We start from the raw sequence: 72,089 nt of genomic DNA, 5'->3' as shown, positions 1-72,089 counted from the left end.
AGGGCACAGCGTCAGTACAGAAGGACGTCCATTTAGAGCAGAGACGAGAAGGAATTCGCTCAGCCAGATGGTGTTGAACCTGTGTAATTCATTGCCATCGACGGCTGTAGACGCCAAAACACTGAGTATACTAAAGCGTGGATTGGTTGGTTCCTGGTTAGTCTGGATGCACGTCATGGGGAGAAGGCGCAAGAATGGGGTTAAGAGTAGTTACAAATGAGCCATGATATAATGGAGAGAAGACTCGGTCGGCCGAGTGGACTACTCCAACTCCTGTATATAATGGTCTGATCACACTGGAAATGATGGGGGATCGAGCTGGAATATGGAGCTGGAGGGGATATAAGATAGAAGGCGATAGATAAAAATTAAGTGGGGGATGGGCGGGATGAAAGAAAAAATCTGTCCCCATTATTCCCCACAGCAGCGCTGAGGTGTCTATAAAAACACAGAGTTCTGTTTATTGAACTGGTGTATTTTTGAAGGTCTATAAAAACACAGACTGCTCCGTTTATTGAACTGAATTGTCTTTTTTGAACGTCCAAATTACGGCTTTGATGGCTCTAACATGTTGGCATAGCATTCAGTTTGTTTTCGGCTCTTCTGACCTCTTCAGTCCTGGTGATGTCTCTCCAGGACGTCACAGACACGCGGTCAGTATGCCGACTGGAGAGTTTGTGCCGATCCAACAGCAACTGATTCACGACAGTCTCCGTCTGCCGATCTGCCTCGATTTGATTCCCTGCTGCTTACAGACTCACATTCACAAATCTTTCAAACGCACCTTCTCAGTTGTTTGGCAGCGGCTATCTGCTTATGTGTAGCAGCTGGGGGAAAATAGTTTACTTCTCTTCACCGCTCCTGTAACAGCCAGAAATGAAAAAAGATCTTGAGATAGGATATGGTAACATATACGGACTTTGATGATAGACTCACTTTGAACCGGTGATTTCTAACGTATCCTGAGATTGGAATAACATAGGGATTCGTGTTTTAATTGGAGATCGTTTAATAACTTGTCTTAATTTGATTTTTCGCAAACGCACAACTGAGTAGTTCAACCCGTGATTGTACACTTTGGCTCTTGATGGAAAATTCACAATTTAATATGCAGAATAGGGGTTGGGTATTTAGAAGTAAAATGTAAAATTGTGCTCGGATATTCAGGCACAGTCCGTGGTCGATGATTATGGGTAATTATTATTGACGAGTTTAAATATGAACGTCACTGCTGTGTCCGAGTTGGGACAGTAAATGTAACGGCAGTTATAGTTTAGTGAGGGAAGTTCTGAATGACCAATGAGATGATCTGTGCGGATATTCATGGACCTGATACAAACATTTCTAACACGATTGCCGATATTGAGGGAGAAGCCTTGTCCGTGTGTTCAGTGACCGGTCTGAATACACAGTGACTATACCAGAGAGTCAGTGATGCGCCACCAGCAGTCGCGATCGCTCTGTTCACTCCATGTTGAAGTGATAGGACAGATCACTCGTTTTTCTACTCTGATTCAGTGAATAAAGCGATAACCTGTTCAAGCTATTCTTATAGCTCTGTCCTCAACACCCCGCAACAGTCTCGTAAAATCTCTATGAACTCATTCAATCTTATTGATATCGTTCCTTCAGAAGGTGACCAGATCTGCATACAATACTCCAAATTCGGACTCACCGACGTCATAAAAACTTCAACATAACATCTCATCACCGATACCCAATACCTTAACTTATGAAGGTCAATGTACCAAATGCCCTCTTTACGGCCCTGTCGAACTTTGATTATACTTTCGAGAGATTATGGATCTCCATTCCCAGATCCCCCTGTTCCACTGCACTGATCGCTCCCAACATTCAACGTGTGAATCCTCCTAACGCAAACAGCTCGCAGTTCCCCTGAATGAAATTACATCGACCACTTCTCAGCCCATTTTACCGGCTGTTCCAATGACTCTGAATGACTTTGATAGATTTGGGGGAAGTCAGGTAAGTTTGAAAGACACGCCAATGGCATTAGGTCTGTGCTAAGTCTGAACGAACGCGCAGTTCCAGAGTTTTCAGTCTCTCGATCCCTATAGGTAAAACACCAAAGTATGTGCGCTGTATTTCCCCGCGTTTCTTTCGCATTGGAATCCGGCGACGTGTCTGTCGCCGCCTTCCCCCTCGACCAAACCGAGGCTTTATAAAAAACTACAGCAATTGCATCCCACATTGCGGACTGACATTCGCATTTGCACCAAGCTAACACCGACTTTTCAAGCTCCCGTTAACACTGAGATTGCAAGATGTTTCCGGAATCCTTGGTCTCGGTCAGCGATACCGGGACACGATCTCCAGTCTCGAACTGCGAACTGGGGGAACTGGACCGCTGAACAGGAGAGGTTTCGGGAACACAGAATGGCACGTTGGAGCGGGGCAGTGCATCCGCACCAGGTGGACGGTGGGACTTGCAAGACAGAACTGTGGGTCACCAGGGCGGCGCTATATACACTGACAAACGTAGGTCGTTCCACTCGGGAAGAGAGGGGAAGATACACTGGTGAATGCAGAAAATAAAACGATTCAAAGGGTCGTCAGTTGAGCTGGAGTGAGGAATCATGCGCGATAGTAAAGCGAGTGACGAATGAAACGGACACCTATTTACATGGGTCCCCTTTGGTGCAGAGTTTGCCTGCAATGAGTGGTGAATTAGTAGAACCAGGCAGGGAAACATCATTACTTCATGACATCCTTCCAGCAATGAGAGCCAGGGGATATTTTATCGCGTCCTTCAGTTGCTCCCTGAACTTGGTCTGGGTGACGGCGTAAAGAGCCGTGTTTGTGCAGCAGCTCAGAAGCTGCAGCATCGATCCCATTTCTCGCAGAGAATCAGGAGGAAGATTCGCCGCAGAGGCAAATGACAGTCGGGTCCACAAAGAATACACAGTGAACGGTCCCCACAGCAGGACGAAATTGCCAGAGATGATCATCAGTAAAACGAGGGATTTCCTGCGGCTCTCCATCTCCTGGTCCCCGGCACCCTGTCCCTTGTCAGCACACCGGAGTCTCCTGCGCCCTCTGCTGGAGACTAAAACATGCCGGACGGTCAATGCATTCGTCAGGAGAACCAGCAGGAATGGGATTACAGGGGTGAGAAGGTAATAAAATAAGTCTATTGGCATTGATACAGAAAAAGACAAGTAATACACGGTTTCCATACAAATAAATGGTGCAATTATCCATGTATAATGCCCTGAGAGCCGAAAATACCAGTAAATGTTCTTTAAACAGCTGATCACAGTCACTGTCCCCAGAATCACAGCCGCGGTTTTCCCGGTGCAATATTTTGTTTTTAGCTCCTGGCAACAAATGGCCACAAACCGGTCAAAGGTGAAAGTGACGGTGAACCAGACCGAACAATCGGTGACGGCGTAAAGCAGGGCGGCGTGGATTTTACACAGTGGTGCATCTATAGGCCAGAGGATAAGTTCCATTGGCGCGTAAGTATACGGAATCTTGCTCAATATCAGGTCCAGGACAACGACCATAAGATCCGCCGCTGCCATGGCAACCAGGTAGCGAGTGACAACTCTGGAGAGACCGCACTTTCCTCTGGACAGGATTAAAATCGTCACCAGGTTCACTGCGAGGAGGAGAAAAATAATATTAAAGTGACACACATCAGGAAGCGATTTCTGTTAAGAATCAGTCCGATTTGTGGCTAGTGTGTAGATTTGTGGCTGGCGCTCAGTCGACAGGGCAGTTGGCTGCGAGAATATTACGGATTTGGATTATACTTCCAAATATTTGGATTTGGAAAATTAATTTGCTTTGTAAACACAAGGTCTGAAAGCAACTTGATTCGGCAGCTGATGTTCTCGAGGGAGAAGAAGCGACAGGAAAGAAGCAACGTTTCAGAGGCAAAATATCAAAGGTCATGACATTATGTGTGCAACGTTTGGACAGATTTTACCGGTTACATCATCGTCCTGCGCAGTGCCGGGAGTCACAGGGAACAGCATCGCTACAGAATTTGAATCTATCAAAATGTCTTAGCCGCAGTGTGCGACAGCAGCAATGATTTCAAATGGGCGATAAACATCAGAAAACAGTTTAATAGTGTTTCATAGTTGAGCTTTGGAGAGAGACTTACCGGGAAGAGCAATGATCGCGAGGACGGGGAAGTAGGTCAATTGAATGATTTTTAATGCATACGTAATTCGAAGGTCTAGGGCCATCCATTCATAATTAGCAATGATAAACTGAGCAGCCCAGAAGACATTCTTCGGAATTTCTGTCACTCTCCACTCTGCTGTTCCCGGACTCTGATCCATTCCGGAACCAGCAAACCTCCCTTCTGCAGCGTGCTCTCTCTGTCCCGCTGTGTGGATCGGCGAATCACTGTGAGTGCCGGAGCGGCTGTTCAGTGAGAGCTCAGTGATTCAGATGCTTATTAATAGGAGAGGGAAACTCCCTTGTGACGCTGAAACCCTCCGTGGAAATGACGATATCGGCATTTAATGAAATGACACATGCAGTTAACTCTTTTTGCATAGTACCTGAGTAGCAGGTGTGGGGAGGTGTTGTCAAGTAATACCGATGTATGAAGTTTTATATATTCACAATTTATTTATAAAATATTCAGTAGATTTCGCAAAAAAACTGAGAGTAAAATTCGAAGATAAGGTTAGAACAAAACGTGCAGATTCTATCAGTAAGCTCATTTAAAGAAAAGCGCTATATGTTTCAAAAGTTGAATTTTGAATATTGTGATTGAAAAGCAGGCTGGTATGAGTACATAGAACATAGAACTCCGTACACAGTATTTGGCTTAAAGAGAGAGAAAGTGAGAGCGAGAGAGGGACAGAAGCGGAAGAGCCGGGGGAGGAGAGAGAGAGAGAGACTGAGAGAGAGACAGTCAGATAGAGAGGCAGAGAGAGACAGTAAGAGACTGACAGAGGGAGGGAGAGAAGGAGAGAGGGGAAAGTGAGAGAGAGACAGAGAGCGAGAGATAAAAAGAGAGAGAGAGAGAGGGAGAGAGAGAGAGAGAGAGAGAGAGAGGGAGAGAGAGAGAGGGGGAGAGAGAGAGAGAGAGAGAGAGAGAGAGAGAGAGCGAGCGAAGAGCATTATTATTCCTTGCCGTCCGTCTTTCTGCTCCTTTTCAAGTGTTTCATGGCCAATTTTCATATCATCATAATACAGTAGAATGTCCATGAAACATATGGGGGAGAGTTTCTGAATTGCAAAACCTTTTGCATTGGGACAGTTCCACTCTTTTGACCTCAGGACTCCGTGTCCAGTGGCACAAACTGACCTCTTTCTTGGTTCCAGTGAAGAACCATGAGTTTATCTGTGTCTTGACATGTCCTTCGTTCTCCGCGGAGCGTTGCAGTATCGGACGCAAACAGATATTCTCATGATCAAAATCACGTTTATTAACACCGGCATGTGCCGTGAAATTTGTTAACTTAGCAGCAGCAGGTCAAAGCAAACCATAACATAGCAAAAGTAGATAAATAAGTAAACTAATTACATTGGGTGTAGAGTGAATTTAAAAAACTTGCAAAACAGAAATAATACATGATAAAAATGTGAGATAGTAAGCACCTGCTCAATGTCCATTTAGGAATCGGATGACAGAAGGGAAGAAGCTGTTCCTGAATCGCTGAGTGTGTGCTTCAGGCTCCGGTACCTCCTCCCTGATGGTAGCAATGGGAAGAAGGTATGCCCTGGGTTATAGGGGTCCTAAATAATGGACGCTGACACTTTCCAAGATGATGTCCTGGGAAGTTTAGAGGCTATTACCCAAGATGGAGCTGCCTAAATTTCCGACACTCTGCAGCTTCTTTCGGTCCTGTGCAGTAGCACCGCATTCCACCACCCTCAACAACCCTCCATACCAAATCTCCTCAAACTAAAAATGATGTATAGTCTCTGTCTTGCCGTCTTTATTGCTGCATCGATATGTTGGGACCAGGTTAGGGCCTCAGATAAACAGACACCCAGGAACTTGAAACTAGTCCTCTCTCCACTTCTGATCCCTCTGTGAGGATCGGTATCTGATCCTTTGTCTCGCCGTTCCTGAAGTCCACAATCAGCTCTTTCGTCTTACTGACGTTGAGTGCCAGGTTGTTGCTGAGACGTCACTCCACTAGTTGGTATATCCGTTCCCGTGCGCCCTCTCGTCTCCATCTCGTATTCTACCAACAATGGTTGCATCATCAGTAAAGTTATGGATGGTATTTGAATTACGTCTAACCACACAGTCATGGGTGTACAGAGAGTAGAGCAGTGGGCGAAGCACACAGCCCAGAGGTGCACCAAAGTTGATTTTCAGCGTGGAGGAGATATTTTCACCATTCCGCGCAGGTTTTCGTCTTCCAGTTAGGAAGTCGAGAATCCAATTGCAGACGGAGGCACAGAGGCCCGGGTTCTGTAACTTCTTAATCAGGATTGCGGAATGATGGTGTGAATGCTGAGCTATTGTCACCAAACAGCATCCTGCACAGGTGTTTGTATTGTCCAGGTGGTCTAAAGCCGTATGAAGAGCCATTCCGATTGCATCTGACGTTGACATGTTGTGGCAATAGGCAAATTGCAGTGGGTCCAGATACTTGCTGAGGCAGGAGATAACCCTGGTCATGACCAACCTCTCAAAGCTTTTCATCACTCTCGATGTGAGTGCTACCGGGCGATAGTCATTAAGGCAGCTCATATTATTCTTCTTAGGCAAGGGTATATTTGTTGTTGTTGGTTTATTGAAGCAGTGGGAATTTCCGCCCGTAGCAGTGAGAGGTTGAAAATGTCCTTGACTACGCCCACCAGTTGGTTGACACAGACTTTCACAACCTTACCAGGAATTCCATCGAACCTTTCCCCTTGCGAGGATTCACTCTCTTTGAAGACAGCCTAACGTCGGCCTCTGAGACGAAGATCACAGCGTCACCGGGTGCAACAAGGATCTTCACAGCTGTAGTTATATTCTCCCTTTCAATGCGCTCAGAGAAGGCGTTGGGTATATTTGGCAGTGAAATGTCGCTGCCATTCATACTTCCGGGTTTCGCTTTGTAGGAAGTCATGTCTTGCAAACCCTGTCGGAGTTGTCGTACATCCGTTGTCCCCTCCAACCTCCTTCGAAATTGTCGCTTCGCCCTCCGCAAATCATACCCGGTTTTCTGGTACAGACCCAGGTCGCCAGAATTAAATGCCACAGATCTAGACTTCAGCAGACGACGTACTCTGGTTCATCCACGGCCTTTGGTTTGGGATTGTACAGTAATTCTGTAGGAACATACTCATCCACACAGGTTTTAATGAAGTCGCCAACAAATGTACCATACTCATCCAGTTAGGAAGATGAATTGCTGGATATAGTCCAGCCCTCCGATTCAAAGCCGTCCTCTGGGCGCTCCTGCGCTTCCCTGGACCAAACGTTCTTGGTCCTCACTACTTGTGCTGCGGTCTTCAGTCTCGGCCTATACTCAGGCAGCAGAAGTACAGCCAGGTGATCAGACTTCCCGAAGTCAGGGAGTGGACCCTCACGGTAGATGGTGGTGTAAGAGTGGTCCAGTGTGTGGTTTCCTCTGGTACTGCAAGCGATCTGTTGTTGGTAATTGCTTGGGGATTTTGTCAGACTGGCCTGGTTAACATCCCCCAGGACGCCAGTGAAGGCGTTAGGGGGCGCTGTTTCGTGCGTGCTGATCCCATTGCTCCTTCCTTATGCCACCGAAAGTCGGGTTCACACCTATTAAATTTTTGACTGAAATGTCTGTTCTCTCTCTTCTCTCTAACAATCTGGTAACTAGTGGAGTGATGGTCAATGGTCCCAAACAAATTCCCCACCGAACAGGAGCAACGTGAAACGTCTGGTCCCCTCACAAGTGATCGAGTGTAACGGCCTGACTTTCAGTATCATCTTCATTTCACTTCTCAATGCGGTCCCCGAGGCACATAGCACATTTGACCAAATCTACATTGGTGACACTTCGACGGTCTTGGCAATACTTTGGAGTAATTCTTCAAGTATTGCTACTACTTCTATTATTATTGCTATTATAACGATTATTATTCGTATACCTATCTCCGAATTACACACATATTCTCACCTCTATTTCCTGCGCACGACCGGGTGCCCTGGTGTGCTGTCCTAGGTATTATGGATTGACATTCCCTCAATGATGGATCGCTTGTCATGTTATTGTAGGCCTCTGACTCTAAAACAGGACGAGGATTGTATTTATAGTAATGTATGGCACTTTCTATGAGTTTGCCCTTTAAAGCAAAATTTTGGTGAAAGATGTTTGCCCCGTGATCGTGTCCGTGTCAGTAACCAGATGAGAAGCTCCCGCACGGGAGGCTGGTCACGAAGGTTCAGTCTCTCGGCATTCACGATGAGGTAGTAAATGGGATCAGACATCGGCTTTGTAGTGGAAGCCGGAGAGTGGAGGGAGATTGTCGCATCTCTGACTGGAGGCCTGTGACTCCTACAGTGCCGCATTGAGCAGTGCGAGGTACGTTTCTGTTTCTCGTCTCTAACAGCCATCTGAATGATAATGTGGTTTACTGGAATTCTGCGGGTGACAACCTGATTGGAGGTGTAATGGACAGCGAGGAAGGTTGCAATGACTTACATCGGGATCCGCACCAGCTGGAGAAATGAGCTGAAAATGTCTGAAGGAATTTAACGCAGACAAATGCGAGGTGTTGCTCTTCGGTAGAACTGACCCGGGGAGGTTGAACGGTCGGGCGCCGAGGAGTGCGGTAGAACAAAGGGAGCTGGGAATACAGGTCCATCATTTGTCGAAAGTGGCGTCACAGGTAGATAGGGTCGTAAAGAAAGCTTTGAGCACATTGGCCTCCATGTATCAAAGAGTTAAGTACAGGAGATGGGATGTCACGCTGAAGTAGTGTGATACATTTTTGAGCAAATTTACAAGGATGTTGCCGGGTCTGGAGTTCATGCTAATCCACTGCTTAACAGTTTCTACTGTCGTGATACTTCCTTCATTTTTCATTTTCATTTAATTTCTGTTTCATGTGCTTCATATCAGTTCATTGGAGTGGTTAATATTGTTTTCGTTGATGAAAATATGTCCTTGGAAGTTTTACCTAACTGTTCTGTGGAGTATTTATGTCTTATTCTGTCCATCCTTCTTTCCTAGGTGGTACTAATATCTTAATAGGTTCATGTGTACATGCTGCTTTCTAAAATTCCTAATTTCTGACCTTATTATCCTTTCCAAATCGGTTTCAGACCGGGATATTATGTGATATGTGTGTTATACACGTCAATATGTATTATTTTGCTTTTCTCGGCTCAAGCTGATAAAACCAGAGGTCCGGGCACACACATATCTCAATTGCTCAGAACTATCCGACTGTTCTAATGGTGGTCAGTATTGAGCTTTTCTGGAGATTTACTGACATACTGCTGTGTGAGGATGGTGACGGGTGGGGAGGATGGGGGAGATGGAGTAGTTGAGGCGGGTGGACAGGGGAGAGAAGATAGTGAGGGAGCTACACACACTCAGACAGGGGATTGGGAAGTTCCATTCTCTCTGACCCGAACACAGTAACCAAGGCAGCACAAGGGGAGGGCCTGAGGTTTCCTATTCTCGCTCCGTTCGCCAGTTCCTCCTGTTCCCGAGCTGCGGTGCGAGTTTCTGCTGCTCTGAATGGAGCCTTTCACGCGTCGCTGTTCCGTCCGAATCTCGTCTCCGATTGACACTGATCCGGACGTTCACTGTCTCTCTCTTTATCTATCACTCTCTTTTTTACTCTTACTCTTTCTCTCTCTCTGCCCCCTCCCCCATTCACTTGATTTCTCTGTGTCTTTCTATCTCTGTCTCTTTCACTCTCTCCCTTTCGGATTTGCTTTATGTTTATTTTTTCTGTTTCTCCCCCGTATTTTCTGGCTCTCTGACTGTCCCTCTCTTTTTTTTCTACTGCCTCTAAATGTTTCTTTATCAGAATCAGAATAAGACTTTAATCGCCAAGTATCTGTGCACATACAAGGAATTTACTTCCGGCAGATGTCGTCTCTCAGCTCATAACAGAGGATAAATATAAATGAAAATATAGATTATACATACAGGTAGTGCAATCCAAGTAATAGTTAGCCGACAGTTAACCGGCAGTTAACTGTTCAGCAAAGTGACCGCAGTAGGGAAAAAAAACTTCTCCTGTACTTATTAGTCTTAGTCTGGAGGGATATGAAGCGCCTACCAGACGGAAGCTGTTCAAACAGTCCGTGCGCAGAATGGAAGGTGTCCTTTATGATGTTCCCCGCCCTCTTCTTCAACCTGGAAGAGTACAGGTCCACAATAGAGGACAGGGAGGCTCCAATGAAGCGCTCGGCAGTCCTCACTGTGCGCTGCAGTCTGGTTCTATCCTGCTTGGTGGCGGCTCCAAACCACACAGTGATGGAGGTGCACAGGACAGAATGACTGCAGTTCTACAATACTTCTCTCTCTCTCCTCGCCCTTCCGTGGAAGAAAGAGAGTCTGAGGTTTGGGATTGAGAGAAAAGGACTGCGGGAAGAGGGAGAATGGCGAGAGAGAGAGAGAGAGAGAGATTTATCCCGCCACCACACGTCAACATCACCAAGTCTAGGTGATGGGGAAAGAGGGGGAGACGGCAGAGATAGAGACGGGAGACAGACGAGAAAGAAAGAGATCTGGGGTAATGAGTCTGGAGAGGGACTGAGAGTCGGTGGCAGAAAGTCGGGGATGAGGAGAGAGTGGAGAAGGGAACGATGTCCGGAGGCCGGAGACTGGAGGAAGAAAAGCCTGACCAATTGCCATCAGCAGATATATTTCATTGATTCTATTATGATTATTATGTGATGTTGGTATTCTGTGTATGCCTGCAAGAAAATGAATCTCAGAACTGTATGTGGTGACATAGATATAGTTAATAATCAATGTGTTTTAACTTTGAAAGAGACTGCTGGAGAGAGGGAATCTGGGAGGGTGGAGAGAGAACGATTTGGGAGAGAGGAGAGTGAGACTGGGAGAAAGGCCAGTGAGGGAGAGGGAGAGTCCAAGACGGGAGACAGACCAGGAGGAGAGGGAGAAAAATCGTATATGAGAGATCAGCCGAGGTGAGGGAGAGATTTGGGATGAGACCGAGGATATAGAGACAGAGAAGGGGGGTGTGGGGATAGAGAGACTGCGGGCCTGGAGAGTAAAAGAGGGTAGGAAGAGACGGGTGTGAACAGAAGAGCAGGAGGGGTAGAGAGAGTGTCGGGAACAAGGGAGAGAAAGGGAAAAAGGCAGTGAGGGTGTGAAGGATAGTGTGAGGGAGAGGGGGAAGAGATGAAGAGAGAAAAGGGAACAGAGGGGGGAAAGAGGGGAGTGAGGGTGAGAGAGGCTGAGGGAGTGCGGAATGGAAGACGGAGGAGCGATGATGGTTTTACTCAGCAAACACGAGGAAATCTGCAGAAGCACTCTCGACGTTTCGGGCTGAGACCGTTCGTCAGGACGTTTAACAGTGCTTCTCCCTATAGATGCCTCCTGTCCTGCTGCTTTCCACCAGCATTTTGTGTGTGTTGTTATGGTTTTACTCATCTCGTCTCCTCTCCGCACCTTTTCTTTCTCCCCTCTCCTCCTCAACCTGTTACCTCCCGCCCCACCCGCAGAGAATAGTGGTGATCCACGATAACCAGCCCGCATTGACAGTCCTCGCCTCCATCTTCTCCGGCAATCTCGTGCCCACTCCTGCCTGTGTCGGGCCCCATTGACGACACGCTCCCTACTCCACGGGACAGCCTGAATGATTCGAGCTGAGCGAACTGAGGAGAGCAGTGAAAAATCATCGAGACGGGATTTTGGAGACGGTGGTGGGACTGTGCGGTTTAACGGTATCAACCTTTTCCCCTAGCCACATTCCTGCACATGGTGCCGCCCAGTTACAGCTCCCCTGTTCCGAGTCGCTCTGTCCCATCACTCCTGAAACACTTCGCTCTCTGTTCCCTCGCTCTCCACTCTGTCACCGCCCGTCTCACACTGGCTGGCGGCCATTTTGTGATGGTTACAATTGGCAACCGACCTCTCAGCATCGTAGAATGAGTCACACCCTTTTCCTCACCTTCCACTCACTTCCTTCCCTGTATATTCAATCTCAGCTCTTCGTCCCTCCTCTCCTTCCACAGCCCCCGCCCATCGCTCTCCAAACTCGCCTTCTGCGGAGAGCCATTTTGTGACAAGGTGTAAACTTCCCTTCCAATTCCTCCACCACGAAGTGTATCACTCTCATTCGCAAAGCCCTTCCCTCCCTCCCTTAACGTTCCTCTCCCCGCCACCCTAATGTTGTGCTCCTTGTGCTGTTTGCCTGCCATTTTGCGATGTCAATTTTCGCCTCCCCTCTCTGTCCTCTCTCCCGTCATCCACCACATCCTGAAGGGTGAACATTTGTCTGATGGGAATCGCTCCCCTCTCCCTCAGTCGCGACACTCAACTCTCCGTCCCATCAGCCCTGACCGCGACCCGAGCCCTCCTCCCGCTTCTCCCCACCCCGTCCACGACTCCCTTTCTTGCAGCTCGTCTTATTTGCGAAGGAAATGACACCACTCATCCTTCCTCCGCTATTGAAAAAGTCACTTCCCATCCTATTCCTACCCACTCCATCCCGTCCTATTGCATCCTCTCCCTCCCCATCCCATCACTTCCGCTCTCTCCATGTCCCATCACTTCACCTCCCTCCTCCTCCAATTACTTCCCCTCCCACCCCATCCCATCAGTTCCTATCGTTTCACTCCTCCTCACCCCGTCTTTATCTTCTCCATGTCGGCCACCAGTTTGTGACAGGAACTTCCGCCCCTCCGCTGTCCGTCTCCTATTGAGTCAGTGACTTCGCCACGCTCACCGTCTCATCAGTCCACTCCTCATCCCATCATTCCTCTTCCTCCCAAACCTCTCATCCCTCCTCCTCAAAGCCCACATGTATATATGTGTAAATAACTGAGATATATACCTTAGTTTATTCAATGACATCATCAGAATTAAAGCATATATACAATACGCAAAACGATATAAAACACAAACTAAAATGTTGTTATTACAATCAATAACACACTCGATCCCGGGACTGTATCCATGGGCACCGCACGTTCCTTCGCCATAGATTCTGTGTGTGACAGTGGCCATTGTAAGTCAGTGTCTCACTCCATCCCTGGCGGCCACATTAACCAAGGATTCGCCCATTTTAAATCAGCGCGTCCCTCCCTCTCTTGTGCTCACTTCGACCAAAGCCGTCACTCCCTCCCCAGCGGCCATTTCAAGTGAAGCGTCGGACATTTGAAGTCAACGTGTACTTCACTCCTTCTCTGCCGCGCACTTTAACCAAGGCGTCGCTCCCTCCTTGGTCCCGTTTCAACCCGGCCGAACGCGGTCACCACATCTCTCCCTTCTCCACAACAAAATTAACGATGCTGACGGCCGTTGTCAATCGGAGTCTCACTGACTTCCTTCTCGGCGCTCATGTTAAACAAGGTATCACAAACCCTAAACTGCCCCGTCAGACATCTTAATCGAAGCAACGGCAATTTTATTTCAGATCGTCACTCTCTCCCATTAGGTCTGCACATTGACCCATTACCCCGTCTGTCTTCTCAATGTGCCACTAACTCCATTTCGACCATTTTACCCGGTACGTCTCTCCCGCTCTGTTGTCTGTCTATCACTCTCTCCCCGTCGGCTATTGTAACAAAGGAATCAGGGACTATTTCAGATCAGGCCGCCTCTCCCTCTGATTTGTCACCTCCTAGCGTCCATTTTCTCTCGGTGTATCCCTTCCTCCCTCCCCGGAGATCATTTTCAAAGCGCGCCTCACTGCCTCCCTATTGACAATGTTATATTGGCGTGTCACTCTCTCCCTGGTATTAATTTTATATTCTGGTTTTAATCCAGAATCCTATATTTAATCAGCACAGAACTCCCCCCACCCTGTTGATAATTTTCAATCGGTGCGTCATTCCCACCCTGTCGGTCATTTTAACTCTGCCTGTCTCTCCCACTCTCTTGTCAGTGTATCACTCCCTCCCTGCCGGCCCTGAGAAACAAGGTGACCACGGACATCTTAACTCTGCCCATCACACCCTCCCTGGGCCCATTGTCACTCAGCCCATCACTTTCCCCCCGGAGACTATTTTCAGTCAACCTTTCACTCCCTCCCTAGTGACCATTCTAAATCCTTCTGTCATTCCCTCCTTATTCACCGTTTTCAGTCAGGAGCCCCTCGCAGGACAGACACTCTCGACCACCCTCCACTCAATTGCGCAGAATGTTTATCACAAATAATAAATATATCGCAAACAATAGAGGCCGATCCGACATCCTCATCTCCGGATCCTGTGCGTCATCACTCCGAGTGTCGTGGAGAGAGGAAGATACAGACACCAGGAAACGTGTGCGGTATTATTCCCGATGTCGATACAGAGACCCGACACCGTGCGCGGTAAAACTCTCGGTGTGGAGACAGAGATCGGGAACCGTGTCTGGCAAAATTCCCAGTTTGGGATATGGAGACCGGGAACCGTGCCCTGTATAACTTCCTGCGTGTTATCTGGACACTGGGAACCGGACGCTATGAGTCTCCCGGCGTGGGATGACATTTCACGTCTGTGTCCGAGATCGCTGCAGACCAGGGTCAATACCGAGGTATTTGACTATTTAACATCATTATATCGGTCAGACTTCAGAATGCACTCTCAGCAAAGGGAGTAAAAGGATTCTCACCCTGGATAATCCCACCCTGGGACACCGGTGTCCCAGACTGACCCTCGAACCCGCACATCCAGAGGAAGCTGCGCCGCAATACAACAGGCGGAAATACGTCACCGGGGGACGGCTTCCGATGTCACTGAGCGATAGTCTGGAGCCGGTTCTGTTGAAAGAATTACTCCCGGCGCGCGTCCATTCAAGGTGAGCGTGGAGTTAAAGGGGAGGATGGGAGTTAAAGGGGAGGGCGTGGAATTGGCCAAAATGTCGCCATCCAGTGGCCGGGGATGTTCACTCATTCAGCTGTTCACATATCACTCTCAGTCCGGGTCTCGGTACCTGCAGAGATCCCAGTTCCTTCCTCCCGTTCTCACTGAACTGATTCCCGTCGAGCCTGAAAAAGATGGGAGAATAAAAATGAAATAAACAGATTACACAACAGTGTCAGTAACAGGGGACCGGGGTTAATGTTTCAACAACACTCAGACAAATATCACCCGCGGATCCGCTGATATTTTATCACATTGAACATTAACACAAACACTCACCGGATCAGCTCCGGACTCGGGAGGGTCAGTATGAGACGGCGGAGAGCGGGGACAGATCGGTCCGTAAGCGAGTTTGTTCCCAGGTTGATCCACGTTAGTGACGGGTTTATTCTGAGAGCGGAGACGAGATCCTCAGCACCAGAATCTGTGAGACCGACATCCCGCAGCCTGGACATGAGAGACAGTGAGGGTGAAGAACACAGAGAGACGGTAAAAATCCCCAGTGTTTATCAATAACACAATTACTGATCACATTAATGTTCAGTGTCAGACACCCAGTGACTGTAAACACAATCTCCCACACTCTGGTACTTACCACAGTTTCTGTATTTTACACTCCGAGTTCCTCAGAGCCGCAGACACCAGTTTCACTCCTGAATCTCCCAGTTTATTATGACTTAGGTCCAGCTCCGTCAGTGATCGGTTTGTACTGAGAGCGGAGGCGAGATCCTCGGCAGCAGAATATGTGAGACCGACATTGTCCAAACTGGAAATGAGAGAGAGTGAGGGTGAAGGACACAGAGAGTCAGGGGACGGGATAAATCCCCAATGTTTATCAGTAACACAATTACTGATCACTTTGATGATCAGTGTCAGAGACCCAGAGACTGTAACACAATCTCCCACAGTCTGGTACTTACCCCAGTTTCTGTATTTTACACTCCGGGTTCCTCAGAGCCGCAGACACCAGTTTCACTCCTGAATCTCCCAAGTCATTCAGCCCAAGCCTAAACACAAACAGAGAAATTGATGAACAAAGTGATTCAAACCATGGGTCTGAGGGAATTTCTCTCACTCTGATATTTCAGGAATCAATAAACCTTTCAGTAAATCACTGATTGGAGTTCCCATCACTGTCAATTTCCCTCACTGCCGAGCTCCAGGGTATTCACCGAATGTCAATAATTTAGTCTGTCGGTGTGACCCTGTAAACTCCACATATTCTGTCCCATTCCCCGATGGTTAGAAAAGTGTTCCTGATGTGTGAGGGGCAGACGGAGCTTGGTTGAATTGGAGAAAGTTCCTCAGTGAGGGAGATTTGTGATTGCAGAAATATCAGTGGGATACAGTGAAAGAGACCCAACTAAGCTAAAGGGAAGTGGGATCCCACAGGAGGATGTGAGATGGGGAAAAGAGAGGACAAAACAATGGGAATACGGAAGAGAGATCCCACAGGAGGAGGGGGGTTGGGGAAGAGAGATCCCACCGGAGGAAGTGGGATTGGGAGGAGAGCCCACAGGAGGAAGGGGGATGGGGAACAGAGATCTTACAGAAGGAAGGGGAATATAGAAGAGATATCCGACAGGAGCAAGGGGGATGGGGAAGAGGGATCCCAGAGGAGTAAGGGGTATGGGGAAGAGAGTTCCCACAGGGGAAAAGGGGGTGAGTAAGTGAGATCCCACAGGAGGAAGAAAGATACCACAGGGGGAAAGAGGGTGAGTAAGTGAGATCCCACAGGAGGAAGAGAGATACCACAGGAGGAAGGTGTATTAGGACAGAGAGCCCAGAGGATGAAAGGAGGATTGGAAAGAGAGATCCCACAGGTGGATTGCTACCCATGCCAAGTGCTAGTGAGGCTAGAATTAGGAAGATAATGCAGTTAAATACGTGGGTGAGGGGATGGTGCATGAGGGAGGGGTTCATGTTTCTGGACAATTGGGCTTTCTTCCAGGGGAGGTGGGACCAGTTCGAATTGGACAGTTTGCACCTGAACTAGAGGGGACTAACATCCTTGCCGGTAAGTTAGCAAGTTCTGCTCCGGGGGTTTTAAACAAGATTGCGAGGGAGGGGAACCAGAGTGTTAGAGCAGATAGTGAGGTGGAGGAGGATAAGGGTCATGCGAGGATGGCTTGTATAGACAGAAATGAAAGGTCTGTACGTGATAGAAATGTTTTCAGGTGCATCTATTTCAATGCAAGGAGTACGTAAGGCAGATGAGTTTAGGTAGTGGAATGTCACGTGGGATTACGACATTATTGCGATTAGTAAGACTTGGTTTGCAGGAGGGTCAGGACTGGCAGCTTCATGTTCCGAGGTTCCGTTGTTTCAGACGTGATAGGGGTTAGGGACGAAAGGGGGAGGAGTGGCATTACCAGTCAGGGAGAATATCACAGCTGTGCGTAGACGGGACAGCCCGGAGGGTTCGTCTACAGAGGCCATATGGGTGGAGCTGAGGAACGGGAAAGGTGTGACCACACGAATAGGGTTGTATTATAGACCGCCCAATAGTCAGAGAGAATCGGAGGAGCAAATCTGTAGAGAAATAGCAGACAAATGTAAGAAACATGAAGTTGTATTCGTAGGGGATTTTAACTTTCCACATATTGACGGGGTCTCCCACTCTGAGAAAGGGTTAGATGGCGTGGAGTTTGTCAAATGTGTTCAGGAAAGTTTTCTAAATCAATATATTGAGTTAGCAACGAGAGAGGGTGCAGTACCTGATCTCCTATTAGGGAACCAGACAGGTCAGGTTGCAGAAGTCTGTGCAGGCAAATATTTTGAGTCCAGTGACCATCATGTCATTAGTTTCAAGTTAATTATGAATAAGTATAGGTATTCGAGTTTAGATTCTAAATTGGAGAAGGGCCAATTTGGCAGCAATGAGAAAGGATCTAGTCAGAGTGGATTGGGATAAGTTGTTTTCTGGCGAGGATATGTTCAGTAAGTGGAACAGACAGACAGACAGACAGACATACTTTTTTGATCCCGAGGGAAATAGGGTTTCGTTACAGCTGCACCAACCATGAATAGTGAAGAAATATTGCAGAATAAACCATAAATAATTAAATAATAATGAATTAATCATGCCAAGTGGAAATAAGTCCAGGACCAGCCTATTGGCTCATGGTGTCTGACACTCCGATGGAGTTGTAAAGTTTGATGGCCACAGGCAGGAATAACTTTCAATAACGTGCAGTGTTGCATCTCGTGGAAAGAGTCTCTGACTGAATGTACTACTGTGCCTAACCAGTACATTATGGACAGGACGGGAGACATTGTCCAAGATGGCATGCAACTTGGACAGCATCCTCTTTTCAGACACAACCGTCAGAAAGCCCAGTACCACCCCCAAACATCACTGGCCTTACAAATAAGTTTGTTGATTCTGTTGGTGTCTGCTACCCTCAGCCTGCTGCCCCAGCACACAACAGCAAACATGATAGTACTGGCCACCACAGACTCGTAGAACATCCTCAGCATCGTCCGGTAGATGTTAAAGGACCTCATTCTCCTCAGAAAGTAGAGACAGCTCTGAGCCTTCTTGTTGATAACCTCAGTGTTATTTGACCAGTCAAGTTTATTGTCAATTCGTATCCCCAGGTATTTGTAATCTTTCACCACGTTCACACTGACCCCTTGTATGGAAACAGGGGTCACCGGTGCCTTAGCCCTCCTCAGGTCCACCACCAGCTCCTTAGTCTTTTTCACATTAAGCTGCGGATGATTCTGCTCACACCATGCGACAAAGTTTCCCACCGTAGCCCTGTATGCAGCCTCATCTTGAACTCCTTCAAGGGTGAAATTTTGAGAGTGCAGAGTTTGCATGTTCCTGCCAGGAGTAAAGGCAAAGTTAACAGGCATAGGGAACCTTGGTTTTCAAGGGATATTGGTGATCTGGTTAAGTAGGTGTTTTGCAGGTATAGGCAACAAGGAATAACTGAGGTACTTGAAGACTATAGAAAATGTAAGAAAATACTGAAGAATTAAATCAGCAAGGCAAAAAGAAGACATGAGGTTGCTTTGGCGGATAATGTGAAGGTAAACCCGAAGGGTTTCTACAAGTAAATTAAGAGTAAAAGGACAGTAAAGGACAAAATTGGTCCCCTAGAAGATCAGAGTGGTCGTCTCTGTGTGGAGCCTCACGAGATGGAGGAGATCTTAAACAGTTTTTTTGCGTCAGTGTTTACTCAGGAAACTGGCATAGTGGATATGGACTTAAGGCAAACAAACAGTAGAGTCATGGAACATATGGAGATTAAAGAGGAGGAGGTGATTGCTGTCTTATAGTGAATAAAGGTAGATAAATCCCCCGGGCTTGACATGATATTTCCTCGGACCTTGAGAGAGACTAATGTAGAAATTGCAGGCGCCCTGACAGAAATATTTAAAATGTCCTCAGCCACGGGTGCGGTGCCAGAGGATTGGAGGGTAGCTCATGTTGTTCCGTTGTTTAAAAAAGGCTCCAAAAGTACACCAGTTAATTACAGGCCGGTGAACCTGACATCAGTAGCAGGTAAATTATTGGAACGTGTTCTGAGAGTTCGGATATACAAGGATTTGGACAGCCAAGGGCTGATTAAAAATAGTCAGCATGGCTTTGTGCGTGGCACATCATGTTTAACAAATCTTGTAGAGTTTTTCGAGGAGGTTACTGTCATGGGGGTGGAGTGCCTTGGAGTGGACCCACGTACAAGACACAGACACTGAACTACCAGGAACAGGGCTAGACGTGAAAAGGAAGCAAGGGAAGTGAAGAAGAAAGGACGCTGGACATGACACAGGCCCCGGACGAGACAAGGATTCCGGGCCTGGGCTAGGACTTGATAAGTATAGTGGAACCAGGACATGGAACTGGGAACTAGTTCGACTCCGACCCAGTGACTAGAGAACGATCCAGAACCTGGGTCTTGACTCGGGCTCGGACTCCAGAACCAGGCGAGGACAAGACGTGGCTACAGGACGAGGAGAGGCAACAGGACTGAACTTGAGACTCCTGGACAGGACAAGGGAACCCAAGCACAGGACGAGGAAATCCCAGCACCGAGCTGGGCAAGGTGCTCCAATGCTGGGCGAGGCACATGGTCATGCCGGGAACACAGGGAGAACAGGAACACAAATCCCTTGGTCAAGGAAGAGAGAGGAACATGGAAAACCGAGCGGGGACACCTCCTTGGATACAGGATGTAGGGCCGGGACTCATTACATGGAGCGCTGAATATGACGAGACAGTTCGTAACGCTTGGTAGCGGCAAAACGGCCGGACCTAACTACGGAAGGCATTGACGCGGACAGACAGATCCAAACAGGGCGAGGATCCAGACACAGGCAAGGCTCCAGGCACAGGCGAGGCGAGGCAAGGCTCCAGGTAGAGGCAAGGCGAGGCAAGGAGAGAAGATTTACCAGGATGTTGCTGGGTCTTCAGGACTTGAGTTACAAGGAAAGATTGGACAGGTTAGGACTTTATTCCTTGCAGCGTAGAAGAAGGAGGAGAGATTTGATAGAGGTTTACAAAATTATGAGGGTATAGACAGGGGAAATGCGAATAGGCTCTTTCCACATAGATTAGGAGAGATAAATGCGAGAGGTCATGGCTTCAGGGTGAAAGGGGAAAGGTTTAGGGGGAGCATTAGGAGGAACTTCACTCACGGAGTGGTGAGAGTGTTGAACGGACTGTCATCTGACGTGGCAAATGCAGGCTCACTTATGTTTTAAGAGTAAATTGCATAGATACATGGGTGGGAGAGGTCTGGAGGGCTATGGACTGGATGCAGGTCAATGGGACTAGCTGAATAAAGTTTCAGCACAGAGCAGAAGGGCGGACTGACTTGTTTTCTGTGCTGTAGTGTTCTATGATTTTATGATTCTATGAAAGGATATGGGGAGGAGAGTTCCCACAGGCGAAAGGGGGATGGGGGAAGAGAGATCTCAAAGGATAAAGGGCGATGGGGAAGCAAGATCCCACAGGAGGAAGGGGGATGGGAAGAGCGATCCCACAGGAGGAAGGGGGCATGGAAGAGAGATCCCACAGGAGGAAGGGGGGATGGAGATAGAGAGAGAAAGATTAAACATGATGAAGGGGGAAGGGATTGAGCGATCGACCTTTAGGAAGAGGGATGTGGAAGAGAGATCCCACAGGAGGATGTGAGATTGGGAAGAGTAATTCCACAGGCGGATTGGGCATGCCAAAGAGAGATCCGACAGGAAGAAGTCGACGGGGGACAGTAATCCCACAGGAGGAAACAGAGACCCATCAGCAGGAAGAGATGGGGAAGATAAATCCTACAGAAGGAAGGGGGATGGGGAAGAGAGATTCCACAGGAAGCGGGTGGATGTGGAAATGATACCCCACAGGAGGATGAGGAAAGAGTAATAGAGAGCCCACAGGAGGAATGGGGATGCGGACGAGATCTCAAAGAATGAAAAGGGGTTTGGGATGAGAGGTCCCACAGGAGGATTCCAAGGTTAAGGATAATCCTACAAGACGAGAGATACAGAATTTTTTTGTACGTGTGTGTTGGGTCTGAACAGAGGCCCAGAGGAGATGCGCCCTCGCTCTCTGCGTATCTGGAAGTGAGCAAAGTCACACACGGGGAAGGGCAGGGGAGGACAATCTCACAATGGTATTTCTTTACTTCTCACTGGGACAGTCTGCTGACAGTCTCTTGACCCTCACCGGGAAGGGGGTGTGAATCTCTGACCCACCTGCTGCAGTCAGTGTCGGTCTGGGTGTCAGTAACAGTGAGAAGGAACATTGTCAATGGACGTGTCACAGGCAGTCAGAAACACGGCCATTCCTGTGATTTACTACCAATAAACCAATGGCCGTTGTTCACTGATCTGATGAAGTCTCCAACATCGCTTCACAAGGAACCACAGAACCCTCCTGTCCTTGGGGAATTACTGATCGATCCCCTGGGCATTTGTCACAATTCTTCACCATCTGATTTACTACAGCTTCACCCAAATCCCTCTACATTGAATCACCACAATGGAACAGTTTCACAGTTCACAGTGAGAGATAAATCATGTTACCTCAACTCCTGGCACTTGTGCAGCCCGGGACCAAGCCGCTGGATTCCTTCACACTGAATGCGGCAGTCCCACAGGTCGAGGTGTTTTATTGTATCACAGAGTCCGATGACATGAGACAGGACCGCGCAGTCAATCGGGCTCAGTGTCATTCCACTGAATGAAAGTTTTTCCACAGATCCCAATGTGGCCTGAGCCAGTCCACGATTCTGAGACTCAAATAGGTAGTGCAGTGTGTTCAGGAGGCGCCTTTTACCAAATCCACTCCATGTGTTTCCACTTTGGCGTTTAACCTCCTCCTTCACCCAGTCAATCACCCGGCAGGTTGTTTCATGAGGAAATGGACCCAGAAACTCCTCCAGACCCCGAGCAGTCATTGGGGAGGAGAGACCAGCAACAAAACGGAGAAATACCTCAAATCGCCCATCTGTCGTGCTGTGGGCTTCAGTGAGGAATTTCAGGATATCCCCGGGGTGTGGATTCAGGAATTGTGCGACTGCAGCTGCAAACTCTTGGATGGTGAGGTGTGGGAATGTGTACACCACGCTCTGGGCAGAATCCTCTCTCTCCAAAAGCTCCATCAGGAACCCGGACAGGAACTGGGAAGGCTGCAGATTGTACTTGATCAAATCTCCATCTGTAAACACAATCTTCCTCTCAGACACTCCTCTGAAGGCCATCTGACCAACCCTGAGTAACACATCACGGGGGTTCTCAATCTCACGGCCGTGGTTTTTCAGGATGTTGTAAATATAGTAGGAGTACAGTTGGGTGATTGTCTTGGGAACTCGCTGTGGGTCCCTGACTCTTTGTGTGAAGAAGGGGCCCAGTGCCAGAGCGAGGATCCAGCAGTAGGAGGGGTTGTAGCTCATGGTGTACAGGATCTCGTTCTCCTTCACGTGTTGGAAAACAGCTGCAGCCACCATCTGATCTTTAAAATGCCTGAAGAAATATTCCTTCCGTTCCTCACCAACAAATCCCAGGATTTCAGCCCAGATACGAATCTCTGCCTTCTCCAATAAATGCAACGCAGTGGGACGGGTGGTCACCAGCACTGAACACCCTGGGAGCAGCTTGCCCTGGATTAAACTGTACACAATGTCAGACACCTTGCACTTGAATTCAGGATCTGTGCATGTGTACTGAGGTTCTGTGTCTCCACCACTGTCAGAAAAATCAATTTTGTCATTGAATTCGTCCAAACCATCAAATATGAAGAGCAAACCCTCTGGGTTGTTCCAGACCTCTCTCAGGAATTTCCCAAAGTACGGATACTGATCCAGAATCAGTTCGTTCAGGTTTATTCTGCAGTTAATGGAGTTTAAATCCCGGAATTTGAAGCTGAAGACAAACTGGAATTGATGGTATATTTTTCCTGTGGCCCAGTCATAAACAATCTTTTGTACCATTGTGGTTTTCCCGATCCCCGGGACTCCAGCCACTGCTGCTGAATTCCTAGATTTGCATTTACCCCGGGAAAAGCTGCTCTGGAACAGCTGATCAGTCCGGATTTTTTCCAGCTCTTGGCGGAGATGTTTCTCTGTCCACTCCTCGTGGTCTCTGCCTCTTGCCAGCAGCTCATGTTCCACCAGTGTCCGATCTCGAACAGTAGAAATGACCGTGAGCTCAGCGTATCGATCAACCAGCTGGAAAACCTTCACCTTCTCCCTCATCAGGATCGTGTTCACTCTCAGTGTTTCAGTTTGTTCCCGCAGAGTCTCCTTGTGTTTCTGTTGAACATCTTCCATGGAAACAGAGAACATTGTCAAAATGTTAAATGGCTCAACTAACAAAGAATTTCATAACTGCATTTTAGCATTGAGTGTTTGAGATTACATGAATGAATTCCATGCTTTCATGTATATTAGGAGAGAAAGTAAAATTCTGTTCACAGACTCTGGAACTGAGAGCAAGGGATGTCCCAGAAATTGTCCAGTTCTCATATTCTGATAGTAATTAATTTTGAAAAAAACATTCCCCTGATATCCTATCACAATCCTGATTGTACATCCGTTACAACAACAGTTGTCTATATTTAAAAGACAGGCAGACATACTTTATTGATTCCAAGGGAAATTGGGTTTCGTTACAGCTGTACCAAAAAGGAATAGTGAAAATATTGCAATATAGAACCATAAATAATATAATAATATTAAGTTACTCATGTGGTAATCAAGTGGAAATAAGTCCAGGACCAGCCTATTGGCTCACGGTGTCTGACAATCCAAGGAAGGAGTTGTAAAGTTTGATGGCCACAGGTAGGAATGACTTCCTATGATGCTCAGTGTTACATCTCAGTGGAATGAGTCTCTGGCTGAATGTACTCCTGTGCCTAACCAGTACATTATGGAGTGGATGGGAGTCATTGTCCAAGATGGCATGCAGCTTGGGCAGCTTCCTGTATTCAGACACCACCGTCAGAGAGTCCAGTTCCACCCCCACAACATCACCGGCCTTACGAATGAGTTTGTTGATTCAGTTGGTGTCTGCTACGCTCAGCCTGCTGTCCCAGCACACAATAGCAAACATGATAGCAGCCACCACAGACTCGTAGAACATCCTCGGCATCGTTTGGCAGATGTTAAAGGACCTCAGTCTTCTCAGGAAATAGAGATGGCTCTGACCCTTCTGTAGACAGCCTCAGTGTTCTTTGACCAGTCTAGTTTATTGTCAATTCCTATCCCCAGGTATTTGTAATCCTCCACCAGGTTCACACTGAACCCTTGGATGGAAACAGGGATCACCTGTACCTTAGACCTCCTCAGGTCCACCACCAGCTCCTTAGTCTATTTCACATTTATCTGCAGATGTTTCTGCTCGCACCATGTGACAATGTTTCCCACGGTAGCCCTGTACTAAGCCTCATCTCCCCTGCTGATGCATCTAACTATGGCAGAGTCATCAGAAAACTTCTGAAGATGGCAAGACTCTGTGTTATAGTTGAAGTCCGAGGTGTAGATTGTGAAGAGAAAGGGAGACAGGACAGTCCCCTGTGGAGCCCCAGTGCTGCTGACCACTGTGCCTGACACACAGCGTTACAAGCACAGGTACTGAAAAGCGTTGTTTGCATCACTAGCAGATGATGAGCGCAAAGGAGCTGCAGAGGCCGATACAACTTGGCACCAGAAGTGTCACGGGAGTTGCCAGACCACATTCAATGCAACCTAAGGCCGCCCCAGGGGCTCCAGTTCCAGATTTTTTTCTCACTGGGTTTACTCCCAAAGTCTTCGCCATGAGGGGTACAGTTACTATGAGGGGGTACAGAGTGAGATCACCGTTTTCCTTCTTCTAGATGAACTGCCAATCACAGCTGATGAGCTCCAACTGCCCGAAATGATTGGTTGTCGTGTGGCCGTAACCCGCATTTGCCCTTTCTCCTATCGGACGAAACGCCTCTGCCAAGCTTATTAGCTAAGTCACACGTGAAAGCCAGGAGCTGTACCTGATTGTCAGAGGCAATTTGAGTCGCACGCCATTGGGAACATTTAATAAGTTGTGAGAGTCTATCCTCACTACCACCCCTGGGTATAACTATCTTAAGCAACCAAGCAGCTCTGTGTTATTGACAACAATAACTTGGTAAATTTTTTTATTATAGTCACATGTACCAAAGTACAATGAAAACTGTTATGCATGCGATCCACATAGATAATATCATCACATCGGTGTAATAAGGTCCTACAAAGAAAAACAGAATAGAATAGTGCAGGGAAACAGTGTTGCAGTTGCTGAGATAATGTAGTGCAGGAAGACAGTAAGGTGCAAGGCCGAAGGATCAATGGCAGGTCAGACTTTTTTTTTGTTTTTGAACAATTCTCCAGAACTGTAGAATTCAACAATTGAAATGACATTACTGCACAAAATTCTGAAGCAGATATATATAACTAGAGAGACCAAGATTTCTGCAAGTACTGTGCAAGGGATGTAGACTCTGGTAGTCACTTTTAAACTCCAGCGTAAAACGTTTTAAAAATTTGAATCTTTCTTATAATTGATAATATCTTGTCTTTTATTTTCTACTTTGCCCTTTATCCCATTGTAACGCAGTTTGAACGACATCATCCCGATGAAAAAATGTTTTATAAGTAACTTAGTATTACTTTTTATTTTTTCTTAACTCAAACTGGCAAATCCTGAGGTAGGGACATATCCAAGCACACTAATTTCTCAATTGATAGGTAATTTCAGATTACTCTCGTAGCGTATACTATTGTGACTTTTGGAAGATTTACATAAGCATTGCTGTGTGGAGCTAATTCTGTAATATTATCGTGTAGTGCTTTTTGGAAGATACCAGTTCTTAATAGTATCATCGGAACAATGTGTACCGTGCTCATGTTTCACAGTCTTTCAATTTCCTCTTTTAATTCAGCATATTTCTAAAGTTTTTCTTTAATTGATTTCTGTATGTTATGTGTGTTTGGAATGGCTCTATCTATTTAAAAAGTTGTTTGTGCTAGTTAATCCTGTACAATTATAGCCGGACAATTATTATGAATTGTCCTATCTGTAATAATGGATCGGTCACGGTGGATTTGTCGGACTCTAACTCTAAAAGTGGAGTATGCTTGTATTTATAGTGAGGGATGGTGTCTTTCATGAGTTGTAGTTTAAGCGAAATTTTTGTTAAAGTTGTCAAGCACTTCATCGTGCAGTCATCAGATTGAGTAAAACTACTGCTGGATCCTGTAATGTGTTCAATTGTTTCTGGCTTCTCTTGTAATTTTCAGCATTTATCATCTTGAACCTGTTGGCCTTTATTCCTTATTATTGATAACTAGATGTGTTAACCACCTGGTCCTGTATTACTATAATGATCCCTTCTGTTTCTAGGAAGAGGTCTCCAACTCTGAGCCAGGCGCTCAACGCTTCCTTGTCAACATCGCTCAGATCGTGGGGATGTCTTCCGTGGGCAGTCAGGCTCTTCCACTCTTCCAAGGTCAACATTCTTCTGTTATGATCGTTTCTTCATTTTTATTGGTTATGCTTTCATTTACGTTCAGTGATGTGTACCTCTTATCAGAATTGCATATGCTTGTACGGAGTGTTGAATCCTGCTTGCGTTGATGAAAATATACCGTTGCAGCTAATTGTGGATTTCAGAAAGGGTAAGATGAGCGAACACAATACACCAGTCCTCACAGAGGTATCTGAAGTGGAGAGTGTGGGCAATTTCAAATTACTGGGTATCAATATCTCCAAGTATCTGACCTGGATCTAATATATGGATGCAGCTACAAAGAAAGTGGCTATATTTCATCAGGAGTTTCAAAAATCACTCGAATATTTCTACAGGTGTAACTTGCAGAACATTGCAACTGGCTGCATCACAGTCTGGTTCATGGGGACTACTGTACAGGATCGGAGTAAGGCGCACACTCAACAATTCAGGAACAACTTCTCCTCTGCCATCCAGTTTCCGAATGGACATTGAACCCATCCATAGTGACTCACTAATCTCTTTTTTTATTTCTATTTCTGCACAAGTTATTTAATTTCCTATTTTATAGAATCACACAGACGTGCATAGCTATACATGGTTTCTTTGGAAATTAGTTCCATTATTTGAATTAATTGTTTTAGCTTTACTGATGCAAGAACAACTAATTACCAATCATCCATATATAGCTGTGGCAAACTGTAAATCGTTTGTTTTATTTTTCCGAATTGACAGCTGATTTTTTTTCTGTTCAGGAAATTCAAGTTTAGATATAACGCCAGACAAAACCATAGTGGGTCTAATGTGTCACTCTGGACAATGGCTCTATTTATTTTGGTAACAGTTGTGGTTGTTAATAGGGTGTTTATTGTACTTCATTAGATGTTGTAGAAATTTCACAAGTATTGAATGCATCTTATATAATATTGGAATCTGTTAACCATGTGAGAGACAGAATCTAATGGTTTTTGATAGCCAATATAACATCCAACGATTTCTGCTCTCCCCAGTGCTCAATGGATACATAATCTATTATTAGTTGTTCCTTAAATCGGATCATATCCAAACTGTATTCTTATTGCTCTTCTGTATATCTACTGTGGTTACCTAAGTGAGTGGTAATTAGTTACGAGATGCACGATGTTGCAATTTTATATATAAAATTATCTTAGTATTTTTAAGAGTCAATAATAACATAGTAGGTGACCATTCAATAGTCTTATAACAGCAGAATTAAAGATGTCCTTGAGGGTGGTGGTACATACATTCATCCTTTTATATCCTCTGCCCCTTTGGAGTATGAAAGAGAGAATATTTGAGGAAGGTTGGATTCAGCAAAGAGACTTTGGGCGGTGGTAGTGGAATCTTGCTAACCTGATTGAGGTGACAAAGGTGATGAATGAAGTTACACATGGATATTGTCAGCTTGGATATTAGTTGGGTGTTCGACAAGATCTGACATTGGAGGCTCATACAGAAAATTAACATGCTTGAGTACTGTGGGGAATTGTCCTGGCTACCGGGGACCCACACTGGGAGAAATTTCTTTCGCTGGCGGGTGATGAATCTGTGAAATTATTGTCATAGACAGCTGCGGAAGAAAAGTCATTACTCAGGTCGATATGTTCCTGATTAGGAAAAGCATCAACGATTACTGGGAGAAGGCAGAATAATGGGGTTGAGAGGATTTGCCGAGCAAATTCACTGAGCCGATTGGCTTAATTTTACTCTTAGGTCTTATGGTTTTAGGGAGCATCTGGATTATTGTATTCACTTCTGATTGTCCAGCTCTTGGAAGGATTGGAGAGGGTGCAGAACAGGTTCATCAGGATGTTGCCTGGATTCTGTTGCATGTGCTACAAGTAGAGGTTTGATAAACTTTGTTTACTCTGGTGGTAGAATAGAGATCTGACAGAGGTGTTCAAGTTTAGGTCGTCAGCCTTTATTCTGTTAGTTTATTTTTACATAAGACTGGTGTCTAATACCAGAGGGCCTTTGGTTAAGGTGAGATGGGGTAAACACACAGCAATTGTCGGTAGGTTTTTTTTCCACATAGTTGTGGGTGCCTGGTATTTACTGCCTGGGTCATGTCAGAGGCAACTATGTCATAGATGCTCCTAGATATACATGACTGTGAGGGAAATGCAAGGATATGCTTAATAATATAAGAAAGAATACCAAGGTATTTTTGTTCTTTCCCAGATCCTTAAAGAATTAGAAAAAAGATATCGGACCACTGAAAAATGATGTTGTCGATGCAGTAACAGGTGAAAAGGAAATGCCAGACAAACTCTGTGGAAGTCAATAGCGGATTGTACTTCTCCCTATAGATGCTGCCTGGCCTGCTGCGTTCCATCAGCATTATGTGTGTGTTGCTTCAAATTCCAGCATCTGCAGATTTCAGATTTCAGCGAATGATTACTGGTGAATTTTGATTCCCTGGTTTTGCAAAGTCCCAGACTATTATTTAAGATGTGGTTTAAACTGTGCGTTTCATCACTCACCTATCAGTTGAGTGGGTAACTCAGATAACCCCTGGGCGATGTTCATGTATTCCTGTGGATCAGGACCTGTTTAAATAATTAAAAAAACACATCCATGGAAACAGAGCTAAAATAATCAATGTAACTAAAATGTTTATTTCAATGTGCCTTTGTGTTTAGTGCGTGGTTTTAACATACCGAGTTCCTGTATTTCCCTCAGTATTCTGTCCAGCTTCGGTAACTCAGTCCTCCATGTCACAAAGCATTCCCACATCGCCCTCCGGACCCGGGATCCTTTGCCCATCACCAAACTGAGGAAGAGTATGGAACTCTCTGTCCGGTTTCCCTTCTCTGTCAGTTCAGTGACTTTCTATAAAAGGAAACAATGAAAGCTGAAAGTTCTGAAGATAGATGAGTCAGTTCAGTTCAGTTCAGTTTATATTGTTATTTACAAACCACAAATGCAATGTAGTTAAAAAATGAGACAACGTTCCTCCAGAATGATATCACGAAAGCAGACAACAAAAAAGACGACACCAGAAAATCTACATAACGTTTGTACTCCCCAAATCCAGAGCCGGAGAGGCTGCTGCGTGTTAATATCGTGCTACCATTTTAGCGCTTTCTCCAGAAACGAACTCCAAACCCACCAGACAAGACTACCCAGACACACCGTCAAGAGACCAACTCTACTACCCAACAAACAAAAAAACTAAAGCTACAAGACCCGATAAACTGCACCCGATTGCTTCTGAAAGAGCAGACTGAAGGGATTGTGGAGACATTAGTAATAATCGCTCAAGAATCACTAGATTACGGAATGGTTCCGGAGGACCGACCATTTTAGATTATAGGTCAGTTAGTCTGATCAGCGTTTTGGAAGATGTCAGCAGTCGATAACTGAGGACAAGGTTTCTGAGGTATTTGGATGCACATGGTAAAAAAAGGCCAAAATCCATGGAAGGGAATCTTGCCTGACCGACCGGACGGAATGTTTTGAGAGAATAGCATGTTGGGTCGACAGCAGCGAGTCAGTGCAAGTTGTTTACTTAAGACTTGCCGAGGACCTTTGACTAGATACCGTACATGACGCTGTTTCACAAGACCAGGGCCGACAGTAGGACAAGAAAGACACTAACATGGATAGAGGATCCATGTTTTCTCAAGATTTTGTCTGGATATCAGGAAGCACAGAATGGGATCAAATAGGGCTTTTTCTTGTTGGATTTTGCTGACCAGTGGTGTTCTGCCGTGGCTGGTTTTGGGAAAGTTTCTTTTTCCGTTATGTCAATCATTTGAAACATTATGGTCAAGGTTTTGCACGTTACGAAGATATGGGGAAGGACAGGAAGTGTTGAGGAAGCAGGGATTTCACGGGAGGACATGGACCGATGGAAAATGGACAAATCAGTGGCAATTGGAATGTAGTATAGGGAGGTTCATAGCCATACTATTACGTATTCAGGGAACAATAAATATATGAGTTAGGCTAGGGTTTATATAACAAATAACACGTTTATTAAACACTGAAAACAAACCCTCCAAAAGTAAACAGACTCTAACGTAACCGGAAATCAGCTGCTGTGCGGCAGGGTAAAAAGTTCTTAAAGCGATGCGGCTCAAACAGTTCTTAAAGCGATGTTGCAAAATCAGTTCTCGAAAGTAGGATGACCACAAGTTCAAAATGCTCACAGTCCATTTAAGGGAGAGACTTGTTAAGATGATTTAAATTCTCCTTCACGTCGTTTTGCTTCGATCCCCGGCGTCGAACATCCCACGAAGAATTTACGAAACGTAACGGCTTAAAGGCACAGTCCTCAATCTTTTCTGCTATCCCGCAGAGATTAACACGAGAAAAGTCAACGAAATCCTTCCGAATAAGGATTCAACAAGGTCGAACCCGTTTCACCGTCGCAATCGATTCTCCTCGATCTTCTATCTCCCGAACTCCGATCTCCACTCTCCACTGATTCTTAACTAGCAGTATTGTAAAGAAACTGCTGGCAATGAACTTGTAAACTTTAGGCATTAAATAAAAATTCATCTTTCAACTAAACTGCGTCATAATATTAAATCACGCAGTGGCATGAAGTCAACAGGGCAAACCCAGCCATGAAATGCCCCTCCTCACAGGGTGTGCTCTTCCTTTTATACCCTGTAAAAAAACATGTCACATGATCTCTACTGGCGGGAAAATGACATCACTCCACCATCACAAGACCATTACCTCAAGTCCAGTATAGCTTCGACCCCAGTCACGTGACAAGGGTGCCACTGTCACGTGTCACGAGTACGTAACAATACACTTCATCAGAACTAATGAAGACATAGACTATTTTTGAATCTGGGAGAAAATTCAGATATCAGAGTTGTAAAGAGTCTCTGGAGACCTAGTGCTGGATTCCTTGCAGCTTGAGTCGGTGTTAGGAAAGGCAAAAAACACTGTTAGCATTCATTTCGAGTGGATTAGAATATATGAACAAGCACTGGCTAGACCGTACTTGCCTATTGTGAACGGTTTTAGTCCCCTGATCAGTGAAAATACTTGATGGCATTTTGAAAAATCCAGAGAAGAATCAAAACTGACAGAACCAGTGATATTAAACCTGATTTTGATGAAAATGATTCCTGGATGCGCCTGTACTGGCTGGAGTGTGGAAGGATGAGCGGAATCTAATTGTAACCTGTGGAATGTCGAAAGGCATTGAGAGGACTTGGAGATTATGTTTCTAAGTGGGGGAGTCTAGAACCAAATGGAAAAGCCTCAGATTAGATGGACGTCCATTTAGAACAGAGATGAGGAGATTCTTTAGCCAAGGTGTAGTGAATCTGTCGAATTCATTGTCACTGACAGCTGCGGAGACCAGGTCACTGGGTATATTTAAAACAGAGGTTGGTAAATTCTTGACTAGTCAGGTCAGCAAAGTTCACTGCGAGAAGTCAGGAGAATGGAGTTGCGAGGGATAGTAAATCACCCATGATGTAATGACGGAGCAGAATCTATGGGCCTGATGGCCTATTTGTGCTCCGATGCCTTATGGTCTTATGATGTGTAAAGACAACAGAACATTAAGGAACAAACATGAGGAAATCTTCAGATGCTGGAAATTCAAGCAACACACGCAAAATGCTGGTGGAACGCGGCAGGCCAGGCAGCATCTATATGGAGAAGCGCTGTCGACGTTTCGGGCCAAGACCATACATCAGGACTAACTGAAAGGAAAGATTCTAAGAGATTTGAAAGTAGGAGGGGGAGTGGGAAATGCGAAATGATAAAAGAACGGAGGGGTGGGATGAAGAGCATTAAGGAATATCAGTGCGGCTGTCTTTTAAATGGAGGTGGTTCATGCCTGGCATTCATACCGTAAAATGCTAATGACTTCCTGAATGCAGGCATGGGCTTCCCGATTAACTGAGGAATTATGAATTAAACATTGAATAGTCTTCAAGCAACATACACCTATGATGGAATTAAGGTAACTGAATATGGATGGGCTTAGGACATTGGTCTGAGAAATAAGAGAGGCAGGGTATAAGGGTCAGGCAGCGTTTAAGGGTTGGCACAACATTGTGGACTGAAGGGCCTGTACTGTGCTGTACTATTCTATGTTCTATGTCCCGAATTTGAATGAGTGATCTCCTAGAACAGTTACCAGTAGGGAATTGGAAATGTTTTCCATAACATGAATAATGGACAACAATTATGGAATAAATCAGCATAATTCCCTGACGGTCCACTGTACTGTAAAATAATCCCTCAGTTTTACTGTTACCAGGTCTGAGGAGTAAAGCTGTGAAAGAGATTTAAAGGTTAAAAAATTTAAAATTTAAAGCAGACGTCTCCAGATGATGAATGTATAGTTGAGCATCACATTTACAGATTACCTCTCTTGCCTTTGCATAATGACTGTCTGATTCATTACAGACAGCGCCAATGAATCCCAACGAGAACAGAGTCACTCACGGGTGTAACGCACTTGATTGTCTAATACCACTCATGGCTGAGTAGGTCAGATCGAAGACAAGACCATCACTGTTTGTGAGCATCAGGGAGTGGGACCTGAAATGGTGTGTCCCTGTCTCTCGTTAGTCAGATATTCAGCAAGTTAGCAGATTTTTTTTTTGTTTGCCCCTTCCCTTTCAGGACAACCTGTTAATTTTTGGGATCATGAGATATCAGTCAGTTGGCAGATTCATTTTATGTGTTGTGCTTTCTTCTGCCCTTTTAGATCAAACTATTGATGTTTGTGGTCATGAGATATCAGCTTTGTGTGTGATCTTTCCAATCTAATAAATTTCAGAGATTTTCGAGAATGTTACCAGGAAAGTTGATGAAGGCAAGGTTGTGGATATTGTCTACATGGACTTCAGTACGGTATTTGACAAGGTCCCGTATAGGAGGTTGGTCTATAAGATTCAGTTGCGTAGCATTCAAGATAAAGTAGTAAACTGGATTAGACACTAAATTTTTTGGAAGAATCTGCAGTGTCACTATAGACTGTTGCATTTCTGATTGGCGCCTGTAACTCGTGTAGTGTCACGGGGATCGGCGCTGTGCCTGTTGTTGTTTGTCATCTATATCAATGATCTGGATGAAATTATGGTTAACAGCATCAGCAAATTTGCTGATGACTCCAACATTGGGAAGGTGCAGTGGACAAAGAGGAAGACTACAAGGGCTTGCAGTGGGGACTGGACCAACTGGAGAATGGCCTTAAAAGGCGCCGATGCAATTTAATGCAGACAGCTGCAAGATGTTGCTCTTCGGATGGAACAAGCAGGGTAGATCATACACAGCGACTGGCAGAACAAAGTGATCTGGGAATACAGGTCCATAAGCCATTGAAAGTGGCGGCAAGTGTTGCTATGCTCTGAAAGAAATTTTCTCAGTGCATTAACCTTCTTAAATGAAAATATCGTGTAGAGTAGATGGGATATGATGGGGTATAAGGAGTTGGTGAGGCCTAATTTGGATATTATGTGCAGTTCTGCTTAACTATCTACGGGACAAATGGAAATAAGTTTGAAAGTGTACAGAAAAAAAAAACATTACAAGGATGTTGCCAGGACTGGAAGACCTAAGTTATAAGTATTGAGTGAACGGGTTAGGACTTTATTCATTGGGATGAGGAAGATTGAGGGGAATTAGATAGAAGTTTACACAATTACATGGGGTACGGATAGGATAAGTGCAAGCAGGCATTTTGTACTGAGGTAAAGAGGTTCTACAACAAGAGGTTATCAGTAAAGGGTGAAAGGTGAAAAGTTCAAGGGGTGCAAAGGTAAAACTTGTTGACTCAGAGGGTGGTGAGAGTGTGAAACTAGCTAGCAGCACAAACGGTACAAACGGTTAGATTCATGATTGATATGGGTATAGAGCACCATGGCCCGGTAGGTAGTTTATACAGACTGGCCTGGAATAGACCGGCCAAAAGGCCTGTTTCAAGGCCTATGGCAAGTCAGCCACACATTGTTTGGGAACTCATGAAGTCAAGACAAGATGTGGTTAACAGGTTTTCCTCCGTCAAGTACTGCAGTGGATCCGGTTGGCCCAATTTACAATCTGCCAGTTTAATATTCATCCTGGATTAATGAGATGAGGTGAATCTGCCCGATGGTTCAGACAAGATTTGAAATTGGTTTCAGACTGAATGTCTGGTCAAATTCCAGATCTGCAGCCACTGCTCTTGTTTCACACTGATAAACACAGCAGGTGTGAGAATTAAAGGTGACACTGAACCTGTAGGACCCATTGCTCCTCAACTTAACAGCTGAAACTAGATCTGCGAGAGACAAGTCAGAAATCAATGTCTCCATTTCCATTTAGAACTCATAGAACGTGAAGGAGATTAATTTTTGTCACTATACACTATACAGTTCTGTAACAATTACACACACTACACTCACCTCATTCTCTTCTCTACTGAAATGTCCCTCCTTTGTCAACATCCAACCGAGTCTTTCAACCTTTTCTTCAATTGCTTGTTTGAGTCGGTCTCGATAGAACTTTGTCAGTTGGTACAATCGATATTCGCCCCCCTCTGCCAGGAGGTCAGAGATTGTGAACTCTGGATCTGTGAATATAATAAGGAAAATGTAGGCTTGAACTCAGATATCCCTCCTCTCCACTGTCTCACCCAACTCAACAAAAAAAAATATGACTTGAACCTGCTCACAGAAACAAAAATGGATTAATTCCCCATCTCCAACACTGGACTTAAAACCGAACCAATAAAGTCCTAGTCATTAGGTTAATAGAAGGACCACATTTAATGCAAACCAGTCCATCCCCCATCCCACCCACTCACCTGTTTCAGTTTTGGATGGGCAATAAATGTCAGGACAGTCGGTGATATTCGCTTTACAGAGATACACTCTCCATCCTGGCGAATACATTTTCCTTGATTCCCATCCCGGAAATACTCTCCTTATCTGGACAGCTATATTTCCTCCAATACACATCCTGGAAATCCTCAGAGCAGGTAGTTCATTTCTTGCAGTGGGGTAACGGCTGCCCACTACACCACATGCACCACACCCACACCACACACCACACTCATCTGACCAACCCTTCAACAAGCCCTCACCTTTACCCTCCTCCCTGCCACATTCTTTGAGCACCTCACCCTCATATTTCACTCACTCGCACTTTGTTGGGGACTTGACAATTCCGTGTTTAATAAGCTTCCGAACTGACAGACAGTCGCCTCACTTGTGCTGGTTCCAGGGTCCTGATCAGTGTCTCTGACGTCACTGTCTCTGTGCTGACTTTGCTCCACTTCCGCTGCGGCTGGACTGCATTCCATTGGGACATTGCTTTCAGTCTGACCCTGCTTTGGTACCTTGCTTCCCATGTCCCGATCATCTTCTCTCGATGATCCGCCTGGTAAAAACCTCTTCAGTACTTTCCGTTCTCCTTTCGATTTCCTACCTGAAATAAGTGATGAATTGCAGGTTATACAAGTATGATTTAGATCTGAACAAAACTGATTCAGACTGCAATGGAGCTGAGACTCTGGCTGATCGGATTTGGAGTGGGACTGTGCTGGGTAATGTGAACCGTACATCCTGTCAGGTGACCATCACAATAAGCTGGTGACTGGATACATTCACTCCCAGTAAAATTACAGGATAGACACAGTAAAACTGATCAGTGACTTCACAGCAGCTGAACACACGGATGACCAAGGGATCTTAATGCAACGATGTCTGGCGATACTGGGAAATATCACTGCGATTATCTTCCAAAAGCTAAAATCTCCCTGGGTCACTTACTGTTCAGTAGTCTGTGTCACACACAGACCAGCAACGGGATTACACATGGTCCAGTCTGCTGGATGACACATTCTCCAGTTGCTTTATCACACGATGCCCAGTCCCCTTGGCCACAGACTGACCATTCCCTTGGGAGGCACATCGTCCAGTCACCTGGGTCGCAGAATGACCATTACCTTGAGTTCTATGCTGACCGCTCCCCAGTTCCCATCTTATCCCCTGTCTGATGATCGTCATGTAACAACCATGCAAGTCATTGGCAAAGTCTCGCTTCGAGAGCTTTGTGTGTAGTTGTAGTTGCTAAACTATAGGAAGGAGGTGTTTAAGCTGGAATGTGTGTAGTGGAGAATGACCACTACGGGACTGGGCTAGGGGGTTGGTTTGTGTGTTCGGCTAGGACAGTTTGCCCTGGAGCTCAGGAACCTGAAGTGCGACCTTACACACATATATGAATATAAAATAATCAGGGGCGGACACAGGGCATGAACATCGAGCAGGAACTCCACTTTCAACTCAGGCACCGAGTCGGGATTCAGGAAACTTCAGGAAAATGGGACAAGCTCAGGCATTTAGATCAGAATGAATTATATGCGCAGAAGGACCTGTTTCCAGGCTGTAACCTCTGTTTTATTCCACCTGTAATCACACATTTAAGCACAATCACAATGTCTACATGTGACAGAGACATTTTGTCATTGGTTCTACCGGGTTTTCCAGCAAAGTTCCTGGGAATTTAGGTAGAAGATCATCTCAAGAGGGAAGAATTTAGAAACTCACATTCACCATTTCTCCACAGCCTAGACATTCACTGGGGTATTAAAACTCCAACCAGACCACAAATGTATCTACAATGAGCTGCCTCCTGATCCTCAGCCATTCCCAACACCGGCAATGATCTCCGCTCTGTTACAGAAAACAGATTTCGGAAACACCCCTCTTCTCCTTTGCGCAGCAGCCAATAAAAACTAGGGGGGAGTTGATAGCTTTCCTTACAAAATCTGAAATGCCCTGTTATAACACAATCTGTGAATTCCAGGAAATGCTCGTATTATCTGGTTCTAAATGTTATAAATGAAGGTTGGAGATACTTTACACCTCAGTACATGTTTGAAAGTGAAGCGGACCCTGAACCTGAACATTTACCTGAACCACAAGACCGCTGTCGCATTCTTGTCTGTGTTTCCCTCACGACCACCTGATTCAGGAGTCCCTATTTGTTTCACTCAGCTGAAACTTTGCCTGGTGATCGGAGTCATTCAGCCATTACCGGTGTCAGGTCCCTGCGCTGGAACAGTTGGGTTGATCAATTACTCAAGGCCGCTGAACCAGTGTGGATAAATGACACTGCTTTATGAAGCTTTTCTCTGCCCTGTTAACATCTGTGTAAGTTTCTTCATCCGAACTACTGTGTACAAACGCGACAAGAGTTTAACTCAAAGATCCCTTTGATCATACCTTTGGCCATTCTGATTGTGACTGACGATTGTTGCTTGTCAAGGATACCGGCCCGAAACGGATCCTTTCAACGGATGCTGCCCGACCTGCTGAGTTCATCCAGCTTGTTTGTACGTGTTATTTGACCAGACTATCTGCAGTGTACTTTGCGGTTGCTTGTCGTCGTCTTGTTTGCACTTTTGTCCCAGTGCTGGAAAGCTCCACCTGCTGTTGACGCCCTGAATTACACAAGAAGCAGACAAAGGACAATAGAACATTACAACACGGAAACAGACCTTTTGAACCTTCTTGGCTGTGCCGAACCATTTTTCTGCCTAGTCCCACTGACCTGCACCTGGGCCATATCAACCCAAACCCCTCTCATCCATATATCTGTCCAAGTTTTACTTAAATGTCAAAAGTGAGACCGCATTCACCACTTCATCTGGCAGCTCATTCCAAACTCTGATTACCCTCTGCGTGAAGAAGCACCCCTAATATTCCATTTAAACTTTTCCCCCCTCACCCTTAATCCATGACCTCTGTATTTTGTTTCTCCCCTGGCCTCAGTGGAAACAGCCTGCTTGGATTCATTCTATCTATACCCATCATAATTTATACACCTCTATCAAATCGCCCCTCATTCTCCGACGCTCCAGGGAATAAACCTATTCAACCTTTCTCTGTAACTCAGTTTCTCAAGTCCCGGCAACATCCTTGTAAACCTTCTCTGCACTTTTCAATCTTATTGATAACCTTCTTGTAATTAAGTGTCCGAAAATGCACACAATACTCCAAATTCAGTCTCACCAATGTCTTATACAACCTCACCATTACATTCCAACTCTTATACTTAATACTTCGATTTATAAAGGCCAATATACCAAAAGTTCTCTTTACAACCCTATTTGCTTGTGACGCCACTTTTAGGGAATTATGTATCTGTATTCCCTGATCCTTCCGTTCTACTGCACTCCTCAGTGTCCTACCATTTACCTTGTATGTTCTACCTTGGTTTGACCTTTCGAAGTGCAGTACCTCACACTTATCTGCATTAAGCTCTATCTGCCATTTTACTGCCCATTCCTCCAACTGGTCCAAATCCCTCTGCAAGCTTCGAAAACTTTCCTCACTGTCCACTACTCCTCCAAACTTTGTATCATCAGCAAATGTGCGGATCCGGTTCGCCACATTATCATCCAGATAATTGATATAGATGACAAATAACAATGGACCCAGCACTGACCCCTGTGGCACTCCACTAGTCACAGGTCTCCACTCAGAGTAGCATTCCTCCACTACCACTCTCTGGCTTCTACCATTGAGCCAATGTCTAATCCAATTTACTACCTCTCCATGTATACCTAGCGACAGAATCTTCCTAGCTAACTTCCCATGCGGGGCCTTGTCAAAGGCCTTACTGAAGTCCATGTATACAACATCCACTGTCGTCCCTTCATCCACTTTCCTGGTAACTTCCTCAAAAAAAAATAATAGATTGGTTTGCCATGACCTACGACGCACAAAGCCATGTTGACTCTCCTTAATAAGTCCCTGTCTATCCAAATAATTGTAGATCCTATCTCTTAGTATTCCTTCCAATAACTTACCTACTACTGATGTCAAACTTACTGGCCTAAGATTTCCCGGCTTACTTTTTGAGTCTTTTTTTGAACAACGGAACTACATGAGCTATCCTCCAATCCTCCGGCCCCCGACCCGTGGATATCAACATTTTAAAAGTTTCTGCTAGGGCCCCTGCAATTTCAACGCTAGTATCCCTCAAGGTCTGAAGGAGTACCCTGTCAGGTCCTGAAGATTTATCTACTCTGATTTGCCTCAAGACAGCAAGCACCTCCTCCTCTTTAATCTGTATAAGTTCCATGATCTCCCTACTTGTTTGCCTTGTCTCCATAGACTCCATTCTAGTTTCCTTTGTAAATACAGATGCAAATAAAAAGATTTCATATCTCTTCCATTTCTTTTCGTTCCATACACAGCTGAACACTCTGATCTTCAAGAGGCCGAATTTTATCCCTTACTATCCTTTTGCTCTTAATATACCTGTAGAAGTTTTTTGGATTATCCTTCATCCTGACTGCCAAAACAAACTCATGTCTTCTTTTAACCCTCCTGATTTCTTTCTTAAGTATTTTCTTACTCTTTTTGTACTCCCTGTTGCCTATACATGTTATACATCTCGCTCTTCTTCTTTTCACCCCAATGCCATATTTCTGTGTCACTCTCATAATGTGCTGGAAACTCGGTACATCAGATTGGATCAGTGTCAAAATACAGTGTGGAAGACCCAGCAACAGAACTGGGATTATCCAAGATGCGGCGTGATATGCTGAACGTTTAATTGCGCCATTTGGCCCAGATCTCCTCCTTGCTCATACCTATAATGGGGGAGGTACTACACCCAGTGTTCTGAAAAGGTAATGAAAGTGATAATCGGGGCATTAATAGTGATATTTCGAGAAATTAGAATGAAAAGCTCTTGAATTTATAGTAAATGGACCTTCTAGTTATTCGCTGCTCAACGTTAGTTCTGTATTGTTAAGCACTTGAGCGTCATTGCCTCACAGTACGCTCCCTCGGACAAGGCGAAATTATTACTAATTTTTCTTGCGTTATTCATTACTATTTCCTGGACAGCAGAGAGGCTCCCGGTGAAACATTGTCTACCCTATTGACTTTTAATATCTCGTCTATAACAAGAAGCACGATAATGTACCATATTCAATCGTGATTAATATGCATAGAATGTAACATGGTCCAGTCTCCAATGTTCCCTCTGATTACCATGTTTGACGCTACATGGATCAACCAATGCTCTGAGCCGGAAATGTTCACACGGACTGAAAAAAAGCGCAGCAACGTAGATATGCTTCTTTTTTGTAATGTGCATCTATGAATATTTAGAATGAAGACTGACAAGAAAGAAACATTCTTTTGATTTTATTTATCAAAGGATAGGATAAAAATGCAGTACAACAAAGTAAAACGCGCAATTTAGAGGGAACAGTGATGGGTCTCTCTCTCTCTCCAAGTTACCCCCACCTTATAACAATGCTTTGTCAAGTGCCTTGCCAGCGACAACCTGTTGTTGCAAACATGCAAATGGTCAATAATCAGGCCCAGATAATGTCTGTGTTGATATTCGAGATGGGTGAGGGTTTGTATAAATGGAAAATGCACTAAATTGCCTCTTTGTTAGGTACAACTGTATACCAGCTCATTAATGCGAATCTGTTAATCATCTGCCTGCAACTCAAAGCATAAACACTTGCAGGTATGGTCAACAAGTTCAGCTGTTATTCAGGCCAACCATGTGAATAGGAAATAAATGTGATTGGAATTTAGAAAGGATGAGAGGGGGTCTGATTGCAGCATATAAGATTATTAAGGGATTGCACAAGCTAGAGGCAGGAAAAAATTTCCCGATGTTGGGGGAGTCCAGAACCAGAGGCCACAGTTTAAGAATAAGGGGTGGCCATTTAGAACAGAGTTGAGGAAAAACCTTTTCACCAAGAGAGTTGTGGATCTATAGAATGTTCTTCCTCAGAAGGCAGTGGAGGCCAATTCTCGGGATGCTTTTAAAAAAGAGCTAGAGCTCTTAAACATAGCGGAGGTAAAGAATATGGGGAGAAGGCAGGAACGGGGTGCTGATTGTGGATGATCAGCCATGATCACATTGAATGGCAAGGCTGGCTCTAAAGGCCGATGGCCTACTCCTGCTCCTATTGTCTGTTGACCATGGAGTGATTGCTGGTGCCAGACCGGGTGGTCTGAGTGTTACGGAAACTCATCAGTTACTTGGCTTTTCACGTATAAATCTCTCGGTTTACGGAAAAATGGTCCAGAAACAAACCAAAGAAATATGCACTGAGCGGCAGTTCTAAAGGCCCCGTTAATGAGAGAGCTTAGTGAGATTGGTCAGGCTGATTAAATCTGACAGGAAGGCGGCAAGAAATCAAGTAAGCATGCGCACCGACATAACACATAACCTTGGATTTGGACGGGGTACAGCCGCTGTGAACCCCGAACATTCACTCAGTGTCACATCATTAGGTACAGGGGTACATAAAAACGTGCCCCCTGAGTGTAGACTTCCATACTTTTATTACAGGATTTTTTATCCTAAATATCACTGCCAGATATATAAAGTTTTTGTTAAAAAACACACACAAACAGAATGAAACACAGATATTCGTTAATCCACACAATTCTAAGGACAATACTGAACTGCTAGAAACAATAGCAGTACTAGGGCGACGAGTGGGCGTAATAAGACACCATAAAATTCCCCCTATGGCCCTGTTCTTACCTGGTGCTGGACTCCTGATTCTGCTTCCAGCGAATCCGAGCATCTGAACTTTATGGATACTAACAGTAAGTGAACACACCCTGAGCAATTTTCAGTTGATAACAACCTCATAAACCTGATCTTCACCCTATTCAGCATGTAACGCCAAACTTGTTCCACAACGCTTGTGTTAAACTACATAAAAGCTTAATTCCATGAACAAGTCACACTTACAAGTGGTCTGAACCAGCATTAATACTGCAGTGCAAGCGGTGCAGTAAATTCCTCTCTCTGGAATATTTGATCTGCTCTGGAGAGGAATCACAATCCGTATCCTGATTCGGATCTTTTGGTGTCGTTGCTTTGATTTATTGTTCACCTTGGGACCAGTTTACTGTCAGATTATAAACTCCAGCGACAGGTCAGGGCAAAGATCGCTGTGGGTTTATTGCACAGAGACAGCAGAAGGAAGGGCGCTGTCATCTCTGATGGAATATTATGGATATGGAATATTATTCTCTTTTGAACATGAGGCATTCCCTTTCTCTAGATTTTACTGTGCCACTCCCCCCACCCCCCCAGCCTGGAGCTGACTTCAAGGTCACCCTGTTTATAAAGAGCCATTTTTAACAGAAGTCCGCAGTTGGACCATTACAGTAATGGGCGGTTCCGGGAGGAACGGTGCCGAGATAACCATCTCCCAGAGATAACAACCGGTCAAAGTCAACAGCGAGATATGAACGCCATTCCCATTCAGTTTATTGCTCACTTACTGGAAACATGTTACCATGTCAACGTAGAATCATATGAAATTATGACCATATCCCACTGGCGAACTTGGCAGGCATCGCACTTATTTTACAAATACATCTACCGTTCCTCGTCTGAGATCGAAGAAAAAAAACATCAAACGTTAAATACACCGGGTCTGTTATTTGTCAGAGTGTGCTGTTGGTATGTTGAATTAGTAACAGGATATTCGCCCCCTCAGTCCTGTTCCGCCATTCTCTATGATCACAACAGGACTGTGATCTCAGTGACACTCCCCTGCGACCGCCTGCAAGATTTCATTCCCTTGTCTGCCCGGAAATGTGTTCGGCGGAATTAAACACATTGAAAGAAATTTCTGTTTCTATTTCCCTTTGAGGAAGTGAAATCCAAAGACACACTAGTTCCAGCTCAGAAAAATAGCCTCATCTATCTTCACTTGTTTCAGCTCGCCCTACAGTAGCAAACGTGTTCTCCACATTCCTGTCTAGACTCCGCGTGATATTCAATGTCCCCAGCAAGGGCTCAACTAAGGGATCTAACCACCAGTGGAAAAAATCTCCTCACCTCCTAAATAACAGCGAATGCAATCAACTCCCCGTCTTAGTCGAATGCCAGCGAATACAGTGCAGTGGTCGGCATTGAAATGGACGGGGAACAGCAGCAGAAGGCCCCAGACATGCACTCAGTGGCCACATTATTAGGTACAGGGGGTTCAGAATAAAGCGCCAATGACTGTAGAATTTGCTGTTTTTGTCTACACCCAGTGAGAACGACCACAATATTTGTTAATATAAATATCACTGCCAGAAGTACCTCGTCATCTCTATAAAATACAACATATACAGAATAATCAAGCACTCAGATCGCAAAGCCGTGCGATTTCAATGATAATATTGATAGAACGAAAGAACACTACTACTACAGCACAGTACAGACCATTCAGCCCTCCATGTTGTGCCAACACATGTAATCCTTAAAAAAGTACTAAACCCACACTACCCCATAACCCTCCATTTTATTGATATGGTAGAAACATTAGAAATATTTCCATTCTTCCATTCCATTACAAAACGCCATAACACTGCCGAATACAGTCCATGTTCCTACCTGATGCTGAACACTGGGTCTGGTTTCAGCGAACCCGAGTATCTGGATTTTATGTCCCTAACAGTAAGTGAACACACCCTGAGCAATGTTCAGTTGATAACACGCTCATAAACCTGAACTTCAGTCTATTCAGCATGTAACGCCACACCCTGTTCCACAACGCTTGTGTTAAACCACAGAAAGACTCACCTTGCTTCAATGAGTCTTTCTAACTTGTGGACCAAACTAGAATTAATACTTCAGTGCGCGATATTTTACCACCTCCAGAAAGGAATCTTAATCCGCATCCTGGTTCCGTTCGGTTGTTGCTGTCGCTTGGATTTATTATTCACCTTGTGACCAGTTTATTGTCAGATTATAAACTCCAGCGACAACCCAGGGCAAAGATCGTTGCGGGTTTATTGCACCGAGACAGCAGAAGGAACTGCGCTCTCAACTCTGATGAAATATTATGCATTTGGAATAATGTTCTTTTTGAACAGTAGACATTCCCTTTCTCGGGATTTTACTTTGCCCCCTCAGCCTGGACTTGCATTGATTTTAAATTGGACCTTTTAAAAGCAAATTTTAACAGTTGTCCGCAGTTATAACATTAAGGTAATTGGCAAGTGGGGAGCGGCTGTTCCGAGATTACCATCTCCCAGAGATAACCACCAGTCAAAGTCGTCAGCCAAATAAGGACGCCCTTCTCCTCCAGTTTATTTTTCACTTACTGGAAACAAATTTCAGGATCACTGCGCCATCATATGAAGTCTAGACCATTTCACGCTGGTGAATTTGCCTGACATCGCATTCACTTTACGCATACATCAACCGTTTTTCATCAGTGACTGATGGAAAAACTCGAAACATTAAATTCACGGGGTCTCTTATTTGGCGAAGGGTGTTACGGGCATATTGAATTAGTAGCTGGATATTCGGTTATTTCTATTTGCAGAAATAACAAGCAGGATAGAGAGAGGTGAATACGTTGATGTTGGGTACTTGGATTTTCGAAAGGCCTGTGACAATGTGGCACACTCGAGGCTGTTTCACAAGCAACGAGCCCATGGTATTACAGGAAAGATTCTAGCATGGATAAATCAGTGCCTGATTGGCTGCAGGTCTTATGGTGTTATGGAAATGCAGCTTCCCTGGAGGAGGAGGAAAGAGGTGGAAATGGCTGTGGGAAGACACGGTTTGTCAGGGCTGAAAACGAGCTGAATGTACCATAACCTTCAGACTGAATCAGAAAACTATTCTGAGAGAATTGGAAATGTCAGAAGCAGGAGCGATGTGATCGCATGTGTTGAGGGCAGGGGTTGTGTCTCCAGCAGACCCTCAGTGAGATGTTTCAAGTTACAATGTGCAGGGATGAAGGCACAGTGTTTGGTGCCGGATTTAATCACTGATTGTGACACTGTGAGAGGGTTAGTTTTGCTGTAAGGAAGCAACATTAATAGAAGACACAGGAACTTCATCAATTACCAGTTGTTTAGCTGACGTGTCCAATCTGTATATTACCTTGACAGAAACAGTTATTTCCAGTGGTGACAAAGGGGTTCAGTCTGCTTTATTTCAGGTTAGAGAGGAGTGTGGAGTTTTGAAATCAATGCCTTGCGGTGCCACCATCTTTAATTTAGCGTGTTCGGAGCGGTGGATCACAAAACACGGGAACAGCCTTTGGCCGGCCATACCTGTTCTGACCATCCACTCACTGTCTACACTGGTCCCATTTATCAGCACTTAGTTCGTAGCCGACTGTATCTCGGCAGCTTCAATGTTCATCAGGATTATTCCCTGGATCACGTCTTGAATGACGGAACAACATGAGGTACTCGCCAGTTCTCCCGGAGTTTGCTTGCGGCTAGGCAGGACACAAGTATTTTGGTCAGGACCCCAGCAATCTCTTCACTAGCCTCTCTCTGTAATTTGGAGTATATCTCATCAGAGCCTGGAGACCTATACACGTTAATGCACTTTAAGAGACCCAACACTGTCTCCTCCTTTACTTCAAAATGCCCGTCTATAGTTGTACTCTCTGCACTGATCTCCCTATCCTCCATGTCTTTCTCATTGGTAAATACTGATGTAAGTTACTCATTAAGGACCCACACACATTTTCGAGGGCTCTGTTTGATCCTACCTTCCTGACTGCATATTTTCCCTTTTCTTGATTGACTAAATTCATCACTTTTCACGATATTTAAGGTTCGCTGATGCTGCCAATCTCGTCATTTCTTCATACAGGGACGTACCCGTTCTATACTCCGTGCAGATGGACTATAAACACCCTCCACATGTCAGATGTGTACTTGACAGAAACAGTTTTTTTCCCATTAACTCTCCCTAGTTATTGCTTAATGAATTCGTAATTTCCAATTCTTTACTCTCTCGTGAAGTCTACACTTTCCTTCTCTGTAGCTCTCTTAATCTTATGGAGTTCGGCCCTAACTGTTCACCCACCAAATGGTCGGATATCTAGCTAGCATAATTACCCAACATCAGTTTCAGTGCAGCTCCTGCCATTGTCGGGCTATCTACATCCTGATTTAAGATGACATCCTAGATAGAAAAAATAGTTGAAGCTAGAGTATCGGTGAGCTTTTAATAATCAAAGGAAGGCAATAAAAAAGGAATAAGCAGAGAAAAGGTGAAATATGATCACAAGCTACCTAATGATATAAAATAAGATACCAAAATAAAGTATCATAATGAAGCACTATAAATTATCATATTCAATCTTGATTAATATGCAGAAAATCTAACATCGTCCGGTCCCCAATATTCCCACTAATTGCTGTTTTTGCCACTGCATTGATCAGCCATTGCTCTGAGCCAGAAATTTTCACACGGCCTGAAAAAAGCGTTGCATCTCTGATATGTTCCTTCTTGTAATGCGCATCTGTGAATATTTAGAATGGACTGACAAAAAATATATACTTTTGCCTTTATCTATTAATGGAAGGATATGATAAATTATAGTGCAACAAAGAAAAGCTCTCAGACTTCATGAACTTTTTTCCAGCTGCATTTTAACCCATCTGCGCTGCAACAAAGGTTCCGTGACGCGAGCATTTTAATTACAGCGCAGCCGCAGACCGGCGCAGCTCAGCAGGAACAGTGACAGTCTCTCTCTCCGGGTTACCCCAAACTGTCTGGTCAGTGACAAGCTGTTGTTGGAAACAGGAAAATCGCAAAAATCAGTACCAAATCTCACCCATATTCAAATTCGAGATAGTTGAGGGCCCGTCTAAATGGTAAGTGCACTATGTGGCCGTGTTGTTACATACAACTGTACAGCCGCTCATTAATAGGCATCTGTCATTGCGGGGCAGCAACTCAAAGGATAAAACATGCAGATATGGTCAAGGGGTTCAGCTGTTGTTCAGGCGGAACATCCGAATCTGGAATAAATGTGGTCTAAGTGACCTTGACAATGGAGTTGGACGGGGTACAGCCGCGGTAATCTCCGAACGTACACTCAGAGGCCACATTATTAGGTACAGGAAGTAGATAAGAATTGCCCACTGAGTGTAGACGTCCATAATTTTAACAACTGCCAGTGAGATTTACTACAGGATTTTTTATTTTAAATATCACTGCCAGATATACACCGTCTTTGCTCGCAAAGTTACACAGAATAAAAAAAAACACGCATCATCCAAGGATATACACTGTATCCAAAGGACAGGCAGGTCGGCAGAAAGGCTGACAAGTGGGCTAATAAAACACCATAGCAACCCGATTTTACCATGTTAAAATATCCCATTACTATCGTAATATTGCCCTTCTGACTCACATTTTCTATCTCCCGTTGTAATTTTCAGACCATGTCATTACTACTGAGTGGAAGTCTATATAATCCTCATCAGGGTCTTTGCACCCTTGCAATTTCCTAGCTCTACCCACAGTGATTCAAAACCTTCCTACCCTACGTCACATTTTTCTAATGATTTGATTTCATTTTTCACCAAGAGTCACGCCACCCTTTTTGCCGACCTGCTTTTCCGTTTGATACTGTGTGGATCCTTCGATGTTAAACTCCCAGCTGTAATATCCTTTCAGCCACGATTCAGTAACACCCACAATGTCATGCATGCCGATCTGTAACTTTGTTGCGTTCGTCTATTATTCCATTTACTGCTCGTATTCAACTGTAACACCGTCAGTCTTGTACTCTCCCTTTCCTATTCTGTCTGTCTTTTACATTGCAGCTCGTCCCATTGACTGCAATTTTGCGCCATCACCAGCCTCCCTTTTCTAACCGTATCACGGCACCTCGACTCTGTTTGTGAACCTGCTACCCCATTCGCAGCATTATAACTGCAGTTCCCATCCCCCTGCAAAATCCGCCCTCCTGAATTGTTCTGGAAAACCTGCCCGCAAGGATATTGGTTCCACTGGGTTTCTCGTGTAACTCATCCCTTTTGTACAAGTCATACATTGCCCAGACGAGATCCCAATCGTCCATATACCTGAACCTCTGCCTGCTGCACCAGCACTTCAGCCACAGCCAAATCATTCTATGCTTGTCCTCGCTAGCACGTGGCACAGCAGGCAATTCAGAGATGACTACCCTGTATGTCCTGTTTCTCAGCTTTCTATCTAGCTTCCTATATTATCTCCCAGGAACTCCTTCATTTTTCCTACCATGTCACTGCTGCCAATATACACCAAGACATCCGGCTGCTCACCCATCCCCTATAGAATGCCATGGACCCGATCTGAAACATCCCTGATCCTGTCACCTGGGAGGCAACATACATCCAGAATCTCATCTCTGTTTCTCTGACTATGGAATATTTTATACCCACTGTAGACCTCTTCACTTCTGTTCTCTTCCGAGCCAGAGACAATAGAGGTTGTGCTTCCAGCTGTTAGGTCGTCCTTCTCGCTCGGTGTATACTGAAAGTGGTATACTTATTACTGAGGGGCACGTCCACGGGGCTTGTCTGCACTGGCTGCTCATTTCGCTTCCTTCTGCTGACAGTCACCAAGTTACTCTCCTCCTGCAACCTCAGGGTAACTGACTCCTTGTATCTCCGAACTTAAACTTAAACCATACCGGTACCCAAGAGGAGTGTGGTTAAATTCCTCAATGGCTATCGCCCAGTGGCACTTACATCCACAGTTGAAGTGTTTTGAGGGGCTGGTGTTGAAGCATATCAGCTCCTGTATGAACAGTGTGTCTACTGTGTCCAATTTGTCTACTGAAACAACAGATCTACAGCACATCTTCTACGTCTTCATTGATCAACATTAATTCTGAATAGTAATGCAATTGAGCCTGATCGTCTCACAGTACAATTCCCAAGACGAGGTGAATTCAGTTTCTGTGTGCTACACATGACCATTTCCATGATGCCCGTGTGTCACCGATAAAACAGTTCTGGTTTCTCTTTTCAGCCTCAATATCCCGTCTGTTAGAGGGAAGTGCGATACTGTGCCAAGTTCAAATACATTTGTTCTTCGTGATTATTATGCATAGATTCCAGGATTTTATGTTAAGATTAAATGACGAAACACATTGATGAAGGAAGAGCGATAGTTGTAGTGTATACGGGTTTCAGGCTTATTGAGAAAGTAAGGAGGCATGGGATCCAAGGGGACATTGCTTTGTGGATCCAGAACTGGCTTGCCACAAAAGGCAAAGAGTGGTTGTAGACGGGTCATATTCTGCATGGAGGACATACAAAGGGTGCAGAGGAGATTTACAAGGATCTTACCTGGATTGGGGAGCATGTCTTGTGAAAAGAGATTGAGTGAACTCAGCTTTTTCTCCTTGGAGCACCGGAGGATGAGAGGTGACCTGATAGAGGTGTATCAGATAATGAGAGGCATTGATCGTGTGGATAGTCAGAGGCTTTTTCCAAAGGCTGAAATGGTTTCCACAAAAGGACACAGGTTTAAGGTGATGGGCAGTACGTACAGTGGAGATGTCAGTCGTAGATTTTTTTTTTTACGCAGAGACTGTTGAGTGCGTGGAATGGGCTGTCGGCAACAGAGGTGGAGGGTGATATGATACGGTCTTTTAGGAGACTTTTGGATAGGTACATGGACCTTTAAAAATAGAGGGCTATGGGTAAGCCTAGTAATTGCTAAGGTAGGTTCATGTTCGGCACAACTTTGTGGGCCAAAGGGCCTGTATTTTGCTGTAGGTTTTCTATGTTTCTATTAACCCACCCTTGTCATCATGACAATTTTTAGTTCGCTCTTGTGCCATGCAGTTGTAGGAAACAGGGAATCAGTAAATAGATCCAGATATCATTCATGATAATACCGAGTTGGGGGAGAGTGGGTTCTCGAAATCAGAAATAAACTCTGTGACAATTTTAAGAAGTGCATCTGTATACCAGCTCTTTAATGCTGATCAAGAAATCACGTGGGACCAGCTCAGTCACGTTAATAAAAACATGCAGAAATGGTCAAGAGGTCCAGCTGTTGTTCGAAACATCAGAGTGGGGAAGAAATGTGAGCTCGGTGACTTTGACAGTGGAATGATTGTTTATTCCAGATGGTGTAGTCTGAATATCTCTGGGATTGTCACCCACAACTGTCTCAATTTACAGGCAATGGTGCGAAATACAAACAAGAAACATCCAATGAGTTGCAGTTCTGTACGGGAAAGAGGAGAATGGCCAGACTGATTCAAGCTGCCGGGAAGGTGATAGTAACTATAATAATAACAGGCTGCAACAGTAGTGTGCAGAAAATCATCACTGATCACGTAACATTTTGAACTTAGAAGTGGACAGGCTGCAGCAGCAGAAGACCATAAGACCTTAAAACATATGGTTGTAATTAGGCCATCTGGCCCATCGAGTCAATTATAGCTGATCCTTTTTTAAATCTCCATCTCAATCTCAGTTCCTGGCCTTCTCCCCGTAAACGTTGATGCCAATGCCAAGACCATGAACATACACTTAGTGGTTACATTATTGGTTACAGGAAGTACTTACTAAACTGCCCACGAAGTGCAGACTTTGAGATTTGTATCAACACCCACTGAAATTCAATACAGCAAGTTTTATTTTAAGTATCACTGCCAGATGTATGCTTGTTTTCCTTAAAAACACACACACAGAAATAAAAACATCCATTTCCGTAAAGCCACACCGTTTTAAAGGCAATATTGAATAGGTAGAAACACTAGAAATCTTCTCATGACGAGGGACGTATTGAAACACCACAACGTTCCCCACCCGGTACGGTCTCTGTGTTACTTGCTGCTGAGCTTCTGTTTCTGTTCCAGCGAATCCAAGTACCTGAACTTAGTGATTCCAAACAGTAAGTGAACACACCGTGAGCAAGATTCAGTTGATAACACACATATAAACCTGGGTTTCACATCAGTGAGCATGTAATTCCACACCCTGCTCCACAGCGCACTAAGTATATGACACAAAAGCTGATTCAGGCAAATGATTCCATTGTGCTGTTCGGTCCAGGCTTCCTATTGTGCCTCAGTGCACGGTGACACAGATTATATCCTGTATCTGTCCACAATTCGATCTGCTCCAGGGAGCAACCGCGACCCGCATCCCGGCTCCGTTCAGTTGGTGTCAACACACTAATTCATTGCAACACGCTCAGAATGCTGGAGGAACTCAGCGGGCCAGGGCCAGGAGGCATCTATGGAAAACAGTGGACATTTTGGGCCGAGACCTTTCAGCAGCACCGCTTCCCAGAATACCTACACTCCGTCCGCCAAAAAACACGGGATCTCCCAGTGGCCGGCCATTTTAATTCCACTTCCCATGCCCATCCTGACATTTCAATATATGGCCTCCTCAGCTGCCGTGATGTGGAAACACTCAGACTGGAGAAGAAACACCTTATATTCCCTCTGGGTAGCCTTTAACCTGATAGCATGAATATCGATTTCTCAAACTTTAGGTAATGACGCACACCCCCCCCCCCCCTTCACCATTCCCCATCCCACTTTCACACTCTGGCCTTATCTCCTTACCTGTCCATCGTCTCCGTTGGGTGCTTCTCCCCACTTTTCCTTTTCCATGGCCTTCTGTCCTCTCCTATCAGATTCCCACTTCTCCAGCCTTGCATCTCACCAATCAATTTCCCAGCACTTTACTTCATCTCTCCCCCTTCCAGTTTCACCTGTCATTTTCCGTCTCTTCCTCCACTCCCCTCCCCCTCCTTCTAGCTCTGACCCTATCATCTCTTTTTTTGTCCGGTCTTGCTGAAGGGCCTTGGCCCGAAACATGGTCTGTATCTTTTCTGTAGATGCGGTTTGACCTACGGAGTTCCTTCAGCATTTTGTGTTTGTTGCCTGAATTTCCAGCCTCTGCAGATCTTCTCTCGTCATTAATTTATTGTATATTTGGGGATCAATTTATTTTCAGACTATAAACCACAGCGATAGGCGAGGACAAAGATCCCCGTGAGCTTATAGGAAAAGCTCAGCAGCAGGACGGGCGCTGTCAACTCTGGGGAAAAGTTATGATTTTGGAATAATATTTTCTTTTGAACACCGGACATTCCCTTTCGCCAGATTTAACTGTGCCCCAATTGTCTGGAGCTCCACTGATCTCAGAGTCAGCCCTTTGATAAAGCAAACTTCAATATTTGTCCACAATGGGGCCATTACAATAATGGGCAAGGCAGCAACTGTGTCGAGATTACAAGCTGGAGATAATCACAGCCTAACGAGTACAGCAAGATAAGAATATATTTCACGTTGACATTAGTGTTCACTTATGAGAAATAAGTAACCTGATCGATCAGATAAAATTATGACTAATGGGTCTGTTTACTTTACTCCCGTCGGTGTGTTTCCTCGCTATCACTCATACTTTACAAATAGCTGAGCTGTTTCCTTTTACTGAATGATGAAAATCCCCTTAACATTAAATTCACTGGATGTGTTTTGTCAGCCAAAGGATGCTGATGAGAGATTTAATAAAATTCACGTGCTGAATTTACTGTGACCGATCTAGGTCTGTCTGTGATCTCTGCGCCTTACTCCTGCTTCTTCATCTGTAACATCTCACTCACTTGTCCTTCAAAGACCACTACACAGCAGAGATTACAGAATTAATTGTAATAATCTGCTTCTCCTGAATATTGAGGAGGCCATTCTAATCAGACGAGAGAGAGGGAGAGGGAGAGGGAGAGAGAGAGAGAGAGGGAGGGAGGGAGAGAGAGAGAGAGAGAGAGAGAGAGAGAGAGAGAGAGAGAGAGAGAGAGAGAGAGAGAGAGAGAGAGAGAGAGAGAGAGAGAGAGAGAGAGAGAGAGAACATCTCAATTGTCAACTGGCGGTGTCTGCTTTCAGTTCAATCTGATATATTTAGTTTTAATTTTCCCCTCCCTTTCTCTCTCTCTCTCTCTCTCTGCCCATTACTCTGCCTGTTCTTCATCTCCCTCTGGTGCTCCCGTTTCTTTCTCCCTTGGCTTCCAGTCTCATCACGATCCTTTCCCTTCTCTACCTCTGTATCCTTTCTGCCAATCACCTTTCTGGCTCTCAGCTTCACCCCATGCTCTCCGGTCTTCTCCTATTATTTCGCGTTTTCCACTCCCCTCATACTTTCAAATCTCTTACTATCTTTCCTTTCAGTTAGTCCTAAAGAAAGTTCTTGGCCCGAAACGTTGACAGTGCTTCTCACTATAGATGCTGCCTGGCCTGCTTCATTCCACCACCATTTTGTGTGTGTCTCTCTGTCAAACCTTCTTTTGATCTCCCACCTATCCACTCACTTCTGACAGAAGGGAAACAACACTGCAGGCGGTGACCCATAACATGTCTCCCCAACCGACTATATAATGAAACCATCACATCTACACCCCTCCCAGCCCCCACCCCCCGCTATAAACTGCAGAGAGGGTAGTTCTCATAATTTCGCCCTCTCCCTGCAGCTACCTACCGAAATATCGTAAATGGTAGACAGATAGTGTCGATCCCGCCAGTGACGGAATAAGCAAAGCGAATCCTCAGTTCCCTCGGTCGGGGATCGGTAAAGCCCCGAGTGTGGACGGATCGGCTTCCTGCCGTTGCAAGCAGTAGCCCGGGGACAGTTCCGAGATGCGGGAAGCTCCCACCTCCAGAGCCTCTGCTGATGATTCGGAGCTGTGTTGAAAGTGCGGCGTTTCCGATAACACCTCCAACTACACCGGTTTCCCCCGGGACATGTACAGGAAGTCGATGCATTCAATTAGATGAAGGGAATTATTAATTCATTTAAAAGCAATTCGGTACAGTTCTGATATCGATCAACACAATACGTTATCAACCCCATTCGTGTTCATAAAAGTGGCTAACAGTCTTTGTGATGTTTATATTTCAATACATAGAGCTTCTTACCTTGTACAGCGGCTCCAGGTTCGGTTACCACCCTGTCCCAGTGAGGCTGTGTTACTGTGTAAGTAATGAACACACCCTGGTTAATGTTCAGTCAGCTCCTGGTGATAATCATTAACTAAACCCACAGCCTTATCAGCGGTTCTCTCCCTATCCTGTTCTTTTGTACAAGGTACGTTCTGTCTCCAAACAAACATTACCATGGAGATGAAATGTGATCTCAGTGATTTTGAGAGTGGAATGTTTGTCGGTGACAGAGGGAGCAGTTTTATAGACAATGGACAATAGAAAATAGGTGCAGGAGTAGGCCGTTCGGCCCTTCGAGCCAGCACCGCCATTCAATGTGATCATGGCTGACCACCTGCAATCAGTAACCCGTTCCTGCCCTCTCCCCATATCCCTCGACTCCGCTGTCTTTAAGAGCTCTATCTAACTCTTTCTTGAAAGCACCCAGAGAATTGGCCTCTATTGGCTTCTGAGGCAGAGCATTCCGTAGATCCATAACTCTCTGGGTGAAAACGTTTTTCCTCAACTCTGTTCTAAATGGCCTATCTCTTATCCTTAAACTGTGGCCTCTGGTTCTGGACTCCCCCAACATCGGGAACATGTTTCCTGCCTCTAGCGTGTCCAATCCCTTCATAATCACATATGTTTCAATCCAATCCCCTCTCATCCTTCTATATTCTAGTGTTCCAGTGAAAACACTGTCATTCAAGCGCGAAGAAAGATTAACTCTTTGTGGTACAGGGAAGAGCGATAGAACCGATGACGTGATGTAAAGTACATTAGCTGGGGTCTGGAGGGTCGACTGTTCTTTTCTCCATAGACGCTGCCCGGCCTGCAGAGTTCCTCCAGCATTTTGTGTGTGTTGCTCAGATTTCCAGCATCTGTTGAATTTCTCTTGTTTGAGAGAGATCGGTGATGGGTCACTGCCCCGTGGGATATTTCACATGTCACTACCGGGGTGAAAAATGCTTTCTGCTCACACTCTGTAAAAATCACCTAGGAGAGTATTTCTGGTTGACGGCAAAGATATTGTTTCTCTTAATCCATTTGGACAATAATTGACTCGTTAACATGAACATGTCAGGACTCCCTTCTCCCACAAAATTCACTCCCGATCTCGACCGAAGGCGAGCCTCGCTCTAAACGCTGAATAGTTGTGCAGAATCATAGACAACACTTACCTCTGATGCTGTAACCGGACGGCGTTCAGTGTTGTCCCAGCAAATCACAGTCTGACTTCCCCGGTGACCAACAATGACCCTGCACCGGTGTGCTCACCCTGTACGGAGAGTTGAGTCTGAGCTGCTGCTCCCGAGGCCACTCGGCTGTGATATGTCCGCCGCTCATTACAGATGGACAGGGCAGGGTGAGCCGGGGTAGAGCGGGACTGCCGCAGTCCGTGTCACACTAACTCTCACCGGCTCAGGACGGGTCTGACAGCGGGAGGGGGTGGGAGTGGTCACTCATTACAGATGGACAGGGCCGGGTGAGCCGGGGTAGAGCGGGACTGCCGCAGTCCGGGTCACACTAACTCTCACCGGCTCAGGACGGGTCTGACAGCGGGAGGAGGCGGGAGTGGTCACTCATTACAGATGGACAGGGCCGGGTGAGCCGGGGTAGAGCGGGACTGCCGCAGTCCGGGTCACACTAACTCTCACCGGCTCAGGACGGGTCTGACAGCGGGAGGAGGTGGGAGTGGTCACTCATTACAGATGGACAGGGCAGGGTGAGCCGTGGTAGAGCGGGACTGCCGCAGTCCGGGTCACACTAACTCTCACCGGCTCAGGACGGGTCTGACAGCGGGAGGGGGTGGGAGTGGTCACTCATTACAGATGGACAGGGCCGGGTGAGCCGGGGTAGAGCGGGACTGCCGCAGTCCGGGTCACACTGACTCTCACCGGCTCAGGACGGGTCTGACAGCGGGAGGAAGCGGGAGTGGTCACTCATTACAGATGGACAGGGCCGGGTGAGCCGGAGTAGAGCGGGACTGCCGCAGTCCGGGTCACACTAACTCTCACCGGCTCAGGACGGGTCTGACAGCGGGAGGAGGCGGGAGTGGTCACTCATTACAGATGGACAGGGCCGGGTGAGCCGGGGTAGAGCGGGACTGCCGCAGTCCGGGTCACACTAACTCTCACTGGCTCAGGACGGGTCTGACAGCGGGAGGAGGCGGGAGTGGTCACTCATTACAGATGGACAGGGCCGGGTGAGCCGGGGTAGAGCGGGACTGCCGCAGTCCGGGTCACACTAACTCTCACCGGCTCAGGACGGGTGTGACAGCGGGAGGAGGCGGGAGTGGGGTCAATGTAGCAACCCAAAAGAGGAAAACAAACAGGCTGCGTTAACCTTTTCTGTCCGGATTTCCGTGTGGATCTCTCCTTTCTCTTTTATCGCAACCAGTGGGGCGGAGTTTCTCTATTTAACTCAGTGAGTCCCAGGCTGCGGATTTGATCCAGTCCGGGTTCTGGGAGGGTCTGAGCTTCGCCCTCTGTGTAAGAAAGACAGCCTAGCGTGGATAGAGTTTCATCTCAAGCGTCCCTCGCCTGTTCAGGTCCAGGGAGCAGCATTTCAGCTGAAATTAAACCAAACACGTTCGGCTATATATTTCCACTAACTGGAAAAAAAAACTGGGAGAGATGTTTGCATTTCCATCTGGACAACCATTGTCACAAGAACCCTCCTCACCCACGGTTTCATTCCACACCTCGCCAGAAATACTTGTTGAATTTATTTCTCTTAAAAGTCGTTTATTCCAAATGGCCAGAGGTTTTACCGAGGGAGGGAGTGATGCACTCACTGAAAATTGTCACATATATTAAAATAATCAACAGGGAGGGAAGGACGCACTGATTGAAATGAGCATGGGGGAGGGCGGAGTTGTTCGCCGATTAAAAATGGTACCCTCTCTCCCCTCCATCCCCTGACCTAACCCTCAGTATCCCATCTACCCTGTGTATACGCCTCTTAATTTTGTAGATCTCCATCAAATCTCCCCCAATTCTTCTGCGTTCCAAGGAACTAAGTCATAACATATTCAATCTTTCCCTATAACTGAGGTCCATCAATCGCAGCGACATCCTTGGAAATTTTCGTTGTACTCTGTCAACCTTGGGTAGGTGACGTAAACTGCAAAAATCCTCCAAATTAGGCCTCATAACTCCCTTATACCATGCAGTCTCCTGTACTGAATACTTTAATTTATGAAGGCCAATGTGCCAAAGATTTCTTTACTAGCTTATCTAGGTGTGCTGCCACTGCCAATGAATGGTGGACCCGCATTTCCGGATGCCTTTGTCCTACCGCACCCCTTAGTACCGAACCCTTCATTGTGTAAGACCCATCGTGGTTGATCTTGCTGAAGTGTGCTGAACTTCTCAGTCACTGGGGATTTATACACTCGAAGTTGCCCAATTTGCCCAAAACACTTGCTCATCCGTAATTTGTATAACATCCGTGGCCTCACTTATAAAGTTTATTTTCACGAGTGAACACAAAAGCAAAAATCCACTGAAGAACTCCTCTATCTGTTTTGGCTCGATGCGTACATTGGCATTCTGATAATCCAGACAATCAATTATGTCCCCTGAAATCCTTTTGCTTTTACAACATCTGTATAATCCCTCACCTTGTCTGTTAGGACAACCTTATGCCACCCTATAGCCATCCTGGTTTCCTTCCTCAATCTTATCTTGCATTTTCTCGACTCCATAAGTACCTCAATTTTTTCCTACCTGCCTACGCCTGTTATGCATTTAATTTTTTTCTAAACACAAAGTACACTGCAGATGCTGTGGTCTAATCAAGACGTACAAAAAAACAGCAGGTCGGGCATCATCCGTTGAAAGCAGTCAATGTTTCGAGTCAAGACCCTTCATCAGGACTAAAGGAGGAGGGGGCAGGGGCCCTATCAAGAAGGTGGGGGGAGGGTGGAAAACCAATCAGAGGAAAGATTAAAGGGTTGGGAGGGGAATCAGGAAGGGGATAGGCAGGAGAGTTGAAGAAGGAATCTAAGGGGAACGCACTATGGGTAGTAGAAGGCAGAGTCATGAGAGGTGATTGGTAGCTACAAGAGGAGAGAGTGATGGTGGGATGGGGAAAGGGAGAGGGAGGGAATTACTGGAAGTTGGAGAATCCGATGTTCAAGACATCTTTCCTCAAGACATCAACCAATCTTTCCTCTGATTGGTTTTCCACCCTCACCCTACCTTCTTTATAGGGCCCCTGCCCCCTCCTCCTTTAGTCCTGATGAAGGGTCTCAACCCGAAACATTGACGGCTCCTTTCAGCGGATGCTGTCCAACCTGCTGAGCTTATCCAGCTTTTTTGTACGTTTCTTTTTCTATACCAGGGCCTCAATATCACGGAGGAGAGCCATCTTTGTCGATACTTCGTTTGAATCTGATGGAATTGTGATCACCAGATGCAAACAGTTTCCCTACACAAACTTTTGTTACGTCTGTCTTGTCTCAGTCCCTAATGGGAGATTAAGTGTCACACTTGAGTCTTTGGGACTTTGATGTACTGACTAATGAAACTTTCCTGAAGACATTTGTCAACTACATGAGTACATCTACAGTCTGAGAGTTCGAGTCTGTATGTGGAAGGTTAAAATCAAATTATAACAAATTATGTTTCTTGCAGTATTCTCTGACGTCTACTAATTTGTTCCTCTAAATCCTACAGACTCTTGGGTGGTCTATAAGACAGACCCATCAACATGTTCAAACAAATTTTATTCCTCCGATCTACCTATAAGGCCTCACTAGATGGGCCCAATCAATCTTCTCAAGTTTATTGAAAATGATGTCAGGAAAGTTGATGAAGGCAAGGAAGTTTATGTTGTTTACATGGGGATTGCAAGGCATTTAACAAGATCCCACATGGGCCAAGGGGGCACCTTGTCATGCCCTGAGGATTCATCCTTGAGATGGTAAAAAAGGTTAGTTTGTTCTGTTGACGTACAAATAGACGTTAGGCTACGCGCTGCCGGCTTTTGCACCTGCAGGATATGGTGATGCTTTGTTTCCAAATATGCAAAACTACAGTTAGGGAAATGAGGAATTATCTCATTGTGCACCTGGCCTGTTTGTCTGAATTTGACTGCCTTTGAAGGTGATAAGTGGTCTTTGCCTCGAAATACCACTGATACATGTGATAATGGGGGTACCGGAAAAATTATTTCCTATGCTCGTGACAAAAAATGGTGTAAAAACTCTGTATTTCTGATTTGCAGAGTGACCTCTGGTACGGGCCCCTGTGTGTGCCCAAGCAGAGCTCTCTCTAGCAGCGAGCTACTAAATAAAAAGCTGTTGCTATATCCTCCGTAGTCCTGTATGTTCTTGCATCAGGTAACCGGTAATAATTAGAAGTAAGGTTTAACAATCTGGTGAGCAAGCCAGGAGTATAAAATGAGGCATCCCCGTGAGACAGCGTCAGCGATCGGCTCGGTGGCAATGACCTGAGACGGATAGGCCCACAACGTAAGATTTATCTTGATCCCTTTCATTCGTTGTCCACCCTGATGACCCTTTGGTCTGGCCGGAAATCCTCTGACGGACTCCTGTAGAACCATTAGGATTACCCGAGTACTAAGATAAGAACGATGGGTTTGAAGATTCACCCTGGTATAATAAGTGTGGGCTTCAGGATTCACAATGGTATAAGAAGAATGGGCTTGAGGTTTTGCCCTGGTGTAAGAAGAGCGAGGGGATTTACTTTGGTATAAATATGTTTTGAAGTAGGCTTACGATAATTTTCCTGTCTCGGGCACTCTGCCTTAGACTGGTTGTTAAGAAGGGAAATCCCCCGCACGAAGGTCAGTATCCTGAAGTGGGTGCAAAGAGACACAGTAAGAGATTAACGGATTAAAGAAAAATGGGTCGGACCCTTGATAGGTCAGGACCGGATACCCCATTGTAAAAGATTTGTAAGGAGACGAGAATGATTTTCGTAAATTATCTGCCTCAAAAAGAAGAGACTGGGAATTGGAATGTGGCCATTAGGGGGACCTGGGATGTGGAAAAATGCATTAAAGAAGAAGAGGCAATCTGGAAATGAAATTCAGGGGAAAAATGGAAAATTTTATTGTCAACAAGGTGAAAAATGGCTGACGAATTAACCAATAAGTTTTGACAAGCTAATTGGGAACACAATGCACATATTAGAGGGATTAGGTATGTGACAGGGAAGGCAAACCCAAAACATTGAAAGTGTTGAAATATCAGTGTGAGGACCATGATAAAGGACAGATCTTCGCCTATGATCCCCCTCTCTATCACACTCTCCCCTCTCCCTTCATCACACTCAATCTCAAACCTATCCCACTCTCTCTCATCATTCCCCAGCCCTCCCGCACCCTTTCCCTACCATTCTGGATCACCCAGTCTCAAACTCCCACTCATGGACCTCTACCCCATGCTCTCTCACTCCTCCTCCCCCACACCCTCCAACTCATATTCCAACTTTTCATTCCGCTCTACAGCACTCTAAACCCCCATTCTCAACCAGTCCACTGCCCTCAGACTCGCCCTAGTTCACACCCACTCGCCCACCATCTCACCCTCACTCGACCTCTTTTCCCCACTCTCCCTCTCACCATAAGCATAACCCTCAACCGCATCATTAACCTTCCACTCACACATCCTGTCAGCTTTCCCCTCATCCCTCCTTTGCCCCTCTCTTTCGTCCTCACCCTCACTCTACTACACACACTCTTACCCTCCCGTTGTACTCCTAGTGGCCCTCTCCCTGTCTTTCCCCTAACTCCAAACTTCACCTTAAACCTCACCCACAAACTCACGCTCTCAATTACTCCCTCCCTTTCCCTCACACTCACCTCCCTCATCCCCCACACTCACCCTCATCTTCTCTGTCCCCTTACCATAAAACGTAGCCTATTCCTCGTCCTCACCCGTACATCTACAGTATTTAAAATGTAAATGACAATTGTAACTGGGAAACGTGCAGGGTCCACAATCTAGGTGATGTTGTTTGTTTTATATATTGAGGAATGTTACTATTGAGATGCAGTGGGCTGATTTACTTGAAAGGAATCGTGAAGAATATTTGGTTGAGGAAATTGCAGATAGGCCTGTCAGTTTGACATCAGTGGTGGGTAAATTAATGGAAAGTATTCTTAGAGATAATATTTATAATTATCTGGATAGACAGGATCTGATTAGGAGTAGCCAGCATGGATTTGTGAGTGGAAGGTCATGTTTGACAAACCTTATTTATTCTTTTGAAGAATTTACGAATAATGTTGACGAGGGTAAGGCAGTGGATGTAGTCTATATGGACTTCAGCAAGGCCGTTGACACAGTTCCACATGGAAGGTTAGTTAAGTAGGTTCAGTTGTTAGGTATTGATGCTGGAGTAATAAAATGAATTCAACAGTGGCTAGATGGAAGATGGCAGAGAGTAGTGGTGGATAATTGCTAATCGGGATGGAGGCCGGTGACTAGCGGGGTGCCTCAGGGATCTGTTTTGGGCCCAATGTTGTCTGTAATATACATAAATGATCTGGATGATGGGGTAGTAAATTGGATTAGAACGTATACCGAAGATACTAAGGTAGGAGGTGTTGTGGATAATGAGGTGGGTTTTCAAAGCTGGCAGGGAGATTTATGCCGGTTAGAAGAATGGGCTGAACGTTGGCAGATGGAGTTTAATGCTGAGAAGTGTGAGGTTCTACATTTTGGCAGGAATAATCCAAATAGAACATACAGGGTAAATGGTAGGGCATTGAGGAATGCAGTGGAACAGAGAGATCTAGGAATAACAATGCATAGTTCCCTGAAGGTGGAGTCTCATGTAGATAGGGTGGTGAAGAAGGCTTTTGGAACGCTGGCCTTTATAAATCAGAGCATTGAGTACAGAAGTTGGGATGTAATGTTAAAATTGTAAAAGGCATTGGTAAGGCCAAATTCGGAATATTGTGTACAGTTCTGGTCACCGAATTATAGGAAAGATATCAATAAATTAGAGAGTGCAGAGACGATTTACTAGGATGTTACCTGGGTTTCCGCACTTAAGTTCCAGAGAAAGGTTGAACAAGTTAGGTCTCTATTCATTGGAGCGTAGAAGTTTGAGGGGGGATTTGATCGAGGTATTTAAATTTTTGAGAGGGATAGATAGAGTTGACGTGAATAGGCTGTTTCCATTGACAGTAGGGGAGATTCAAACGGGAGGACATGATTTGAGAGTTAGGGGGCAAAAGTTTAAGGGACATTCGAGGGGTTATTTCTTTACGCAGGGAGTGATAGCTGTGTGGAATGAGCTTCCTGTAGAAGTAGTAGAGGCCAGTTCAGTTGTGTCATTTAAGGTAAAATTGGATAGGTATATGGACAGGAAAGGAGTGGAGGGTTATGGGCTGAGTGCGGGTAGGTGGGACTAGGTGAGATTAAGAGTTCGGCACGGACTAGGAGGGCCGAGATGGCCTGTTTCCGTGCTGTGATTGTTATATGGTTATATGGTTATAATTGCAGTCCAATATAAATTAACACAGGGTATTAAAAACTACGTTAGGGGATGAATTGTTCGTCTCTGCAGCAGGAATGCCGGAATGCAATATTAAAGCGACTTTGTTCACATCTGAATGTAAGTGTTTTGCCGAACCGATTAGACGACATCAGGTGGAAAGTCGGTCTCTGTTCTAACAAACGTGCTCGGACACGCAGCTGCTCACACACAGACCCTGAGCTCCGAGTTTCACAGAACAACAACCCGCGCCTGACAAATCAATTCAATCATCTGCCCTCTTCGCCCTTCACCATGAAAGTTGTCAGACTCAATCATCGACTGTTCGCTTCCATGCATGGATGCTGCCTGACCTACTGAATTCTTGCATGATTTTCGGTATTGCCGTGGTTCCCAAATATCCCCGAGAGAGCTCGTGTGGTCCAGTGAGCAAGACACGAAAACATCAACAATTCAGAATATTCTTGGGGAATAGCCAACGCCTGCTAGGATTTTAAAATGTCTCATTTCAGATGAATACACGTATATATATATATATATATTCTGGGTAGATTATGAGTGCATATAATTTCTCGCAGTGGCCAAATGGGAAGAAAGTTTTCGATTACTTTCAAGGGCCAAATGTTTGATAAACGCGGGTCTGAAGAGCTCTATGGTGCTGGGCGTGCTGGATGTGGGAGGAAAGTGCAAACATGACAGGCAAAGTTTAAATCAGGTTTCAATCAGGAGTAGCGGGTTTGAGGGGCCGAGTGGCCTGTGCGCATTAGTACGTACACAAGGAAATCAATGGCAATTGGAGAAAACTAATATAATGACTGAGCGCGAAGGCTCATGACAATTTTTCGTTGGTTGAACAGAAAATTAATAAATCTTATTATATCCAAAGTGGTAACAAATCAGCATATGGGAAGGGGGTTGATCAAGGAGCTGATTACAAATTCAGGAGGAGGAAAGCAGAGATCCATGAGCCAGTGCTCATCGAGGATCAGAGATCTAGTTCCTTCGCATTATTATTTGCATGACCTGTCCAGGACCCAGCAAGCAAATACAGTTACCTAGGAAACACGCCAGTGCCTCGATATCCTTCGGAGATTGCGAAGATTTGGCATGACATCTAAAACTTTAACGAACTTTTATAGATACGTAGTGGAGCGTGTATTGTACTACTCCGTAAGGCCTCACAAGAGGTTAGGGTGTTTTGGGCCGGGAAACAAGGCTAAGCACCGCCGGGCCTCCCTATTGAAGAGAGGTAGATGGGAACGAAAGGGGTTGGGATGCTCCAGGGTATGAACGAGCAGGAGCCGGGCAGATCCTGGCCAAGGGGGAAGGTACCTGTAGGACACTCAGAGGTCTATTACATGCCGACTCCAGGGTGCAGTGAGCACCATCCGCGACTCTATACTGGATAAGAGGCTGGCTATGTCCCCCCTTAATCCTCTTGGGGAACCTTCGTATCTCGCCGATAGGCAGTGAAAGAGTACGGTCCGAGCAGCGCAGGGTTCGGATGCAGGGAGGGTGATCCCTGTGGAGAGAGGGAGCGAGGGTCAGGTCGGAGGGAAGAGGAGGTGTCGCGGAGATGGAAAGAAGTGCAGGGGAAGGATGTGAACGTCTCTGTCAGATCGTTTGCGATAATATGACAGGTGCGCATGCGGCTGCTTGATAGCGCGGGGTTTCTCCACTGGACCCCCTGCGCATACGAGGCGTTGTCTCCGCGAGTGCTTTCCAGGGTCCATGTTTTTTCGTCTCGGATGGGTTCGGTTCGGTCCCACACTGTAATCTACCCAGAATGTTCCATTATTCACATGATTCAGTATAAGTATTTCATCATACTACTTTGCGCGTTTGTAACAGGAGCGAACAGAAACGGGGAGGGAAGAGTGAAGATTGCGAAGACATGTTAAGGAAAGGGGGATCGCGAATATGAGGCGGGAAGGAGTGGAATCAAGCAGGCGGGGTGGGAGAGGACTGCGAGAATGAACTCCTTGCTTGTTTCAGAGGGACTATAGAATGGAAGCGCTGTAATCCCAGAATGCCCTGCAGGAAGGAACTAATCGCTCGGTGCAATTATGGACAGTATTCTCTGACTCACACTTCCCTACCTCATCCCACACTATCCCTCTCAACGCCCAGTCATTTACTACCGTCTGTTCTTATCTACCAGTCTCTTCAACCCCTCCGGTCACCAGTACCTAAATTTACCGCCCTCTCCCTCCAATTACTCCCTAATCCCGGACTCTCCTTCACACGAGTTTCTCTTCTTATCCGCCGTCACTCCTACCCTACCCATTATATACCTCCGTCTCGGGGTCTCCTCTTCCGAATTCTCTTCCAATCTCCCTCCTTATTCCGATTCCCAAATATCTCTCCTCATCCCAGATCCCTCGACTTCCCCGGCCTCCCTCCCCGTCGTCTTTCTTTAAACCCTCGATCTCTCTCTACTTCACCGGTCTCTCTCCGAGACTCTCCCCCGTGTCCCTCCGTCCCAAGTCTGTGCCTCATCTCTCTGCCTCAGATCTGTCATACAATTCTCCCTCTACCCCGCCCCCACTCTGTCCCACTCAGTTTCTCTCACCCTCTGCCGTTTCTCCTCTCCTAGAATCTCGGATACCCTTCTCTCTCTCTCTCTCTCTCTCTCTCTCTCTCTCTCTCTCTCTCTCTCTCTCTCTCTCTCTCCCTCTCTCTCGCACTCTCTCTCCTTTTCCTCTCTTTCTTTTTCAATCTTTCTATTAAGTTTCCAATAAACATATTAACACCAATACATAGAGATCAGGGGTACCTTAATAACGGTTAAATGTAGAAACACATATTCCAAGTAACAAATGGAGACTGACTTCCCAATCTCTTAGTAATTAACCATGGAAAATATATTTTAAAAAGAGTTTTATTTTATTTTAGTTTTTCTCTTTTACTCTTCTCAGACTCCCGCCGCCGTCTCTCTACATGCCCCAGTCTCTTTCTTCTCCCACCCGTTTCTCACATTCTCTCTACCTCATCTCTCCGTTGCTCCGATCTCTCTTTCCCAGCCTCTCCCAGTGCCTACCGCAACCCCTCGCCCTCTTCCGGACTTTCCCTCAGCCATCTGTTTCTCACTGTCTCGGACCCCGGTCTCTGCAAAGCCCCTTCTCCGTCCGCGTTTCTCTGTCCCGTCTATCCCCCTCCCGCTTTCTACCGACGCAAAACGACTCCGAACCCTCTCCACATCTAAAATCTTTCCCCAACCCCCGAACTCTCTCCACACCAGTTCCCTCGACTTCCCTCGCCTCCCACCCCATGGTCTGTTTCTACCCTCCTCTTTCTCTCGCTACCTCACCAATCTCTGTCCCTGTTTCTTTCACCCCAGTCCCTCGTCTCTCTGGCCAGAGTCGACTCCTTTCCCGGGTAATACCTTTTCTCTTCATTGACTGCTCATGGAGTGTCGTGGAGTGAAGATGACTTCTGAACCTACGTATTTTATAATTGAAATAATAAAAGTTGCTTGTCAGTAAATACAGATTCTCTGTTCCTCACTGATCATTACTACCGGGGGTGATTCTTGTAACAGTGGCGTTCATCATAAAAATTGCCCACCAACAGGTCCCGCCCTCTACACAGTGTTACCATTGGGATGGAGATACAGAAGCCGGAAAGCTCAGGCTCAGCGATTCAGGAACAGACACTCCCCCTCCGCCACCTGCAACTCAGGTTTGTTTTTCTCCAAATTTATCCATTCTTCATTTCACTGTACTGTACAGTAAAGTTAACAGACTTCACCACATATCCCGATGATATTAAATCTGGTTCCGATTCTGTTTCAGTTGCGGGGGAGGGGAATGTGCTTGAACTTAAATAAGTTGAAAGTCTGTCAGAATCTGGTGAGACGGTGGGCTACATTGTGCTGTAATATTCTCTGTTCAATATTCTATCTAGTGTTCCGTATCTCACTATTTAAGTACAGTCGATTAATTATTTACAGCTGCGACGCCTTCCCTTTCCAGATTACTCTCAATGTGTCTCCAGGAGAATTTAACAGCAATCGGCCATAAATGTGAGTGCCAACAGCTGGATGATATCGATAGTTCTGCTCGCAAAATGACTCGTCAGGAGCTATGAAATGAGGTGTTGTCCTCGATGTTCAGGCCACCCTGGTCATGGGGTATGACGGGAAGTACCTGGACATACAGGAACATTAGCGATAGTCAGTATGGGCCAGTGCGTAGTAGGTCATGTCTAACCAATCTCACAGAGCTTTACGAAGTATTTACCAGGAATGGTGTGGAAGGCAAGGCAGTGGATGCCGTCTACAGGGACATCAGCAAGGAATTTCTCAAGGTTCCGTAGGGGAGGATGCTGGAGAAGGTACAGTCGCTTGGCTTTCACGATAAGGTAGTAGAATGGAGTGAGTAGCTGCTGCTGGATGTTCAGATTAAATCTGTTATTTCCCTTAGCCCTATTTCTCGGAGCACTGTAACTGCAGAGTTCAGATAGGTTCAGATTGTAAGGTGTACCACAATTTCGACCCTCTTTGCGGAACTCGGCTGTCCAGTGTCCTCCAGCCAGAATTCACTCTGTCTACTATATCATCTGCCTTCTGTTAGTAAACCAAATCTGAATCAGCGCAGCCAAGTTTCGATCCCATGCTTCCTGACTTTCTCAATGAGTCTAATATGGGGAACTGATCAAACATCTGACCATAATTAATGCACCCACATCGACTGTTCTGATTCATCTGTTTGTTTTATTTTCACTTTTTCAAATAATTCAATCTCGCTCATTAAGGGAATATGCCATGTTGTCTCTCCGCAGCCAGACTACGTTTCCCCAAATTCTCCTAAACTCCTTCTTCAGTAAACCTCTCCAACAGTCTACCCTGTACTGACGTAAGACTCACGGGTCTATAATTCCAAGAAGTATCCTCATTATCTTTCGTCAATAAAGGAATAACATTTACCGGGCTTCAATTTTCTAGTTCTACTTCCGTGGCCAGCGAAGACCCAAATATCCTGTCCAGAAGCTTAGCAATTCCTTCGCTCACTTTCCCAAATCACCTGGATTATATCCCTTCCGGAACCTGGGAACCGTCCATCACAATGTTTTCCAAGTTTCCAGCGCATCCTCTTTCTGAGCGGCGGCATGTTCTGGCATACCTGCCTTTGACCAATGTATTCAGTGAGGAGCCTCACCGCCTCCTTGGACTCCAGACACAAGTTTTACTCTTTTTCCTCTGATCTGCCCACACTCTCCCCAGTCTCCTCCTGTTCTTCACAGTGCATCTCGCCAAGGCCTTCCCTGCTCCCCTTTTGACACTGAAGTCCATTGCTAAATTGTTTTCTGTCGACATTGTGACTCGCCATAACACTACCTGATCGATCCTCCCTAAACGTTAAGTATCGTTCTTTTTCTTGACGAGTTGTTCGAAAATTCTTGTCACCCAGGGTAACTTAACGCTATCATCCCTTCCCTGCCTCAGTGAGACAATGTCATACGGGGGGGGAGGGGGAAGCGCTGGGACAGCACCCAAATGCAAGACACAGACACTGAAGTATGGGAACTGGGCTAGATTAGAGTAAGCGACGGGACTGGATACAGACAAGGATCTGGGACAGGAACACAGACATAGGCAAGGACTTTAGCTAGGAAAGCGGGACTTGGACAAAGAACTGGAAACTAGGAGCCTGGGCCTGGACTCCAAGCCAGAGGCTGTACAAGGAACAGGAACCTGGGTCTTGACTTGGGTTGGACTCTGGAACTAGGCGAGGAAATGACGTGGCTACAGGACTGGACAAGGCATGGGTTCTTCGAGGCTTGGTTGCAGGAATAGACATGGAACTCCGGCAAAGGACGAGGCACATGGACAGGACAAGAACCCGAAGCCCTGACTTGGTCTTGTGTGGACAGAAACACGGAGCCTTGGTCTTGAGAAAACAGTAACACAGAGCCTTGGACTTGGGAGGACAGGAACACAGAGCCTTGGACTTGGGAAGACAAGAACACTGAGCCTTGGTCTTGGTAGGACAGGAACACAGAGCCTTGGACTTGGGAGGACAGGAACACAGAGCCTTGGACTTGGGAGGACAGGAACACAGAGCCTTGGACTTGGGAGGACAGGAACACAGAGCCTTGGACTTGGGAGGACAGGAACACAGATCCTTGGACTTGGGAGGACAGGAACACAGAGCCTTGGACTTGGGAGGACAGGGACACTGAGCCTTGGACTTGGGAGGACAGGAACACAGATCCTTGGACTTGGGAGGACAGGGACACTGAGCCTTGGTATTGGGAGGACAGGAACACAAAGCCTTGGACTTGGGAAGACAAGAACACTGAGCCTTGGTCTTGGGAGGACAGGGACACTGAGCCTTGGTCTTGGGAGGATACGTACATAGAGCCTTGATCTTGAGCCTTGACCCCTCCTTGGGAAGGGGACGGGGCCGGGGCTCTACACAGAGTCAAGACCTCTCCTAGGGAGCGGGACGTAGGGCCGGGGCTCGTACACAGAACACAGAGAGACAGTTCCCAAGTAAAGGTTGCGGCAAACGGCCGGACCTACCCAGCGGAGGCGGGGACACAAAGAGACAGTTCCAAACAACGACAGACAATTCCGTATCTATACACAGCAAGGCTCCGGTCTTGCTCCGGCGGTAGAACTTGACAGCGATACAGGCGAGGACGCAGGCAAGGCTTCAGAGGGAAGGGAAGGGAACAGTCCAGCTAAGAAAGCTGAACCCAGGAGCTTTTTATGTAGCCAGCCCAAAATGAGAATCAGGTGCCTCAATTAGAGCACCCTACAGAACAAGGGAAAAGCGGAAACACTGGAAAAAGGAACGTGGACCGGACAGTGAACCGGAATACGGATTTCATGGACCGGACTATTACAGTCATGCCAATACTGTACCCCATGTCAGTGCTCCCTAAACAATCTCCACGTATCTGTCGCTCAGTTCCCTGAGTACTTCATTTCCCAATGTACGTTCCCAAGTTCCTGCCCGGTAGCACTATGCATCGCAGACCCCCAACTAAACACATTCCACGCTCCCTTGACCGATCCCTGTGCAAGGTGAAAGTCGGGAAGTTCGGATCTGTCGTTCTGAAATGCTGAACCGCGGAGAGATTTGTTACCTGATCCGTTCCCTTTTCTAACACTAGATACGGTATGGACTGTTTGCGAGTCTGCCTTTCTTCATGTAGTAACATGACTCCTTCCTGGTTACAACTGAGAAATTATGCCATACCTAAACCTTTTACCCTGAGGAGGTGCCAAATAATATTGTGGGAGTTTTAGTTTTCCATTTCAATAACATGGTACATGTCCAAGTTCCACTCCCGATCGGTTCCTCATGTTCCCGTTGCAGTCTCTTTGTTAAACTGGTGGGCCGATGTACAGATGTACATATAGGGTGTTCGCGCCCTTCATGTTTCTGTGTTACGCTCACTACCTATTAACAAACGAACGCTCCACGTTGTCCCCCCTTTCTGCAGCTGCGATACTGTCCCTGGTTTCTCATCGCACTTCCTTTACACTCTGTTACCCGACCCTGTCCATTTTTCAACATATAAAACCCGGAAGTCCTGCAGCCATCCCTGCCCTTGTGACAGTCGAGAGTCTGTGATAGATTGGAACATACTCCAACCAATGTAACAATCACGCCAGCAGCATTGAGCGTTTGTATTGCTACCTACCTGAACTGTATGAAGCATACAATCTCCGCCAATTCTGCAATTTCCGGATGACCAGGTATATGATTGTTTGAATTCATGACATATTAGCCAAAACTGTTCATTGTAAAACGGCTTTATTTGAAAACTCCGCTGATTTGTCATTAGACGTGGGCGTTATCTACACAGATGGCCATTTAATGTAAACACATACTTCATTCCATTCCTCAGCTCCTCTCTGAATTTCCTCTGTGTCAGTGTATTGGTGCACAGGCTGAGCATTTGCAACATGAAACCAAATTGCTGTAGGATGTATACCGGGGAACTCAAATATCTGTCCTGATAAAAATAATTTTGCGTTTGCCATTTTAGGGAATGGGCTACAGAGGGCAGCCAAAATAATATGAAATTAGCAGATATAGAAAACAGCAAAATAATCGATTTTCTGCGTCTTTCTACCTCAGCATCTTTCTGATTGTCGCTGCTGTACCGAAGCCTTCTGTGGACTCTATTTGCCACAACGATATGCTGTACGGTTAACCCGTTAAACACTATAATTAATCCGATTGGTAGCAATGGTGTTAAAATACAGTCCAGTAATTCGTATCCCTTCCACACAGGTGAAGTAGCGTATTCATATGTGCCGGTGCACCGCCACGGCATGTTGTCAATGATGACGTAAGGTTCAATGGCAAAATAAAACGGGGCACATCTCCCGCAGCTCAGTATAACTACGGTCACGATAACCACCGTTGCAGTTCTCTCGGTGCAGTATCGGTCCCGCAGCTTTCGGCAACATATTGCGATGAAGCGATCGAAGGTAAAACTGACCGTGAACCAAACAGAAGAGTCCCGCGTCACGGCCGCAAATACAAGTGTCAGAGCGCATATAGGAGTGATGAGCAGGGATCTCGAATAAATGTAGATATTGTTGGTCTGTTCCACTAAAGCAAACATGATAACCACCATCAGATCCGCTGTGGCCATTCCAACCAGGTAACGGGTGATGCATTTGGAGAGTCCGCATTTTCCCCGAGAAAGGATCACAATCGCCGTTAAATTAACTACAATAAATTGGAAAAAAATGGAAATATAAACGTAATTAATGTATATGCTTTTGGTCTGTTCCATACAGCAACAACAATAACCACCGTCAGATCCGCTGTTGCCATTCTAAACAGGTAACTGCAAGAAATTTGAAAACAAAATAGAAATATGGTCAGCAGCAACTTTCTGAATTCCCCCGTGGTATAGTCTGCTTGGAAGTGGAAAGAGAGAATCCAATGTGTGTGATCTGGTCGCTGCACTCCAGCTTGGACAATGACGGATGTGAGAGTCAGTGGATTTGCGACCAATTTAGAGCGA

General features: G+C 45.7%; 1 protein-coding gene across 1 annotated transcript; it reads right to left on the bottom strand.

Annotated features, from left to right (window-relative positions):
• Positions 1 to 14,221: 14,221 nt before the first annotated feature.
• LOC132387301 (uncharacterized) lies at positions 14,222 to 52,311 on the bottom strand. Its single transcript, XM_059959658.1, has 10 exons — positions 52,264 to 52,311; positions 38,292 to 38,364; positions 36,186 to 36,347; positions 35,324 to 35,490; positions 29,615 to 29,786; positions 29,438 to 29,503; positions 23,516 to 23,735; positions 15,561 to 15,731; positions 15,245 to 15,412; positions 14,222 to 15,090 (listed from the first exon to the last, which is right to left on the bottom strand). The coding sequence occupies exons 1-10, from the start codon at positions 52,309 to 52,311 to the stop codon at positions 14,988 to 14,990; spliced, it is 1,350 nt and encodes a 449-aa protein (XP_059815641.1). The 3' UTR covers positions 14,222 to 14,987.
• Positions 52,312 to 72,089: the final 19,778 nt, after the last annotated feature.

Source organism: Hypanus sabinus, unplaced genomic scaffold (genome assembly GCF_030144855.1).
Source record: "Hypanus sabinus isolate sHypSab1 unplaced genomic scaffold, sHypSab1.hap1 scaffold_1707, whole genome shotgun sequence".
Classification (NCBI taxonomy): domain Eukaryota; kingdom Metazoa; phylum Chordata; class Chondrichthyes; order Myliobatiformes; family Dasyatidae; genus Hypanus; species Hypanus sabinus.
This window is presented reverse-complemented; position numbering and strand designations above follow the sequence as displayed.

Coding starts and splice junctions, on each gene's coding strand:
- LOC132387301 (XM_059959658.1), bottom strand. CDS start 52,311: ATGGAAAAGGAAAAGTGGGGAGAAGCACCCAACGGAGACGATGGACAG. Junction 29,787..35,323: donor TCAGTAGAGAAGAGAATGAG/GTGAGTGTAGTG, acceptor TTCCTTTTATAG/AAAGTCACTGAACTGACAGA. Junction 23,736..29,437: donor GTTACCCACTCAACTGATAG/GTGAGTGATGAA, acceptor TTTCCATGGAAG/ATGTTCAACAGAAACACAAG.